This window comes from Nicotiana tomentosiformis, chromosome 5 (assembly GCF_000390325.3).
Source record: "Nicotiana tomentosiformis chromosome 5, ASM39032v3, whole genome shotgun sequence".
NCBI classification, from domain to species: Eukaryota; Viridiplantae; Streptophyta; class Magnoliopsida; order Solanales; family Solanaceae; genus Nicotiana; species Nicotiana tomentosiformis.
This window is the reverse complement of record NC_090816.1, coordinates 128851720-128912667: the sequence shown is the minus strand read 5'-3', so window position 1 is coordinate 128912667 and position 60948 is coordinate 128851720. Positions and strand designations below refer to the sequence as shown.

General features: G+C 37.1%; 4 protein-coding genes and 1 pseudogene across 4 annotated transcripts in view; 2 read left to right on the top strand and 3 right to left on the bottom strand.

Moving 5' to 3' along the window:
• The first annotated feature begins 9397 nt into the window (after nucleotides 1–9397).
• LOC104116255 (transcription factor bHLH96-like) lies at nucleotides 9398–12061 on the top strand. The gene is made up of 3 exons (XM_009627073.4): nucleotides 9398–10009; nucleotides 10798–11205; nucleotides 11651–12061. Exons 1-3 carry the CDS (start codon nucleotides 9641–9643, stop codon nucleotides 11747–11749), a joined length of 876 nt encoding a protein of 291 aa, XP_009625368.1. The 5' UTR covers nucleotides 9398–9640; the 3' UTR covers nucleotides 11750–12061.
• Nucleotides 12062–26056: 13995 nt separating this feature from the next.
• On the bottom strand, nucleotides 26057–27664 carry LOC138893152 (uncharacterized). Its single transcript, XM_070176924.1, has 2 exons — nucleotides 27607–27664; nucleotides 26057–26493 (listed from the first exon to the last, which is right to left on the bottom strand). Exons 1-2 carry the CDS (start codon nucleotides 27662–27664, stop codon nucleotides 26057–26059), a joined length of 495 nt encoding a protein of 164 aa, XP_070033025.1.
• A 16638-nt stretch (nucleotides 27665–44302) lies between these two features.
• Nucleotides 44303–45775, top strand: LOC108947193 (uncharacterized; annotated as a pseudogene).
• Nucleotides 45776–49663: 3888 nt separating this feature from the next.
• Nucleotides 49664–53897, bottom strand: LOC138893151 (uncharacterized). The gene is made up of 6 exons (XM_070176923.1): nucleotides 53805–53897; nucleotides 53592–53711; nucleotides 53205–53472; nucleotides 52390–52560; nucleotides 52031–52284; nucleotides 49664–49711 (listed from the first exon to the last, which is right to left on the bottom strand). The coding sequence occupies exons 1-6, from the start codon at nucleotides 53895–53897 to the stop codon at nucleotides 49664–49666; spliced, it is 954 nt and encodes a 317-aa protein (XP_070033024.1).
• Nucleotides 53898–60610: 6713 nt separating this feature from the next.
• Nucleotides 60611–60948, bottom strand: part of LOC104108148 (RING-H2 finger protein ATL52-like) — a 1970-nt gene continuing 1632 nt past the window's right edge. Inside the window, exon 1 of the mRNA XM_070175353.1 lies at nucleotides 60611–60948. This exon is cut by the window's right edge and continues 1632 nt beyond it. The gene's annotated coding sequence lies outside the window, so the exon portion shown is untranslated.

The following is a 60948-nucleotide window of genomic DNA, read 5'->3' as shown; positions in this document are numbered from 1 at the left end:
GTAATGCTTTCGGAATATAACTTAGTTGGAAATCTGAAGGAGTGGTAGATTGACTCTGGAGCTACTCGACATGCTTGTGGTGTCAAAGAAGCATTTGCGACTTACTCTACTGCTTGTCCCGAAGAAGAGATTTCCATGGGAAATACTGCAACAACTAAGGTTGAGGGTTATGGGAAGATATTCCTGAAGATGATTTCCGGCAAGGTATTAACGCTAAACAACGTTCTTCATGTTCCTACAATTAGGAAAAAATTAGTTTTAACTTATTTACTTGTTAAGAATGGATTCAAATGTGTATTTGTATCTGACAAAGTTGTTGTAAGCAAAAATGATATGTATGTTGGAAAGGATTACCTCACAAAGGGCCTTTTCAAACTTAATGTAATGGTTGTTGACAGTATTAATAAAATTTCAGCTTCTTCTTATTTATTAGAGTCAAATGATTTATGGCATATTCGTTTAGGACATGTCAATTACAAAACCTTGCGGAAGTTAATTAATTTAAAAGTATTGCCTAAATTTGAGTGTAATAAATCAAAATGTCAAATATGTGTTGAATCTAAGTTTGTAAAACATCCTTATAAGTCTGTTGAAAGGAATTCAAATCCTTTAGACTTAATTCATACTGACATTTATGATATGAAGTCAACACCATTCGTAGTGCGAAAAAGTATTTTATAACTTTTATTGATGATTGTAATCTATATTGTTATGTTTATTTGCTTAATAGTAAGTATGAAGCAATTGAAGCATTTAAGCAATACAAGAATGAAGTGGAAAATCAATTGAATAAAAAGATTAAAATGATTAGAAGTGATAGGGGTGGAGAATACGAATCTCCGTTTTGTAGAAATATGTTCGGATTGTGATTCTGGGAATTTGAATAGCTTCGTTATGTCATTTGATACTTGTGTGCAAAATTTGGGTTCATTCCGGATTGATTTGATATGTTTCGGCATGAGATTTGGAAGTTGAAAATTTAAAGTTCCTTAAGTTTGAATTGAGGTGTCATACATCATTTTGATGTTGTTATGCGTGATTTGAGGCCTCGAGTAGGTCCGTGTTATATTATGATACTTGTTGGTATATTTGGACAAGGTCCCGAGAGGCTCGGATATGTTTCGGATAAGGTTCAGATAATTTCGGATTATATTGGCTAAGGCTGGTTTGGCAGTTCTGGTGCAACCGCACCTACGATGGGTTTGGTCGCAGGTGCGCGACTGCGGAAGCGAATTTGGCTGTTGTTGGGTCGCATGTGCAAAGAATAGACCGCATCTCTGAGGTCGCAAATGCGGTACATTTTGCGCAGAAGCACGATCGTAGAAGCAGGAAAAGGATCACATGAGCGATAACTGCTGGGTTCAAAGGTTTTCGTAAAAGCGGAATATATACCATAGAAACGAAGGTCGCAGATGCGACGAATTGATCGCATATGCGATCAATCCTGGGCAGAAGCTATATTTCGAGATTTTGGTCGTTTTATTCACATTTTTGAATTTTAGAGCTCGTCTTGGGTGACTTGGGAGAGAAATTTTACCACGTGAATTGGAGTAAGCATTCTTGGCTCACTTGTGATTATATTTCATGGATTAATCTTTATTTTCGGCGTATGATTATTGATTTTAAAAAAAAAATTGGGGTTTTTTTGTCTAAAGTTTCATAAAAAGGATTTTCGAGTTTTGAAGATCGATTCAGAGTCGGAATTGAGTAAAATTAGTATGGTTGGACTCGTAATTAAATGAGTTATCAGATTTTGTTAGTTTCATGGGGTTCTGAGGTGCGCGACCAGGTTTGACTTTTTTGTTGACTTCTGGATTTTTTTATTAGAAACTCAACCTTTATTATTTGGAATTATTCTCTTAGGCATTATTTGATATATTTGGGTTAATTTTCGCTAGTTTTGAGTCATTCAGAGGTTGACATGCGTGGAATGGAATTTCTAGGGTATTGGTTGGCTTGCTCGGTATTGAATTCAGCTTGTTTGCGGTAAGAATCCTATCTAAAGATAGTTGAGCCACTAGTTGCTTGGATTATTTGTGATAGCTACGCGTTATGGCTATGCATATGTGTGGGGATTGAGCCCATGTGCGAGCACCGGGGTATTTATCCATACTCAGGGTAGTGCTTAGGCTATGATACGCCTAGAGTTGACTATTAAGCTTTAAGCTACAATGTATTTCATATTTGTATCATTGTTGTGAACTATTTGAGCATGTTTGAGATTAGGAAGAGACAAAATCCCTGAATAAAACTTGGTAATTGCTATTTTTATGATAAATTGCCGATTTGAACTATGAAAGTATACATTGCACATGCCTACACTTTAGCATGTAATTATACCAGTCCAGTAGCATGAAATGTGATATTTTATCCATCATATACATGTGTTCTTGTGTGTTTGCTTCTGTGTGATATGATTGGACTAAAAGCCTGTGACGACGTCGGGCGGATTGTGTTGAAATGCCTGCGACTACGTCGGTCGAATTTGTGTTGAAATGCCTGTGACCATACCTGACAGATTATGTTGTTATGCCTATGACCACGTCGGACGGGTTGTGATATTAGCACGCAAGTTGTCCATGCGGATCCAGATATTGATATAGCACGTGAGTTATCCGTGCAGCATGTGAGTTTTCTGTGTGGATCCAGATATTGATACTATAGCATGTGAGTTGTCCGTGCGAATCCAGATATTGATACTATAGCACATGAGTTTTCTGTGTAGCACGTGAGATGTCCGTGCGGATCCCTATACTGATACTATAGTACGTGAATTGTCCGTGCGGATTCAGATATTGATACTATAGCATGTGAGTTATATGTGCAACACGTGAGTTATCCGTGTGGATCTTGATATTGATACTATAGCACGTGAGTTATCCGTGCGGTTGATATCGATGTGAGCTCTGGGAGAGCTGGTTACCGTTATTGGATCGGGTTACGCGCCAAAACGTGTTGATATTTGGTTATTGTATTTCATCTTTACATGCAAATTTCTTGATTGATTACCTGATTTAATTGCATATCTTCCTTATATGCTGGATTGTTGACTGAGAAGAACACTTTAAAACCAATCATTGTAAGCATCAAAAAATGGTTTTACTTGATATTGTTCCTGATTTGATCTTATACATGTCCTATACTAGTTGGAAATATTGAACTGCACATGTGTTAGTGAGTATCATCTATAGTTCTTGCTTCTTTTATCTCGCCAAGGTTAGTTAAGATACTTATTGAGTACATGGGGCCGGTTGTACTTATACTATAATTTTTCACCTTGTGTGCAGATCTTTGTGTTGATGTTGTTGTGTACGGCGAGGGCTGACATTGAAGATGTACCTGCGTTCTAGTTGTGGCTATAACTTGTCCTTGGTAGAATTAGATTCGGATTCTGTTCATTTATATTTCAAACAGATGTTGTAACTATTTCAATTCAGTTTTGTAAAAATCTAAGTCTTAGTGGCTCATGACTTGTACTACCAGTCCTTGGGAATTATTTGTATAAAAGTTCAGTTATATTATCATCGAGTTGGGTTATGTGCCATCACGACTAGTTAGATTTTGGGCCGTGACACTATTGCCCTCTACACACCTTAATCCAATAAAAATGCGGAAAGAAAAAATTGGACATTAAAGGAAATGATGAATTATTTATTAATAAGTTCAAGCTTACCATAGAGTTTGTGGGGGGAAGCAATCCTTACAGCTAACTAAATACTCAACAGAGTACCCCACAGTAAAATGCAATCTATTCCATATGAAAAATGGAAAGGAAGAAAATCAGCTTGAAATATTTCAAAGTGTGGGGGTGTTTAGAAATGGTACAAGTACCTTTACCCAAAAGGATAAAAATCGGACCAAAAATTATGGATTGTGTTTTCATTGGATATTCTACAAATAGTAAAGCATGTCAATTTTTGGTTCATAAATTTGATAATCCCGAAATTCGTGTTAATGCAATAATTGAATCAGATAATGCTGAATTCTTTGAAAATATCTATCCGTATAAAACTAAATGCAAGTCGTCAAGTGAAAGGAATAAATGAACACAGGAAGAACCAATGGAAAATACTCCAAGTGAAGCGGATCCAAGGTGTAGCAAACGTCAAAGAACATCTACTTCCTTTGGACTAGATTTTGTGACATTCTTGCTTGAAAATGAGCCTCAAACTTTCAAAGTAGCTATGTCATATTCTGATTCAGTATTTTGGAAAGAGGTAGTCAATAGTGAGATTCAATCAATTTTGGATAATCATACATGAGAATTGGTTGATCTTCCTCCAGAAAATAAGCCTTTAGGTTCGAAATGAATCTTTAAGTGGAAAATGAAAGTTGATGGCACTATTGACCAAATAATGTTGGCAAATGGTTTTAAAATCAATGACTGTGATAAATGTGTTTACATTAAAAACACTCCAAGTCATGAAGTTATTGTTTATTTATATGTTGATGACATGTTGATAATGAGCAAAGATATGGCAGATATAAATGCTACTAAGCGCATGGTAGCTAACAAATTCGACATGAAAGACTTAGGAGTTCCTGATGTAATCTTAGGAACCAAAATTTGGAAGACTCCACAAGGTCTAGCGTTATCACAGTCTCACTATATTGAAAAAGTGATTGACAAGTTCAAGTATTTGGATTTCAAGATTGCCAAGACTTCAATTGATGTGAGTTATGCACTTCAAAAGAATGAAGGTGAAAGTGACTCACAACTGGACTATGTAAGAGTATTGGAAAGTTTGATGTATATCATGAATTGTACGTGGCCAGATATATCATGTGCTATTAGCAAACTGAGTCGGTTTACAAGTAATCCCAATCAAATACATTGGATGGCAATGAAACGAGTTTGGGGTATCTGAAACATACCCAAGACTATGCTCTACATTATAACAAATATCCCTCTGTGATTGAGGGATATAGTGATGCAAATTGGATCACCAGATCATCTGAAGTTAAATCCGTGAGTGGATATGTTTTCACAATTGGGGGTGGAACAATGTCTTGGAAATCATCCAAACAAATGTGCATCGCCCGTTCTACAATAGAATCTGAATTTATAGCTTTAGACAAGGTCGGTGAAGAAGTTGAATGGCTCTGGAATTTCGTGGAAGATATTCCATTTTGGCCCAAACCTTTGGCACCTATATATATATATACATTGTGATAGTCAAGCGGCAATAGGTATGTTAGGGAACGTTATGTATAACAGAAAATCTTGTCACATATGACGAAGACACAATATCATTAGACAATTACTCTCTAGTGGTCTTTTCATAATTGACTACGTGAAGTCAATAGATAACGTATCGGATCCACTTACAAAAGGCCAATCTAGAGAGGCAGTTGAAAGATCATCGAAAGAAATGGGGTTAAGGCCTAGGACAAGTCATCATGGCGGTAACTCTACCTAGCAGACTGGAGATTCTAAGAGCTAGGTTCAACCCATTCTCGTAATGAAGACAATATTTAAAAATCAGGGTAAAGCATTAAGGCTTTTTGATGAGTCAATAAAGCTTAAAGCTTCTTAATGATTTGCTAAGTCTGGCAGAAAATGACCAGATAGTGTATCTATAGGATTACACGTTTAGAAATCACTTATGTGAGTGTGAAGTGTAAGTTGCTTCAAGGGGAATGAAAGTAAATGCCCATTCTCTAAGCACTCATGAAACTAGGCATTGTTCATGGCTGAAACGAATACAACCGTGAGAACCATTGATAGTTAAGGGTTGATTGTATGACTTATGTTGTCTAGGTATATAACAAAGCTCGACAGTTCAAAGATATCAAATATACCGATTGACCGAGTATATCCGATATAAGTTCACTACGAAAAGTTCAAAGGAAAACTTACTTATCCAGATACAATTAATCCTTGCATGTAAATCACACACTCGTCTATGCGTTCCTATGTCTTATAGTCATTCCCCATTCATGTGGGATATTGTTGGGATTAAAGGTTGGTAAATAGGAAATGAAGGGAAGAAATGTGAAGGGAAAGTGAGCTCCCTAATGCTTTGGAAAGAGCAATTGTCCCTCATTAGTGGTGGAAAGAAAATAGAATATGCTTATATTGGGAAAGCACTTCTCTTGGTGTTAAATGGGTTGCAAAGAAGGTAAGTCTCGCGTTGTCGTCTTCGCTGCTCGCTCGGCTCGACTTCGGTTTTAGATTCGGATTTGGATTTGATCAAAGATCAATTGATTGATAAATCTTTTTGGACAAAATTTTTTTTAATTATTTAATAAATTAATTTAATTAATTAACGAAAAGTCAACCCGGAATAACCTAGGATCCGCGACGCGACCCGGTTCGTTTCTTTCCCGGATTATTTGAAATTATTTTCCCAAAATATTTTGAACGCTCCTGCCTTTTCCAATAGCCATGGCTGTTTCTGAAAGGCTGTAAACTTTTCAAAAGCAGTGCCAGAAAATGGCTATAAATATGCCTTGATCCCAGAATCTTTCCTTAAGAAATTTTCTGAACTTCTTCTCCTTCTTCTGCACAAGTACATTCCAGTGTGATTTACAATCATTAAGTGATTCGCCGTTCACCAGCGTTTTTGGTACCGATACTCTGGTGAGTTAAATCGTTCTATCCTGGGAGGATAATATTACAACACCTCGGGTGCTTGAGGGGAATAATTTTCTTATGGACATATTGTGCATTCAGTGGGCTCAATTTTATTCCGAAATTTATTTTCAGATTATATTTTATTATTTCGAGATTCAGCTTTACTTCTGATTTTCTATTTTTGTTTTATATTACAAAAATATTACTGTTTCATTATATTATAGTATTACAGTTTGACTAACAGTGGGGTTTGAGGGGGATAGTGTGTATGCAGACCTTACCCCTACCTTGTGAAGGTAGAGACATTATTTTCGATAGACCATCGGCTCAAGAAAAAACGCCATAAAAAAAAAAGTAACAACAACAAGATAATAAAAAAATCGAAGTAGAAGAAACATCAGGTATTAATAGAAGGGTAGTAATAGAAATCTAAGAATATGGAAATACAAGAATAAGACTAATATACTATTGCTAAGGAAAGGAAATACGCTCAAGTACCTACTAACTTTCTACCCTAATTCTCCACCTCCACACCCCCTATTAATTCAAGAAAACATAATATAATTAGAGTACTAATATGGACTATTTAGTTATATAGTTTTGAACAATTCTCATGAAGTTAACTAATTTGAATTGAATTAAGTTTTAGATTCACTTTTTTTAAATATGATATCGGAGCCACAATCTTTAACGTTGGGTTTTTTAATATGGTATCGGAGCAAGCCACATATTGCAATAACTGGTTTATCTCATGATATGATGATTTGTTTTCAAACAAATGAGTTAGCCTTTTCCCTCACTTCACTATTTTTTCTACTCGCTCCGTTTTAATTTATGTGAACTAATTTTTTTTTTACTCCGCGTAAAAAAAATTATTTTTACCTTTATGTAATTATTTATAACCACATAAAATATTTATGCCTTATTTTACATTATAAGTTCAAAAGTCTTTTTTTTTTCTTTTTAAACTTTATACACAGTCAAATAATTAGGTTCACATAAATAAGGGGTGGAGTGTTTACTTAGCAGTTAGCACCAAATATGTTTTGCGGGGAAAAAGCAAATACAAATAGATACATAAATAATTAAAGAATACAACTTGGTACGATCCGTTGGTGCTCAGCTCCTAGCCTCCTACCTAGCTAAAGTCTCGAATATATTATAAGTAGCAGAAAAGTTTCATCGAAATTGGAGTTTAACATAAAAAGATTGATAGTTCAAAAGCTACAACTAAGAAAGCAGATGTTGGCGTTTCAAGCACAAAAGAAGTGGTATTTGGAAATAGAGAACATGTTCATCTTTTTGTTATTTCTTCATTTTTAAACTTTAAAATTTATATTAAATATATTAAATACAGTATAATGAATATTTATACTATATATGTAATATATATATTTTGTAATATATTATGTACCTTATTTTTAGGTTATTGATCTCATTCATTATTGATTGCTACGTGTAATTATTATCTTTTAAATATCGTGATAATGTAAAAATTTTGTTGTTGATTGTAAACTTTATATATTATGAATTTCTTGACGATTAATTTCTGCAGAGAGTTCCACTTTTGTTTTTAGTACGGTCAGTCACATGAATTCAATTGAATTAACTCCTTTTATTGTAAAGCATTCACTGACTCATTCTGTTCAGAGTAGTCTCTCTCTGGTCAAAGATAAAAAGATTCACCATGTCAAACTCGCAAGTATTGTTATCACCAAATGAAGACAAACAAATGCTATATCAAAATACGTAAACATATTCTGCAGCATCTTTTCTCTTGCAATGGAAGAAAGAGGTGGGCCAGGTCGAGACGGAGCTAGGATTTGATGTGTGTGGTTCTAAATTTTACAAATAAAACACTGCTTTCAGAGGGAATCAAACCCCTATCTTTCCCAAATGAACCCACAGCCCTTACCATTGAACCAAGACCCCTTTTGTTACTGGGTTCGGCAGTATATATTTATATAGATTTGATAAATATTTTAATACAAAATACAGGGTTCCGGAAAAAGTCACTAAGTTTGCCCGCATTCGCACCCACTACTGTAACTCCGCTCCTGGGCCAGGGGAAGAAACTTTTGAATTATTTTGCGTTTAAGTTGTATACATCGTCAATATAAGAGTTTTATATATTATGTTGTGTTTACCTTTTATAGCATATAACCATTTTATTTTTTAGTTTACTAATTTTGTATTTTTGGGAGACTTACTTGTAAATACACTTTGAGTAAATAGTATAAAAAAATCTTTACACAGTACATAAGACTTAAAACTCATTTAATAATGATCAGTGCAAATAGCTATAAGAAAATTATTTGTACAATTAAAATATGGATAAGAGTGATTAATGACAAATTAAGCTATTAAAGAAACAATCATTGGATAAATAGTTCGTGCATAACTCCACACTAATAACTTCGGCATTATAATCTCTTAAATTGTACGTAAATCAAACTTGTTATTACTCACTGGCTATTATCAAAGCTTATACTGTATCATTTTGCTCTCACCGTTTAAAATATTGAGTTGAATTAATTTAATTTAACTTTAAAAATTAATTAAATTGACTCTCAATAATTGAAATATGTCATATAAATTGAATCAGAAAAATTATTTGTATCCTAACAAAAAATATAAATTTTACTGACCAAAATTTACTCATTAATACTACCATTTCACTCAGCCGTGGTTGCATAAAATTATGTGCGCTACTTTTTTCTTGTTTAGACAAGCATAGACCCCACCCCACCCCTCTTCTTTCCCCACAACCCTCCTCGATGATGAACAAGAGGATATTTAATTAAGGAACTAACAATAGAATGTTTCTCTGTGTTTCTCTCTCTCACACACAAACCAAAGAACATAGCCTCTCACGTGTAGTAGTTTCTGTAGCTTAAGAAATTTATACAATTTGATTCGTACGGCCACTTGGCTTTTGTTACTTCATTTCCTTCTGGTTTTCAAGCCTTTATAAACCCCATTGAACCCTTTACCAATTTAGCCAATTTTTGAGAGAGAAAATCAATAGTAGGGTATTTCAGAAAACAAAAAAAGAGAGGAAAAATGGCTCTTGAAACTGTTGTTTTCCAACAAGATCCTTTCACTTATAGCCACAAAGATATTTACAATCTTGGTGGCTTTTTTCATGAATATAATTGGGATTCTTCTCATTCTTCAATAGCACAAAGCTATAATAACAACTCTTCATCTCCTGAAGTTTGCACCGGATTCTTGCCGGCTGAATATCCTCCGGTGGAGACTCCGGTTGTTTCCTGCCGGAGAAAAAGACGGCGCACTAAATGTTCTAAGAACAAGGAGGAAATAGAAAACCAAAGGATGACTCACATTGCTGTCGAAAGAAATCGCCGCCGGCAAATGAACGATTACCTCGCCGTTCTCCGATCATTGATGCCTCCTTCTTATGCTCAAAGGGTACTTTCTCTGTCTCTCTCTCTCTCTCTTTCTCACACACACACACACGCACGTAACGACATGCATTAATAGGCATGTTGGCATTTAACAAAAAATATTTAGCGTCACAATGATATTATTAGTATTATGAGTTTAATTTATATATACAGACAAAAATCAGGAAAAAAAAGGTTGATTATTTGCTATACTAGTTTAATTAAATTATATTGATACCATAAAATTTTTTACACTGTCGTATCTATTAAGTTACATCCTTATTTTACACATTTAGGTTATATGCATAAAAAATATAAAGAAATTTACAATTCTGATTATAGTACTTTTAATATATTTTTAGGTCACCATATTAGTCTTGCAGCTTGCTATAAGGAATTTTATATGTCAATTTTCCCAGTAAAAATTTATAGACTGACAGCATGCCCAGAAAGTTAGGGTTAAATTAACCCCTTTATTGTTATCGTTAATATCTTTACGATGAATATTGTTATTGTTGTTTTTACTATTTTTTAACATTTCCGAGCATATAGTGTCTTCATAGATCTGTAAGTAAATCTTTCTACTATACTATTCATGCATGTTTTATGTATAAATTTTAGCTTATAAGTTGTATTGTTTGGGTTGGTAACGGGTAGGATCGTCTTTAATTTAATTAAAAAGCAACGTCTAAATTGCCCTAAAGACTAGGAAACATCATCCAGCTTGGTAGTTAAAGTCAATTAAGTAGTAAAACATTATTATAAATCATTAGTACAATAATTTAACCTTTTTTTATTTATTAATGTGAACAGGGAGACCAAGCATCAATTGTTGGAGGCGCAATTAATTTTGTAAAAGAACTTGAACAACTCCTTCAATTCTTGGAAGCTCATAAACAAGAAGTTAAAAAGCAATCATCACCAAATAATGCTTCTCAACATCCCTTCTCTAAGTTCTTCACTTTTCCTCAATACGCAACCGCAAACAACCACCCGATGGCCACCGCCTACGACGGGGCAACGACGGAGGAGAGGCGGTCGGCGGTGGCGGACATCGAGGTGACAATGGTGGAAAGCCATGCTAATGTTAAGGTTTTGTCAAGGAGAAGACCAAAACAATTATTGAAGATTGTTAATTGGTTACAAGCTATGTGCTTTACAATTCTTCACCTCACTGTTTCAACAGCTGATCATACGGTTCTTTACTCATTCAGTGTCAAGGTTAGTATATACGCAATTTTATAAGATTATGGCGATGTGTTATGACTGATCACAAAATTTAAGATAAAAAGGGTTTTGACACATGGAACTTATGGTCTGAAATATGTCATGTCATTTATAAAATTATAAAACCATATTATGAAGGTAAAATGATAAGCAGAAATTCAAAGAGTTTCAAAATATAAAAATATGTTATTTTTTTCCTGATACGTATACAAGAGAGATTTTCATCAAACGGCACCCTTATAGAAGTTTGATACTGCATGAAAATAATAGTATACATCCTCAGTTCAACCATTATATGAAACTCAAAGTACTGTTTTTTTTTTTCCTTTTCTTGCTTCTTATTTTAGGCAATATATATTCTCATTATATTGGCCAAAAAGATTTGAGTGATAAGAAGCAAAATGAAGGGGATCTAACTATTTGTATTTACATGAGACAGGTGGAAGATAATTGTCAGCTAAATACAGTGAGTGAGATAGCAAGTGCTATACATGAAATGGTGGCCATGATAATTAAGGAGGAGGCTATGTCTTGTTGAGATGACCTGTCTCTTCTTCTTGTTCCCCACCCCCCCATGAAAAAACAAATATTAAAAAGAAAGAAGAGAAAATTAAAGCTATTTCTTCTCAAGATTGTATGTATAATTTCTTGTCATTATCAAATCATTGCTTTCTTTAGATTATTGAAGACATTATTTATTGTAGTACTTATGTACAAACTCCAACAAAATCCTCCTCTCCTAACGCCCACCAAACACTTGCCACATGGCCTGGTAACTTAGTTTTGAGAATGTTTGTTTGTTTTTTCCTACAATTATTTTCTATATAGGGACGTTCTGGGTGATTTTATATATGTGGGAACTTTCCTTACAATCTTTTACTCTTTGTTTGAAACGAAAAACTTATATATAATTATGCATTACATTATGAGGCGACTAGTCGTGATGATACCTAACTCTAACTCGTTATGTAAGTCAATTATTAACTAACCAATTTCAATAATATATAACTGATTCTAATATACTCTCCAAGAACTGATAGTACAAATCATGAACTTTTAAGATTAGAATTTACAAGGTTGGTATGAAATAAAATACATCATCTATTTGAAATATACATGAACAAATTTAAAATTCTAAAGTTACCATGAATAAGAAGCAGCAATGACTGGAACACAGGTACATCTTCAAATCCAGCTCCCATCGAACACAACAACATCAACAGCCAACATCTGCACGCAAGGTGCATAAGTGTAGTATGAGTACAATCGACCCCATGTACTCAATAAGTAACAAACCTAACCTTAGGTTGAAAGTAGTGACGAGCTTGTACCAAGGTCAAAGTCCAACTCCAATAACCAACAACAGTTCATAATAATATAAAGCAAGTAATAAAAGAAGTAACTCGAAGATAAAATGCTCAGCTTAAATCATGATTTCTGAAAATAGTTCTACCTTTCAAGTGTATCAGTGAAAACTCAAATCGTTTACCGAAGTTACCAAAAATATGAGTAAGTTTGAAAATAATAATTTTCCCAAAAATTTTTTAAATAATAAATAAAATGTTTCATTTCCTTTCCAGATAGCCAGTGGAAAATGTATCACTATGCCCATATGCCAATATGTGTGAGAAGTCATGAATGACGTGATACCGTACAACATGAGAAAAATACATGTCTGTGTCTGTATGTCATGTGTGCATATCAATGCAATGTATCTCAGTGATAAAATCATATGCATACTCTCAGAGTATCAATTCACTCAGTCCTCACAGTCACTCAATCCTCACAGTCACTCAATCCTCACAATCGCTCGACACTCGCACTCAGTAGGTACCTGCGCTCACTGGGGGTGTGTACAGACTCCGGAGGGGATCCTTCAGCCCAAACACTATAACAAGCTAATCATGGCATAAATCAGTCAACTATGTTGCGGCGTGCAACCCGATCCCATAAATAATAATATATATAAATCTAATATGGCCTGCTGCGGCATGCAGCCCGATCCTATCATCATCCTCACAACCAAGCCATCGGTCTCACTCAGTCATCAATCTCTCCAGTCTCTCGGGCTCACAATGCCATGAAAATTACCCCAAAATGATGATATGATGAATCATTAAATAGCAACATAGACTGAGAGATGATATGAAATGAATGAACATGACTGGGTATGAAGTTATAATTTAAACAAATAATTTGACAAAAGAAATGACCTCAGTGGGTCCCAATAAGGCAATAATACCAATATTTGCCTAAGCATGATTTCTAACACGAGTCACAACTCAGTTTCTCTTAACACATAAAAATACATGGAGAAATAATAGTTAATTGACTATAAAGCTCTACGCAATCAATCGAGTCTCAATTTCTACGGTGCACGCTCATACGCCCGTCACCTAGCATGTGCGTCACCTCCAAACAATTTACATAATACGTATAATTAGGGTTCATACCCTCAGCTCCAAGATTAGAGATGTTACTTACCTCGAACAAAACGAATCCAATGTCGGGCAAGTTAAACAATGCTCCAAAAATTTCATTATGCGTGTATCAACTTCTGAACAGCTCGAATTTAGTCACAATAAATTTAATTTAGTCCACACAAATTATAGAAATTAATTTTATATTAAAATACTAATTTTTCCATAAAATCCGAAATTACACCACAAAATCGCATGTGGGGCCCACGTCTCGGAATCCGACGAAAATTATAAAATCCGATAACGCATCCAATTATAAGTTCAACCATACTAATTTTACTCAAATCTAACATCAACTCGACCCTCAAATCTTCAAATTAAATCAAGAGGGTTTTCATAATTTTCCAAGTTAATTCATCAATTAAATGTTAAAAACAACCATGGATTCAGGTAATTTAACCAATATTGAGTTAAGAACACTAACCCTCTTGATTTCTCTAAAAATCTCCCAAATATCACCTCTATCCGAGCTCTAAATCGGTAAAAATAAAAATGGGACGAAGTCCCATTTTCAGAACTTAAACATTCTGTCTAGTGATTTGCTCTACGCGATCGCGGACCTGTCCACGCGATCGCGAAGCACAATTCTTCCATTGTCCAAATTAACTCTACGCGATCGCGAAGCTCAAACTCATAGGCCTACGCGATCGCGGACTCGTCCACGCGATCGTGAAGCATAAAACGCTTGACCTCCACTTCTGCTCCACTTACTCTACGCGAACACGACCTTCTTCACGCATTCGCGAATATCAGACTCCCATAGCTACGCGATCGCGGTCCTCTTTATGCGATCGCGAAGAACAAAATCGCCACTGCCTCAACAAGCCTACGCGATCGCGGTTGCCTTCACGCGATCGCATAGAACAATTTCACCTCTGCCCAAACAAGCCTATGCGATCGCGGACCTTCTCACGTGATCGCATAGAAGGAAACCAGTGACAGAAAATCAACATTCTTCAGCTGAAATGCAAAGTCCAAAATTGATCCGTTAGCCGTCCGAAACTCACCCGAGGCCCCAGAGACCTCAACCAAATATATCAACAAGTCCTAAAATATCATACGAACTTAGTCGAAACCTCAAATCACATCAAATGACGTCAAAAATACAAATTGCACCCGAATTCAAGCCTAATGAACTTTAAAATTTCCAAATTTTACAAACAACATGGAAACTTATCAAATCACGTCCGATTGACAGACCTATTCAAATTTCCAGAATCGGATTCCGACCTCGATATCAAAAGTCAACCCCCCGGTCAAACTTCCCAAAAATTGAACTTTCGCCATTTCAAGCCTAATTCCACTACGCACCTCCAAATAATTTTTCGGGCACGCTCCTAAGTCCAAAATTATCATACAGAGCTAGAGGAATCATAAAAATTCAAATCCGAGGTCGTTTACACATAAGTTCACATCCGATCAATTTTTCTAACTTATATTTTAAATTATGAGACTAAATATCTCATTTCACTCCGAATTCCTTTCGGACCCGAACCAACTAACCCGATAAGTCATAAAATAGTTGTAAAGCATAAATTGAGCAATAAATGAGAAACATGGCTGAAATACTCAAAACGATCGGCCGAGTCATTACAATATATTTTTTGCATTCAACCAAAATCTTCTTTGCATGTAGGATGTCACTACTAATATATTACTATTTTTTAAGACTTATACATGTATATATTGAGTTTTTACTGAGCTGTTCGAGTGCTGCTGACCTCTCTTATTACACCATAGGCTTGCCTCTAATTACATACTATGTAAGTATATATGTAATATTACTTTTTAAATGGTAAGTATTATTAGGATCAGTTATGCTTATGCATTACCTCAACTACTACGTTAAGTACATGCCATCTTCTACAAATATAAGTATTGGATAATTATGCGGCCGCTAAAGCCTATACAGATAAAGAAGAAATCATTTAACGTGTTACGGCTTAATCTAATATAAAGAGATCACCTTGATTTTTTGCTCTATTGAGATTTAAATTCTGGTCTTAAATAATCTTCACCACTTCCAAACACGATTAAATTTGTAAATTGATTGACCAAAAATGACAATAACAACAACCCAGTAAAATCTTACTAATGGGGTCTGGGGAGGGTAGTGTGTACGCAGACCTTACCCCTACCCCAAAGGAGTAGATAGACTGTTTCTGAAAGACCCTCGGCTCAAGAAAACAAAAAGACAAAAGGACAAAAGGAGACAATATTAGTATCACCACAACAATCATAGGAAAAATAGGTACACCATGAAATGTAGAAGAAAGATGCAAAGCAAAAGCGATAGCTAGTAAATAGGACATGTACTAAAAAGCGAAGTAGTAAAACACAACATTGTCACTAGCTATCTTAGACAAAAATCCTACCTAGCTAGTCCCACAATGGTACGAAGTAAGTCAAGACTCAACTACATCCTAAGCTACAACTCTAATACTCGACCTCCACATCTTCCTATCAAGTGTCATATCCTCGGAAATATGGAGCCTCGCCATATCCTGTCTAATCACCTTTCCCCAATACTTCTTAGGCCGTCATCTACCTCTTCTCGTGCCCTCCACAACTAGCTGCTTACACCTCCGTACCGGAGCATCTGGGCTTCTCCTTTGTACATGTCCGAACCATCTAAGTCTCGCTTCTCGCATCTTGTCATTAATGGGAGCCACGTGCACCTTCTCCCGAATAATATTATTCCTAATCTTATCTATCCTAGTGTGCCCGCACATCCACCTCAACATCCTCATTTCTGCTACTTTCATCTTCTGGATATGTGAGTTCTTAATGGGCCAACACTCAGCCCCATACAATATGGCCGGTCTAACCGCTGCTTTGTAGAACTTACCTTTGAGTATTAGTGGCACTCTCTTGTCACACCGGACTTCAGATTTCATCCATCCTACCCCAATACGGTGCTTGATATCCTCGTCGATCTCCCATCCCCCCTGGATAACCGAACCAAGGTACTTGAAGCTGCCTCTACTCGGGATGACCTGTGATTCAAGCCTCACATTCACGCCCATTTCCCCTGGCTCAACGCTGAATTTACACTCCAGGTATTCCGTATTCATCCTACTCAGCTTGAAACCCTTAGACTCAGGAGCCTGTCTCCAAACCTCTAGCCTCTCGTTAACACCGGCTTACGACTCATCAATCAGAACTATGTCATCAGCGAATAGCATGCACCATGGAACCTCCCCTTGTATATGATGTGTTAACGCGTCGATCACCAGGGCGAATAAGAACAGACTAAGCGTAGAACTTTGGTGTAACCCTATTACAACCGAAAAATGCTCAGAGTCCCCTCCTACTGTCCTAACCCGAGTCTTAGCCCCATTATACAAGTCCATAATCGCCATAATGTTGGGAACCGACACACCTTTTGCCTCCAGGTATCTCCAGAGAACTTCTCTAGGAACCTTGTAATGCGCTTTCTCTAGGTCAATAAAGACCATGTGCAGATCCTTCTTCCTCTCTCTGTACAGTTCCACCAACCTCCTAACATGGTGTATAGCTTCTGTAGTCGAACGATCCGGCATGAACCCGAACGCTTGTCGGATACAGACACTGTCATCCTCACCCTCACTTCAACCACCCTATCTCACACTTTTATGGTATGACTAAGTAATTTGATACCCCTATAATTGTTATAACTCTTGATATAATTTTTGTTATTATACAATAGGACCACCGTACTCTACCTCCACTCATCAGGCATTCCCTTTGCCTTAAAAATAATATTAAACAACCTAGTCAACCACTCCAAACCTGCTCTCCCCACACACTTTCAAAATTCCACCGGAATCTCGTCTGGCCCGGTCGCTCTGCCCCCACTCATCTTACGCATAGCTCCCACGACATCATCAACCTCGATACGCCTGCAGTACCCAAAGTCACGATGGCTCTCGGAATGCTCCAATTCGCCTAGCACAATATTCTGATCCCCTTCTTCATTCAGAAGTTTATGAAAGTAAGTCTGCTATCTCCTCTTAATCTGGGCATCTTCCATTAATACTATACCATCTTCGTCCTTGATGCATCTCACTTGGTCCAAATCCCAAGCCTTCCTCTCTCTCAACTTGGCCAGCCGGAATAACTTCTTCTCCCCGCCTTTTTCCCCAGTTCCTCGTACATACGACCATAAGCCGCAGTCTTAGCCTTTGTGACCGCCAGCTTAGCCTCCTTCCTAGCTGTCTTATACCTCTCCATACATGCTCGCCTCTCCTCATCATCTATGCTCTCCACTAACTTCAGGTACGTCGCCTTCTTAGCTTCCACTTTACCTTGAACCACTTCATTCCACCACCAGTCTCCTTTGTGCCCACCAGAGACGCCCGTCGAGACTCCTAACACCTCTCTCGCAGCCTCCCTAATATAGTCTGCTGTCGCTGACCACATAGTGCTCGCGTCACCACTGCTCCTCCAAGCTCCCATACCCGACAACTGCCCCTCCAACTCTTGGGCTTTATCCTTAGTTAAGGTTCCCCACCTGATTTTCGGACTTCCTCGAGTAGACCTTTTCCTCCTCTTTAACATAATACCAACGTCCATCACCAAGAGCCTTTGTTGCGTCGCGAGTATCTCATCCGGAATCACCTTGCAATCCTTGCACAGTTCTCTGTCACCTCTCTTGAGGAGGAGATAGTCAATTTGAGTCTTCGCCACCGTATTTTGAAAAGTAACCAAATGCCTCTCCCTCTTTGGAAAGATAGAGTTCGCAATCACCAACCCAAAAGTCTTAGCGAAGTCCAACAGCGATGTACCTGCTCCGTTCCTCTCCCCAAAACCGAAGCCTCCATGCACCTCGCCATAACCACATGCAGTCGACCCAATATTCCCATTGAAATCCCCTCCTATAAATAGTTTCTCGGTAGGCAGAACCTGACGCACAATCTCATCTAACCCCTCCCAGAAGCGTCGTTTAACCTCCTCATCTAGGCCCACATTCATATCAAATTGATTGACAAATAATAGCACACCAAATTCATATTAAACTTAGACAAAACCCGTCGTCAATATTCCCAGTAAAAATAAAAAGATACTATTTAAACAGAATCATTAACTACAAATTTAATGTTTGCCATAAAGAATAATTACCTTATAAGTTACTGCACGAGACTTGCTCTTTTCTAAAGTAAGGTAGAAATGGGTATCCAAAGACACAGACCAAAAACAAACACAAGTTTTAATTAGCCGATAAAGAAAATTAGAACTGTATAAATTTCTTGTTTTATTATCTACTAATGACTCAGTTTCACATAAATAAAGTTGGGTTCCTTACTTTTTCTTGTATCGAAATGTTCCAAAAGCTTTATGATAAACAGTTTCTGGATAGTTCTTTAGATAGATATGTTAGTCAAAAGTTAATTTACTTTTGGCATAAATCATCTCTTCCTTTTTACCCTATCACCATCTGCTAAAAGCTGGACAATGAAACAACACATACATTTCTTTCTTAGCTCCAATAATAGCAATTTGGAATGTTTTCTTAGCGCATGCCGAGCATAGTTCTACTGTTGATCTCATGTTAATTTCACATGTTATCATTAAACTTTATTTATTATAATAGTAAAATCACAATATTATTTTTCTCACATTGAAATAATTGAACTTTAGCTATTGTAGTAAAATAACTTTATTTTACCCAACTACAATGACACAGAGGGTGCTTGGCTAAGCTTATAAGTTAGTCAAACCGACTTATAAATAATTTTTTGGCTTATCTACGCGTTTGGTAAACACCCAAAGCGCTTATAAGCCAAGAGCTTATAAGTTAAAATCAGTCATTAAGTCATAAGTTGGATAAACACTTTTAGTTTGACCAATACTTTTACTAGTTTATCCTTAATAATATTTTCTAAAATGACTCCCAACTTACTAGTTTTCTACTTTTCCTAAAATAGATTTCCTGGCCTTCTCTTCATTTCATATTCATTGTTAATTCTTTTTTTTACAAAGAAATCTTTTAATTTATAATCTTTTTAAAAAAAGTTTGAAGAGTATTTTAGTCATTTTAACAAAAGAATAGATTATCAGCACTTTTTATCAAATACATCAACTGCTTATTATCAGTTTCAGCACTTTTATCCAAATACGTAAATGCTTATTTTAAAAATCAACTTCAACACTTAAAAAAGCTTTTCAACACTTTAAGTTTATCAGCTATTTACAATCAGCTAATCCAAACGGGCTCATAATCTGTCATCAAGGTAGCTTTACTGCTAGGGGTCGTTTGGTAGGATGTATTAGAAAAAAATAATATATGTATTAGCTTTGGTATTAATCTCTTGTTTAATAGTATTTTCCAACCTATGTATGACTAATAATGTATTAGTTATACCCACATTTGGTATTATCTTATGTATAAGTATAACTAATACATAGCAAACCATGACATTAGTAATACCATGATTTTAATACATGGATAAGCATGTACACCCCCTTACGCAAATGCATGTTATTTTTATACACCAAACCAAACAATGGATAAGAAATAATCTCAGCATAACTAATCCGGTATTATTAATCCCTGCATTATTACTAATACCATATTCAATATTATACTTATACACCATACCAAACGACCCCTGTAGTATATAACGTTTTGTAACCGTATTGTTATAATAAATAAAGTTTATTAGTTACTTTAGTATGACCAACTAATTGCACTACTATCCAATATCTAGGTACCCAACTCGATAGCGTTTCTCTACTTAGTTGAGCAATTTGTAGCTAGCTAGTCTTTCTTAATCGACATTTCCATAACTTGGGCAAAATCCAAATCATTATACTTATTGACTCAACTTCATTTTTATTGGCCCCTAAAAAAATTTCCCCTTTCCCTTATCTATATCAGGAGGATACAATAGTGAGCATTATTTATTGTGAACCTTCTCATCATATAATTTGTCGTTCGTGTCAATTTTATTCCGAAAAGAACATCTTAGCCAATTTCGAGGAAAGTTCAAAGATATGACAAATTTGTTTTTTTAATCACTGGATGTTCTATATCTGTTTTGGAGCCCCAATAAATCTAGATTTGTGCCGCGTAAATGAAAAAATATTCCCTACTATAATTTTTTCCTTTTCCAAAATTCAAACCTGCAACGACATCTGATTAAAAATAAAAGATGTTATCTATCGTACTGCAACCGTTGGTTGTAATAAGGTTGTTACTGTATAAATATTAGGAATAAGAATGAGAAAAGAAATATGGAGCAAATGATGGAATTTAAGAACAAAATAAAAACAAAAGGAACGGACAAAATGTTCGACAGTGTAATATGTTATTCTAGGCCAACATTCAATTTATTTACGTCGCTTAATTCTGCTGTCCAACTTCTAGTGATTTATTTTATTTGATTAGTTTAACAAAAGGTAAAAGTTATATACACAAATAGTATATATGCAATGACGAAGTCAAAAGTTTCATTTAGGATGTTTAAACTTGAAATAAGTAAAAATAATTCTCAATAAAGGGTGTTCAATATATGTTATATATCATTAAAAATCTAATATTTTACCTATATATACAACGTAATTTTTCGACGAAGGATGATCAGTTGACCACCCTTAGGGCTATGTACCTTCGCCCTGTATATATGTATATAATTGTATTATCGGTGTAGTATAAGTTTAAGCATTTAACATGTGACAATAGACTAGTATTGTTTTTATCAAATTATCAGTTACTATTAATCATAGAGGTAAGAGGTGTATATATAACTGTTAAGCTTTTTCCTCAACAGTATAATTTGTAGATGAGATATTCATTCAAAAATTTCCTTCCAACATTTTTTAGTTAGGCAAGGTATAAATTTGAAAATTAAAGAATATTCCACCAGTACATATTCTGGAGACCAAGTACCTGATTGCCTTTAAAGTTGAAAAAATCCATCAAACAAGCAACTCCTTTCTTTCTAGCATATGCTTATTACAAAACTGACTTTCTTTTTCTTCTAAAATTGTTGGGCCTATCAAAATTATTTCGCAGATCTCTGCCACCAAAATTTTCCTGAATAATTTTATTTTAAATATATAGGGGGCATCATTTCCTTTATCTTTTCCAAGTTATATTATTACACACTACACCAAATCAAAAGACAGCAGCAGTTTGAAATTAACTGGAAATATATCCAGTAAAATTGGTAAAGGTGGCCATTGAAATTAACGTACCATATTGTACTTGGAAGAAAAAGAAAGAAAAGAAGAAGGAAAGATTTGCTATGGTCCAGCAATATAATTGGAAAGAAACTAGATATGTGTAACTGAATAAATAAACAAAAGTAGTTCAATGTAAATCAGATGTACTTTTTTTCTTTGCTTTTTCTCTAGTTGAATCTTTTGAGCAACGACATTTGCTAAAAGACATGTTATAAAAGAGCCTTGAGGTGAAATCTCTCTGGACATTGCAATTATTGGTTTATGAGAAAGTTCACTAAAAAAAATTGAATATTCAAACTATGATTTTGTCAGCCTTTTTACACATCAAAAGATAGGGTAATTTGGCTATCAAAAGCGAATGACGACACCAATTAACGTAATTGAAAAAGGAGCATATGTAAAAAATCTCAGCTATATTCCTAGGCGGATTTAAGATTTTTATAACATGGGTACACCACTAAAGAAAAAAAAAGTATTAAGTAGGAATTATGTTAGAATATACTATAAACCATGCGTATTGTTATAGTATTCTTTATGGAACAATTGTTTGTTTATTTATTCAATTTAATAAAATTTTATTTTAATAGATCATGTATTTGTCTATGTGTCCTTTGCTTATATAATAGCTGATTTAGTGTATATAGTTTAGCTTATACATAGAAGATTAAATCATCGGTTCTTATAAGTCATAAGTTTATGTTCACGACCTAATGAGGGAATTGGACAAACCATCAGAATGGTTGTAGTACAAGATTAAATATAATTTCTCTTGATTATGGGAATGGTTTAATTTCGACTTCTTGTGCTAGTATATTTTGTATGTGTTGAACGGATCAAGTAGAGATAAGTTGTCACGCCCCGAGCCTGGGGGGAGGGGGAGACTGGCACCCGGTGCCTCATCTATCATTGCGTACCAACTTGCGACTAAGGGGCTCTAAACATATAATGTCATACTTTGGCCATGGGCCACATTGCAAGATAATTTGCGAAGCAAAATATAAAACTGAATGAAAATCAACGGTGACTAAACATCAATATAAAGTTGGGCCGTCAAGGCCGTCATAACTACTGCAGCAGACAAACCAACAAAATATACATACAAGGCCTACAAGCCCAACATACTACACTAACTGACAGGTTATGTCTACAAGCCTCTATTGTTGGATGTACCGTGATCGGAACATGGCCCCGACCTACCCATAACCTATGTACATATATACACAAGATGTACACAAAACTTCTAGACTCGGCAACTCCGAAGTACGTGGAGCTTATCGATAAAGCTGAACTCGGGCAACACTTACTGAGGAGGTCTTCCCGTCTGTCTGTCTGAACCTGCATGCATTAAATACAACGTCTCTAGAGAAAGGGACGTCAGTACGAAATAATGAACCGAGTATGCAAGACAATAAAATAACTGAAAGCTGAAATTGAACTAATAATATAATAACTGAAAGTAACTGGGAGTCAAAGATGATCTGGAGATATACTTACCTGCTGATACTGACTCAACTCTCTCAATATAGTAAGTAAAATAAGTGTCCGGTCCTATAAGGCTCGGAACGTGTAACTGCTCCGCCGTAGTAGGCTCGCTCATAGGCGATCGGCTATACTAGGCTCTGTATCTCGGCCATTCTAGGCTCGCTTATAGGCGCCCGACCACAGTAGGCTCGGTATATAACTTACCATCTGATCAGAGGTTGCCCAATAGGGGCTTTCCCATCGATTATAGCTCGATGGTAATGAAAGTACTGTAATACCGTATATATAGGCTCTCTGCTATCTTGACTGGAAGAAGACAATACTCAATTAAATATAAAGTCCCGATAAGGAGAATACTGTAATTTATAAGACTAGGATAATGCATATAAATTCGGGAGTATGAACTTCTCTTTATGCCTCGTTATCAAACACATGTAATTATGAGATCATGCCAACATGAAGGAAGGGCTTAGCCTTAACATACATGGAGTAGGAAAAAAATTCGTATGATATTCTTGCTCGAATTCTTGTTTAAGCAGAAATGTCACGTTACTAAGTTGCCTACCATTTTTTCAGGAATTTGTGATGTATAGAAGGCTAAACCAGCATCTTCTGATTCTCTTTTCATGCGTTATAGAATTCAAAGAGCATTTGGATTTGACGTGAAATACGTTAGAATTTTCATATTGGAATTACGGAAAGGTTAGTCTAAAGTGATGACCTAGGCACCAACCCCTCTTAGACGTGCCATCTTGCAAATTTTAATTCAAGAGTCACTAATAGACCATATGTTGCTGCCATGTGGGGAAATTTAGACTTATCCAAAATTAGCCACTTAATTTCTTAATTAATTTGTCAATCCCCCGTTAACCAATAATTATCCAATTATCCACATAATTAGGAATTATCTCAGATTACTTAAAATACTACTCACTTTTAACACACTTTGCACACCTTACTATTATGGTCATGTGGTACCTTATATGATACTAGTCCATAAATACGGGGTATTGTAGCTTGGACCGTATTTTATCTCAAAATGTCAAACTTTGACGAAAATTTATTTTCTTTGATTTGCTTACACTCTCACCTTCACGAATTTACTCATCACTTGTTTGAAGTAGCATAATGCTTATAATCTCCAAATAATCTCATTCCCGAACTTACGTCGATTAACTTACGACGAAACTTTGACGTACGAAAATGCGGGATGTGACATCTCATTTCCGAACTTATATCAATTTACTTATGGCGTACTTTCACGTATGAAAATATGGGGTATAACATCATCCCCCTCTTTAGAACATTCGTCCTCGAATGTTTACTCTTAGAGACTTTGGAAAAATTTTACCAGAGTCTCCTCCGTACACTAGACTAAAACCAACCTGTATGCAGCCAGAAAACATACTATACATGCCACATATGGCCAATGTCTATAAATAGCAACACTTGGCCTCACACAGCTATCCATTATAAATTCTGAAAGTAAAAAATAAGAGCTTACCTGATGACCTACTGGCCTTAATAGAGTTGTGCTGAGGTATCCCACCTCGAGCCATATCTTCAGTTTGAAATAGGTGGGGGTATTTAGACTTTATTTCTTCCTCTGCTTCCCACGCCATCTCTTCCACATTCTTGCTTCTCCATAAAACCTTCACGGAGGCTACCTCCTTATTTCGTAGCTTATTGATTTGTCGGTCTAGGATGTCAACTGTAATTTTCTCGTATAAAAAGTCCTCTATAATCTGTACATCATCCGTGGGCACCACTCGGGTAGGATCGCTAATGCACTTCCGTAATATAGATACGTGAAAAAACAGATGGACAAACTCCAATTCTGATGCCAATTCTAACTCATAAGCTACTTGGACCACTCTCCGATTGATCCTATAAGGCCCAATATACCGTGGGCTAAGCTTGCCTTTCTTTCCAAATCTCATCATGCCCTTCATAGGTGACACCTTTAAGAATACCCAGTCATTAACCCCGTCGCTGCACGTCAGAATATGACTTCTGACAACTCTGGGCTGTCAAGAGTCGCTCCAGGATAAGCTTTACTTTCTCTATGGCTTGTTGAACTAGGTCTGGCCCATGTAACCCAGATTCTCCAACATCAAACCACCCTATAAGAGATCTGCACTTACATCCATACAACGCCTTGTACGGATCCATCTGGATACTGGAATGGTAACTATTATTATATGCAAACTTGATAAGAGGTAAATGTTCATCCCAACTTCTTTTAAAATCTAACACACATGCTCGTAACATATCCTCGAGCGTCTGAATTGTGCGCTCAGCTTGTCCATCAGTCTGTGGATGAAAAGCTGTGTTGAGATTCACCTGACTCCAGAGACCTTTCTGAAATGACCTCCAAAAATGTGCTGTAAACTGGGCCCCACGGTCAGATATAATAGATACCGGTACTCTGTGTAGCCGCACTATCTCCTTAATATATAACTTTGCATAGTCTTCTATTGTATTTGTAGATCTGACCAGTAGGAAATGAGCTGATTTCGTGAGCCTATCAACTATCACCCATATGGAATCGAACTTACGATGAGAACGAGGTAAACCCATGATAAAGTCTATGTTTATCGCCTCCCATTTCCACGTCGGGATCTCTATAGTCTGCATTAGCCCTCCGGGCTTCTCGTGCTCTACCTTCACCTGCTGGCAATTAGGACACTGAGCAACATACTCAGCAATGTTCTTCTTCATATCATTCCACCAGTACACATCCTTAATGTCATGATACATCTTCGTCGACCCAGGATGAATGGAGTACCACGAATAATGTGCCTCTGACATAATCCTATCCCTAGCACTGCTACATCTGGAACACACAGACGACCCCTATATCTGAGAACCCCATCTCCCTTGAGCTCTAATAACATCTTCTTCTGTTGCAGAACTCGCTCTCTCAACTTGACCAACTCTGGGTCCTTGTACTGCCTCTCCTTTACTTCAGCTATGAGAGAAGTTTTTGCAGTATTTTGGAGTACAACTCCACCATTACCAGAATCAACTAACTGAACCCCCAAATAAGCCAATTGATGAATCTCTCTAGTTAATTTTCTTTTCTCGGCCTCTACATGTTCTAAGCTACCCATAGATCGGCGACTTAAGGCATCTGCTACAACATTAGCTTTCCCTGGGTGGTAGAGAATGTGAACATCGTAATCTTTCAATAACTCAAGCCATCGCCTCTGTCTCAAATTCAACTCTTTTTGATTGAAGATATATTGCAGGCTTTTATGATCTGTGAATACATCAACATGAACACCATATAAATAATGTCGCCATATCTTAAGTGCATGGACAACCGCAGCTAACTCGAGGTCGTGGGTTGGATAATTCCTCTCGTGCTTCCTTAACTGCCTTAAAGCATACGCAATTACCTTCCCATGTTGCATCAGGACACACCCTAAACCAATACCTGAGGCATCACAATACATAGCATAACCATCTGGACTCTCAAAGTGCTAGAACTGGCGCTGAGGTCAAATTGTTCTTAAGCTCTTGGAAACTCTGCTCGCAAGCCTCTGTCCACTGAAACTTAGTTGCTTTCTGCGTCAACTTTGTCAATGGTGCCGAAAGGGAAGAAAAACCCTCTACGAACCTCTGGTAGTATCCTGCTAAGCCTAGAAAGCTACGAACCTCTGTCGGAGTGGTAGGTTTAGGCCAGGATTTCACAGCCCCAATCTTCTGAGTGTCTACCTTTATACCTTCATCGGATACAATGTGCCCCAAGAATGCTACAGACTTCAACCAGAACTCACATTTAGAAAACTTAGCATACAATTTACTATCACGGAGGGTTTGGAGTACCGCTCACAGGTGGTCCGCATGCTCATCCTCTGAACGTGAATAAACCAAAATATCATTAATAAATACTATCACGAACATATCTAAAAATGGCCGGAATAGGCTATTCATCAAGTCTATAAATACGACAGGTGCATTCGTCAACCGAAGGACATGACAAGGAACTCAGAGTGGACATATCGGGTCCTGAAGGCTGTCTTGGGAATATCTTTCTCTCGAACTATGACATGGTGGTACCCCGACCTCAAATCTATCTTTGAAAAGCATCTAGCTCCCTACAACTGATCAAACAAGTCATCTATCCTTGAAAGTGGATATTTATTCTTAATAGTTACCTTGTTCAATTGCCTATAATTGATACACATCCTCAACGAGCCATCTTTTTTCCATACAAATAGTACCGGTGCACCCCAAGGTGAGGTACTGAGACTGATAAAACCTTTCTCCAGCAAATCTTTTAACTGCTCCTTCAACTCCTTCAATTCGGCAGGTGCCATTCTATGCGGAGGATGGATATTAGTTGAGTTCCCGGAAGCAAATCGATGCCAAAATCAATCTCTCGCTCTGGAGGTACACTTGGAAGTTCATCTGGAAATACATCCGCGTACTCTTTGACTACTGGAATAGACTGAAGTGTAGGTATCTCAGCATCTGCATCTCTAACTTGCACAATATGATAAATGCACCCTTTTGCGATTATTTTCCTCGCCTTCATATAGGAAATAAACCTACCTCTAGGTGTCGCTGTATTACCTACCCATTCAAGGACTGGATCACCCATAAAATGAAATCTAGTTTTCTTTATTCGACAATCAACTATGGCATAGCAAGATGCCAACCAGTCTATGCCCATGATAGCATCAAAATCCAATATCTCTAGCTCAACTAGATCGGCTGAGGTCTGACGACTACAAACTGTCACCGTACAACCTCAGTAAACCCGTCTAGCAATAATCGATTCTCTGACCGGTGTAGATACCGCAAAAGGATCAATTAGTATTTCAGGCACTATACCAAACTTCCCCGCGACAAATGGGGTAATACACGATAAAGTAGATCTTGGGTCTATCAAGGCATAAGCATCGTGAGAGTAAATGGTCAACATACCTGTCACAACGTCTGGTGAAGACTCCTGGTCCCGTCGACCCGCTAAAGCATAGCTACGATTCTAGTTACCACCTGAACTGGAACCTCTACCTCTGCCTCGACCTCTACCAGCCGAAGACTGAGACTTGCACCTTGAAGGATGCACAGACATAGATAATCCTGTTGCTGAACTCGCTAGTTATGCCATACCCCTAGAATCTCTATTTGGGCAATCTCGCATCATATGCCCCAGACGTCCACATGTATAACAAGCATCAAAACCGGCTCGGCATTGGCCCAAGTGTCCTCTACCACAGATGTCACACCGCGGCAAAAATGACCCTGTCTGCCCTAAACCTCGTTGTTGCTGCAAACCCGATGCCCGTGAGCTCTCACCTGGTCCTGATTGAGTATAACGGTCATACTTGTAACCCCGTAACTGAGGTGGCAGAGGCCTAGGTGGTCGTTCGAAGTACTGGGACCTATAATTACTCTGAGACTGCTCCTGAGACCTGGAAAATCTCATCCTCTTACGCTGTCTTGACTCAGTCCTCTCTGTACCCTGCTGCTGACGCCTACCCCTTTCTATATTTTGGGCGAATGCCTGAATCCGGGAGATATTCATACTATCCTGCAATGCAGCGGTGGCACATGCCTCGGTCAACTCTGGGGTCAACCCTGCTATAAACCTGTGAATCCTGTCCCGCATAGTAGCAACTATGGATGGTGCATATCTGGTCAATGAGTCAAAACGGAGACTATATTCTCGAACACTCATATTGCCCTTCTTGAGGGCTAAAAACTGATTGACTCGAGCTTGTCGGATCTCCCGCGGTAAGTACTGGTCAAGAAAGGCATTCGAAAAATTCTCCCAATTAGCTGGAGGTGCATCACATCCCCTGGACCTTTCCCATCACTCGTACCAAAGGATGGCTATATCTCAGAGTCGAAAAGCTACTAGCTCAACTACCTCTTTCTCCGTGGCATGCATAACCCGAAAGATCTTGTGAAGCTGATCTCTGAAATCCTGTGGGTCCTCTCTCTGATCTATCCCTGTGAACTCTGGGGGACTCAAAGCAATAAACTCTCGGACCCTTGAACTCCCAGACCCCTCAGAAGATCCTGCACTAGCGGATGCCCTAGCATGTTTTTGGGTAGCTACCAATTGTATCAATAAATGCACAGTACTCCTCAAGTCCTGATCCGATGGAAACGGAAGGGGAAGTGGATGTGCGGCCTCCCTAGGAATCTCCTCGGGTGGTGGAGGAGCCGGTAATGGCTGGGTAGGGGTCTCTCCCTGGGCCTCAGATTAGGCCCCATCTACTGGGGGTACCCTGTTGGCCCCCTCACCTACCGCTGTATCTCCCCTATGACTAGTCATAGTCTTCCTAGTCACCGTTATCTGTGCATGCAAATGCCAACACATAAGTTTAACTCAAATTTCCTATAACTCAGTTCTATAGCACGATTTAGATTTGAAAGAAGGGTAACCAACTCCTAAATGCCCTGTAGTTCCCTACTTATATAATGTGGTACACAACATATCTATAAACAAGACCATATTAGACACGGCTTGTAGACTCCCTAGGACAGAACTGCTCTGATACCACTTTTGTCACACCCCGAGCCTGGGGGGGAGGGGGGCGAGACCGGCACCCGGTGCCTCATCTATCCTTGTGTACCAACTTGCGACTAAGGGGCTCTGAACATAGAATGTCATACATTGGCCATGGGCTACATTGCAAGACAATTTGCCAAGCAAAATATAAAACTGAATGGAAACCAATGCTGACTAAACATCAATATAAAGCTGGACCGGCAAGGCTGTCATAACTACTACAGCCAACAAACCAACAAAATATACATACAAGGCCTACAAGGCCTACAAGCCCAACATACTACATTAACTGACATGTTATGTCTACAAACCTCTACTGATGGATGTACCGAGATCGGAACAGGGCCCCGACCTACCCATAACCTATGTACATAAATACACAAGATGTACACAAAATGTTTAGACCCAACAACTTCGAAGGACGTGGAGCTTACCGATAAAGCTGAACTCGGGCAACACCTACTGAAGAGGTCTACTCGTCTGTCTGTCTGAACCTGTACGCATGAAATGCAGCATCCCCAGAGAAAGGGACGCCAGTACGAAATAATGTACCGAGTATACAAGGCAATAAAATAACTTAAAGTTAAAACTGAACTAATAATATAATAACTGAAAGTAACTGGGAGTCAAAGATGATCTCGAGATATACTTACCTGCTGATACTGACTCAACTCTCTCAATATAGTAAGTAAAATAAGTTTTTGTCCCTATAAGGCTCGGAACGTGTAACTTCTTCGCCGTAGTAGGCTCGCTCATAGGCGCTCGGTCATACTAGGCTCTGTATCTCGGTCATTCTGGGCTCGCTCATAGGCGCTCTACCACAGTAGGCTCGGTATATAACTTACCATCTGATCATAGGTTGCTCAATAGGGGCCTGCCCATCGATTATAGCTCGATGGTAATGAAAATACTGTAATACTATATATATAGGCTCTCTGCTCTCTTGACTGTAAGAAGACAATACTCAATTAAATATAAAGTCCCGATAAGGAGAATACTGTAATTTATGAGACTTGGATAATGTATATAAATTTGGGAGTATGAACTTCTCTTTATACCTCGTTATCAAACACATGTAATTATCATGCCAACATGAAGGAAGGGCTTAGCCTTAACATACCTGGGGTAGGAAAAAATCCGTATGATATTCTTGCTCGAATTCTTGTTGAAGCACAAATGTCACGTTACTAAGTTGCCTACCATTTTTTCAGGAATTGGCGATGTATAGAAGGCAAAACCCGCATCTTCTGATTCTCTTTTCATGCGTTATAGAATTCAAAGAGCATTTGGATTTGACGTGAAATACATTAGAATTTTCATATTGGAATTACGAAAAGGGTAGTCTAAAGTGATGACCTAGGCACCAAAACGTGCCATCTTGCAAATTTTAATTCAAGAGTCACTAATGGACCATATGTTGCTGCCACGTGGGGAAATTTAGACTTATCCAAAATTAGCCACTTAATTCCTTAATTAATTTGTCAATCCCCCATTAACCAATAATTACCCAATTATCTATATAATTAGAAATTATCTCAAATTACTTAAAATACTACTCACTTTTAACACACTTTGCATACCTTACTATTATGATCATTTGGTACCTTGTATGATACTAGTCCATAAATACGGGGTATTGTAGCTTGGACCAGATTTTATCTCAAAATGTCAAACTTTGACGAAAATTCATTTTCTTCGATTTGCTTACCCTCTCACCTTCACGGATTTACTTATCACTTGTTTGAAGTAGCATAATGCTTATAATCTCCAAATAATCTCATTCCCGAACTTACGCCGATTAACTTACGACGAAACTTTGACGTACGAAAATGCGGGATGTGACATCTCATTTCCGAGCTTATATCAATTTACTTATGGCGTACTTTCACGTATGAAAACATGAGGTGTAACATAAGTATTTTATACTGACTTATAAAATAATTTTTCTAGTCCATTCAATATACTTATACTCTTAATCTTGATATAATTATTATTAGTTGTGTGTGGCATTTATTATTTTAATTTATTAAAAGGCAAAATTCTTTCGTGGGTCAATAAGCATGGTAAATTGGACAATACTGATATACATTGGCGAAATAATAATTAGTTGATAAAATTCATGTCTCGATTTTGAGATTGATGATACTACTTTACGAAAGCTTATAAGTTTTCGTGTGTAAACCTGACCGGTGGATTTTGTATCTGACACATGGAATAACTTAAGTGAAAGTTGTGAGCACCTAATTTTTGACCGTGCTTGAATTTTTTCCCATTTATCTCACTTATTACTCCATCTTTCCCACTCCACTTTTTTTTGTCCCCCATGCTTGTCCCCCCACTCACAACCCATCTTCTACTCACTCACGTTTCTTTACCATGGAAACCAGCTGGAATCTCCAGCTAAAAAGGCAACAAAACAACCTCAATATTCACACACAAAACTCCCTCAAAATTAGCTCAAAAACGAGCTGAAAAGGGAGCCAAAAAACGTCCAAACTCCAGCCCCAAAACTGAGGTGAAACCAGCTGCAAATTCAGCCACCAAAAAGTCCCTAATCAGCTCCAACACGCAGCTAAAACCTCTGTCCGAAATATCTCCAAAACACAGCCGTAAAGCCATCCCGAAATCACCAAACAATCAGCAGTGAACCTCTGCTCTCTTCCGCCCAGTTCCACCACCATGGACACCGTTTGAGGTTCCATAAATCACTCCAAAATAGTCCGCTTCTGTCTCTGTTAAACCGTTGAAGTTCAAAGTTTAAGAGATCCGTTCGAGGTCGACGTAGGAGTTCTCCGGCCAAAGGTTCCTGTTGGTGGAGCTCGTTTGTTGCTCGGTCTATTGGGTTACAAGTTCTCATCTCTAGATTCATCAATAAAGGTCCATTCATTATGTTTATTTTGTCTCCATTTCATTTTACTTATGATTTTGATAAGTTATTATTCTTTTGTATTAGTTTGCCTTAGAGGTCTAACTATTTCTTTGATATTACATGATTTCCTGCCATGATTTTCTTTATGAGCTACGTTTACCATGCTTTGGTTATTTGCCGTGGTAATTGGATTGCCACAAATTGCTGGCCGAATTAATTAGTACATGTATGATGTGTTTTATATTGTTTCTTTTCTTTTGTCATTAAAGTTCCATTTAGTTTATAGGATTTGCATTACTTCTTTTGCATAGTTGGGCCGTAGATAAAGTCAGCATGCCTTGGGGTAGTGATTTTGAAATTGCAAAGTGTTGGGACTTTTAAACTTAAGTTTTGATTTAAATTAATTTGGGCCAAATAACCGATTGGGCCAGTAGCTACTTACTCTAATCTTGGTTTGGTAGAATATTTTAAGTTGATGGTTATTTTAACTTGGGGCTTAATAAGGGGGGCATGAATACAACACTTACCCAATGTCCCTATTTATACCATAATTATAATAATCAAATCTTATACCCTTCCACAAGTAATTTCATAATTCTTGACCTTACAATAATCTCAAAATTTAGGAAGAATAATGAACACCGTTAAAGTGCTTTAGGCGCATATTAATAAATAAATTATCGTAATTATGTACATGTTCGCGTGACATAGTTATGATCCCATAAATAAATCAAGGTATGCATCCACACGACTTTGACCAAACAACCTTAATAATAATAATAAATTTGTTATTGATTGTGTACACGTATACATGACATGATTCTTGACACGCCAATTAAAATGAGTACACGTGCGCGTGACTTCTTATAAGATATTTTTTTTATAAATCTAATCAAGAAATAAAAGCGGATAGATAAAATATGGAAACCAATAAATCATAATTTATCCAAAATTAATTCAAGTCGAATGTAGTCAATAAAGCGACCGTGCTAGAACCACGGGACTCGGGGAATGCCTTACACCTTCTTTTCGGTCAACAGAATTCCTTACCCGAACTTTATTTTCATAGACCCACACAATCCATAAAACACATACATCTTTTTTTGGGGTAAAAAAGGGGTGTGACAGCTCTGGCGACTCTGGTGGGGACTATTCAAGAATTCGAACTTGTACATTGACTTTATTTGGCTTTATTAATTTTTGTATATAACTGTGATCTATTTGGGCCTAATGTGCTACTTGCGTGCTCTTTATCGCTTTGATATTATTGAACTGTATTATAAATTATCTTCTTGCGCACCCCCCTCTGAGTCTTCTGAATACAACCTCGGGAATCGTGGATACGCGCCCCATTCTTTTTGAGATAAAACCGGTGGACCTGGGCTCCCGGTGAAGGATTATTAGTCACCCATATTTAAGAACGGGGAGGGTCCAGTAGTTAAGCCGAAGAAGTATTGTTCCAGGTACTCTACCCCTTCCCAACTCGAGTTGTCCGCTCGTTTTATGGCCAGTCTAGATACACCTCATCTCCTAAGAGTTTTAAAACCTAGTAGAACAAGCCACATGCCTGGTTATCGCTAGTAGGATCGTTTTGTTACATCATGTGCATTTGACTTAGCGAAGCCCAGCACAGGGCCGAGTCCGTATAAGACAAGTATCCTTTTTGAGACCATCATGTTCAATTTTGTGCTACTTGCTACATCATTTAGAAGGCTTGCTTGCATTGTTTACCAGCTTTAAAAATTATTTGAGTGAAATTATTATAAAAAAAAAATCATTCTCCTAGTTTGGTACAAATAATATTTTTTACTAAGATTTTGCAGTAGTCTAGCGTGTGGTGTAAAGATTAGTTTTCATAAAAATTAAAAAGATAAATAGTTGGTTTGACCGAACTACACGGGTCTGATTCTCACCGGATGTGAGATACGTAGGCAAACCTCATCGGTTCCGGCCCCCAGTTTTCAAAAAAAAAAAACAAATCCAAAAATATTTTCTCTTTCCTTCATTCCTTAGAAAATTTTAAAAAAAAAATCAAATCAAAAATATTTTCTTTCTTCTTTAGAAGTCTTTCTTTCGAAAATTCCAAAAAAGAAGAAGCATAAAACAATATATAAAAAATCAAATTCCAAAAATATTTTCTTTATTCTCAAAGAATTTTCCTTTCAAAAATTCCCAAAAAAAAAAGAGTCAAAATTCAAAAATATTTTTCTTGTTAAGAGCTTTTGTGGTCTGTTTTGTATATGAAAAAAATAAAAAATAATAAAGGATAAAAGAGTTAGTTTATTTATTTTATTCATAATTTTCTCTTGAACTACGCAAGATCTGATTCATGCGGCGTCATGATACGTAGGCAATCCCCATCGGATTCGATCATATCTATTAAATAAGCTGAGTGGAAAAACAAAATGAGTGAAAAAGAAAGAAAGAAGTGACTAAAATAATAAAGAAAAACAAAGAGCGGAAAAAAAAACAATCCAAAAAAAGAAGTGTTTGTCCAATTTGAAAAAAAGAAAATCGCGGAAAGTTTCTGTGAATATGTTGTCAAATGGCGCAAGCAAGCCACCAGGGTAAAGCCTCCAATGAACGGAGCAGAAATGGTTACAGTCTTCCTACATGCCCTAAGAAGCGGACTACTTCCAGAAAATGATGTCCGCTATGGTAGACCATTCGCTGAGGCTATCAAAATTAGGGAGATGATCGAAAATGGTTTAAAAATGGGCCGAATCTTGAGTCATGCTGCCTTCAAGGCCACATCACAGACCGTTCAGAATGGTTCGGGGGGTTTGATGAACAGAAGAAGGAGGGAAGAGGGAGCCATGATGGCTTCGAGCTCGAAGGGGGCCCACAGGTCATTCAACCAATCATATATGCTTTCTAAGGTCCCACAACACTATTATCCCCATCAAGATGATGCTTATGTCGTGGCACCGCCTCCCTATGCGGTGATGAATGCACAACCTTACACGCGACTAGAGCATCATACACAAAAACCGAGCTCCACATCCCAAAAATGCCCGTCCCTACCAAGCTCCATATAATCCCCAACCAAATATTCCCCAATACAATTCTCGCCCAAGAGAGAGCCCCTCAGAAGGAATCAGTTCACCCCTTTGGTGAATCATATTCAAGTTTGTTTCAAAAGGTAATCGGGCTAGGTCCGCTGCAGCCAGTGGCGCCGAACCGGCCAAACCCCGAGTCCCCCTCGCACCAAGCTGATGCTAGATGTGAATACCACTATGAAGCAGTGGGACATGATACTAAGGACTGTTTGGACCCTCAAGAGGGCAGTTGAAGACTTGATTAAAGTCGAAAGAATCATTCTTCGGGACGAAGAGGATCTTGATGTAACGAACAATTCGTTGCCTGTTCACAACACTGGGCCCGTCGTTGTAATGATCTGTGATGATGAGTAATTTGATGTGACACTAAAGGCCATGGTAACTATTACCGAGACAGAAGAAAAGCAAAAAAAAAAAAGTTCGCCAAACCTGAAAAATTCTCTGTCAGACGGGAGTCTCGATAGCCGGTCTTACTGTCTTTTCTGCTTTCGGATTATTTCAGGGTGTAATCCGGATGTTTTAATTTATGGTCTTATTTTCTCATGTAAACCCTTCTATCTTTAAAAAATTAAAAAAAAATCAAATGAAATTAATATTTCATTGAATGTCTCTTCTCTTAATCTTGTCACCTTTCTTATTCTCTTTTCAGTTCTGTTAATGCAGATTTTAATGACATGACATGCTTGCGGACTTCATGGCTAGATCCTAAAATGCTGTCAAACCTCGAAATAATGAATCAAGAAGCAGAATGTGTTGAAGATAAGGCTTGTGAGAAAATAAACAAAGAATTGGAACAGTAGGCCTAGGCCAAGTCCTAATGAAATCAGAAGAAGTTGAAATTCCCTCTCTTCGGATCATTGTTGAAGCCGAGATTGAGGACAAAGATTGGGTCAAGAATCGATTGGAACAATTGACACTGATTGATGAAAAGCGATTGGCCGTAGTTTGTCACGGGCAGTTATACCAACAAAGAATGGCTAGTGCCCACAACAAGAAAGTGCGGCCTGGGAAATTTGAAGTGGGGCAACTCGTTCTGAGATGTATCCTCCCGCATCATGAAGAAGCTAAAGGAAATTGGCTCCAAATTGATATAGTCAAAAAAGGTACTATGTTTTACCCTTCACGCACCTTTAATGCTCTTTGATTGGGATGACAAAGGCTTTTATTCTCGCTACCCAAACACCATTAACCCTTTTTGCCAACCCTTTGAGCCGGTTACCTTTCTTTGATTACCTCTTTGGAACCTGAAGGAGTTATTAAAAAAAAACAAGAAAGAAAAAAAAAGGAAAAGGAAAGAGAAATAAAACAAAACAAAGAGAAAGACAAAATAAAAAAAAAATAGTTCATGTTACTTGAACTAAGTTTGATTTGATTCCGAAAGGATACGCAGGCAGCCTCTCTCTGGGGTTCAGTTACACCAAAACAAAAATCCATATTCCCCCAAAAATTGAAATTGGGGCAGATGTCACATTAGTTTGGCGACGGTTTCGCCTGAAAGGTTCCAAAGTTGTAATTCAATCCAAATCCATTTTACCCAAATCCTTTTCAAGTCCTTTCGATCAATCAACGAGAATGTTCAAGAATTGGAGGATACAATCACTTGGATCAGATGCCACCAAAATGAGAGAAATAAAATGAGAGTCTTATTGGTGAAAACCTTCATGAGCACCGTAAGGCAATGGTGAGTAAAGAAACTAAAATGAGTCTTTTTAGTGACACCCCGCAAAGGGCACTATAAGATGACGGTGAGAAGAGAAATGAGAGAGGTTAACTGGTGAAAACCCGCAAAGGGTGCCACTGATCGAAAAAGAGGATCCTCAGTCACTGACATTGACACAGTCCTGGGCAAGGTTTCTCGGTTTCAAGGCAAAGGTTGTGATGAATTTCTGAGAGTCAGACGGTTTACACAGATCAGACATCCAGTCCAAAAGGCATGTCATATTCATTGAGTTCCGCATGTACTTCAGATAAGTCTTTTCCTTTCCCTGAAAGGGATACCTCCTGTCTATATTCATTATCCATTCCATTGTTTGCTGTTCTTTGACTCCTTTTCGGTCTAACTCTGTTCCAAAAACTAAGGCAAAGAAGGAATGGCAAGACTGATTTACAGGGCTCTCGTTTGATACAAGCTATTATGCAAAACAGGCACCCAGACTCGGCAGGGGCATCAAATCAACCCCGACTAGACTTTGTGGCTGATGCTTTGAAATTAAAAACTCTCAAAAGGAGGAAATTAAATTGAAAGTGCCTACAAGGGCAAAATAAAGTTGATAAGGTCCCAAGTGGATCACCGTTTTGGCAAAGTTTGAAAAGTAAAAGGTTCCCCAATGCTCTGAAATTGAAAGTGTTGGAGGAAAGAAGTTGAAAGTGAAATGCCACAAAAGCAAAACAAAGTTGAAAAGGTTAAGTCCCACGCGACCAACCGTCATGTAAAAGTTTGAAAAGTCAAAGGCTCTTTGGTGCCAGACATGCTAGTGGTATTCAGGAAACATCTAGTGGCAGGTTGAAATCATCATCAAAAGAAGATGGGCACAAATCCAAGCTTCCAAAGACATCAAGGCCACAAACTGACCATTATTTTTAAAACTCACAATTTTTCTTTGTTTGCAGCATGAACAAAGCAGTGCAGAATGGCGATTTCTAAAGGACGAATGTCACCAAAAGTAAATTTCCTCAAAATCTCCACTTTTCTTTATTTTTAGCATGCATCACTACTGTTCATACCTCTCATTTTCGTAGCTTAACCCAGGTAGAACCTTTTCGCCTAGGGGGATTCAGCTCATAGTTCCGGGTAGAAGCACTCTTCGCCCAGGCTTGTTTTTCGTAGCTTAACCCAGCTAGAACCTTTTCGCCTAGGGGGATCCAGCTCATAGTTCCGTGTAGAAGTACTCTTCGCCCATACTTGTTTTTCGTAGCTTAAACCAGGTAGAACCTTTTCTCCTAGAGGGATTTAGCTCATATTTCCGGGTAGAGGTACTCTTCGCCCAGGTTTACTTTTTGTAGCTTAATCCGGGTAGAAGTACTTTTTGTCCAGGTTTTCTTTTTATAGCTTAACCCTGGTAGAACCATTTCGCCTAGAGGGATCTAGCTCATAGTTTCTGGGTAGAAGTACTCTTCGCTCACGATGTTTTACGTAGCTTAATCCGGGTAGAACCTTTTCGCCTAGGGGGATCCAGCTCATAGTTCCTAGTAGAAGTACTCTTCGCTCAGGATGTTTTACATAGCTTAACCCAGGTAGAACCATTTCGCATAGGGGGATCTAGCTCATAGTTTTTGGGTAGAAGTACTCTTCGCTCACGATATTTTACGTAGCACCCAGGTAGAACCTTTTCGCCTAGAGGGATCCAGCCCATATTTCCGGGTAGAAGTACTCTTCGCCTAGATTGTTTTTACGTAGCTTAACCCAGGTAGAATTTTTCACCTAGGGGGATCCAGCTCATTGTTCCGGGTAGAAGTACTCTTCGCCCAGCTATTTTTCTTAGCTTAACCCAGGTAGAACCTTTTCGCCTAGGGAGATCCAGCTCATATTTCCGGGCAGAAGTAATCTTCGCCCAGGTTGTTTCTCGTAGCTTAACCTAGGTAGAACCTTTTCGCCTAAGGGGATCCAGCTCATAGTTTCGGGTAGAAGTACTCTTCACGTAAGTTGTTTTTACGTGGCTTAACCCAGGTAGAACCTTTTCACCTAGGGGGATCCAGCTCATATTTTCGAGTAGAAGTACTCTTCGCCCAGGTTTGCTTTTCGTAGTTTAACCCAGGTAGAACCTTTTCACCCAGGGAATTCAGTATTTTTTCAGTAATATAGAGCGCCAACCCCTGGTTACATTTCCTTTTCAGTAATACAGGGCGCCAAGCCCTAGTTACATTTCCTTTTTCAGTAATACATGGCGTCAACCCCTGGTTATATATCCTTTTCAGTAATACAGGGTACCAACCCCTGGTTACATTTCCTTTTTCAGTAATACACATCGCTAACCCCTGGTTACACTTCTTTTCAGTAATACAAGGCGCCAACCAATGGTTACATTTCCTTTTAGTAATACAGGGTACCAACCCCTGGTTACTTTCATTTTCTGTAATACAGGGTACCAAACCCTGGTTACCTTTCCTTACCAGTATCAGGGTATACCATTCCCTAGTTGATTTTTATTTTAGATATAGAGTCTACACTCCCTAGTCTTCTTTTCTAAAATAGGGTCTCCACTTCCTAGTTGATTTTATTTTAAACATAGGGTCTCCACTCCCCAGTCTCCTTCCCAACATAAGGTACACCAATCCTTAGTTGAGATATCTTTTTGACAATAAAGGAACACCATTCAAAAAAAGAGAGTCATCATGATCTTTTCAGGGTATACTATTCCCGACCTTTTATTGCTTTCAATAAAGAAATTTTTCTAGTGTAAACTGGGGCAGAAAAATTTCGTTCGTTTGTTTGTTTTGGAGTCTGAGCAGGTTTTACCTCGAAGCACATGGTTTGAGATGACTAAAAGAAGATTTCTCAATCCAGAATAAAGAAAAGAAAAGGAAAATAAGTGAATCCAAATGCAGAAGCAAATGGAAAAGATACAGATTGCTCAAGACATGACTGAAGTTACGAGCTTTACATTTCCCATTTTGCTCAGAAGAAGCCGTAAAAGAATGAACTAGCACCTACAACTAGCAAGCATCAAGGTTCAGATCAGAGTCTGCATAAACAATCAGTCAAGACTCATGATCAAGCTGCAAAAGACTTATAGATAGGAATCTTGTAACTTAGAGTTGATAGGATTTTTTAGTTTCTTTCGATTTTGATGTAATAGCAGGACCACGGAGCCTCGACGGAATCTCACTCGACTCTCCAACTCATCATTCCATCACTTTTCTTGAACTACATGCGACCCAATTTCCCTATAACCCGGGATATGTAGGCTGTCTAAAATAGGACTCGGTTGCACCATTTTTCTTTTATTTTTCTTCCACTTTTGAATAACGGTATGACCAAAAATTAGTCATATTGCTCATCGTTTCTTTACCTGAAAACACTTCATGTTTCCAAGCAAAGAGGGGCATGCTGTGAGCACCTAATTTTTGACCGTGCTTGAATTTTTTCCCATTTATCTCACTTATTACTCCATCTTTCCCACTGCACTTTCCATTGTCCCCCATGCTTTTCCCTCATGCTTGTACCCCCACTCACAACCCATCTTCTACTCACTCACGTTTCTTTACCATGGAAACCAGCTAGAAACTCCAGCTAAAAAGGCAACAAAACAACCTCAACATTCACACACAAAACTCCCTCAAAAATAGCTCAAAAATGAGCTGAAAAGGGAGCTAAAAAACGTCCAAACTCCATCCCCAAAACTGAGGTGAAACCAGCTGCAAATTCAGCCACCAAACAGTCCCTAATCAGCTCCAAAAGGCAGCTGAAACATCTGTCCGAAATAGATCCAAAACACAGCTGTAAAACCATCCCGAAACCACCAAACAATCAGCAGCGAACCTCTGCTCTCTTCCGCCCAGTTCCACCATCATGGACGCCGTTTGAGGTTCCATAAATCACTCCAAAATAGTCCGCTTCTGTCTCTGTTAAACCCAGTTGAAGTTCAAAGTTTAAGAGATCCGTTCGAGGTCGACGTGGGAGTTCTACGGCCAAAGGTTCCTGTTGGTGGCGCTCGTTTGTTGCTCGGTCTGTGGGTTTACAAGTTCTCATTTCTAGATTCATCAATAAAGGTCCATTCATTATGTTTATTTTGTCTCCATTTCATTTTACTTATGATTTTGATAAGTTATTATTTTTTTGTATTAGTTTGCCTTAGAGGTCTATCTGTTTCTTTGATATTACATGATTCCCTGCCATGATTTTCTTTATGAGCTATGTTTACCATGCTTTGGTTATTTGCCGTGGTAATTGGATTGCCACAAGCTGCTGGTCGAATTAATTAGTACATGTATGATGTGTTTTATATTGTTTTTTTTTTTTTTGTCATTAAAGTTCCATTTAGTTTATAGGATTTGCATCACTTCTTTTGCATAGTTGGGCCGTAGATAAAGTCAGCAAACCTTGGGTAGTGATTTTGAAATTGCAAAGTGTTGGGACTTTTAAACTTAAGTTTTGATTTAAATTAGTTTTGGCCAAATAACCGATTGGGCAGTAGCTACTTACTCTAATCTTGGTTTGGTAGAATATTTTAAGTTGATGGTTATTTTAACTTGGGGCTTAATAAGGGGGGCATGAATACAACACTTACCCAATGTCCCTATTTATATCATAATTATAATAATCAAATCTTACACCCTTCCACAAGTAATTCCATAATTCATGACCTTACAATAATCTCAAAGTTTAGGAAGAATAATGAACACCGTTAAAGTATTTTATGCGCGTATTAATAAATAAATTATCGTAATTATGTACACGTTCCCATGACATAGTTATGATCCCATAAATAAATCAAGGTATGCGTCCACGCGACTTTGACCAAACAACCTTAATAATAATAAATTTGTTATTGATTGTGTACACGTACACCTGGCATGATTCTGGACACGCCAAATAAAATGAGTACACGTGCGCATGACTTATTTTAAGATATTATTTTTATAAATCTAATCAAGAAATAAAAGCGGATAGATAAAACATGAAAACCAATAAATCATAATTTATCCAAAATTAATTCAAGCCGAATGTAGTCAATAAAGCGATCGTGCTAGAACCACGGGACTCGAAAAAAGCCTTACACCTTCTTTCTGGTCAACAGAATTCCTTACCCAGACTTTGTTTTCACAGACCAATAATAATAGAGTCAAGCCTTCCTTTGACTAGGGATTCAAATAAAATGTGACTTGGAACACCCAAAAATTAATTCCAAGTGGCGACTCTGTAAATAAAATAATCCCTACTCAAATTTGTCACTTTAATTGGAAAAACTGTTTAACCCAGACAATCCATAAAACATATACATCTTTTTTTGGGGGTAAAAAAGGGGTGTGACAAAAGTCTAAAGGAAGTAATCAATGAATTAAATTGTCAGTAATTTCATTTGATTGATTAGTATTAGAATCTTAATATGGGGAGATAAATAAGGTCTTATGGAAGAATTTTGAAATTGAACTAAGGAGTGCAATTATGATTTTTAGTGAAATAATTAGTAATTTATTATGGTAAAAATTAATTTCGAAATTCAAAATTAATTCCATAATAGGGAGTCTTGTTAATTAAATTTTGTGGTCCCTACTGTGCCTAAATAGTAGGAAATAAAGGAAACCTTTCCTTTGTGAAGAAAGAAAACCCAATAAGTTTTGAAAAAGATTTTACCCTAAAAACGTGGCTATATATACATGGTATAGGGATGGCCGTTTTGACACATGTTTTTCCTTGAAATTTCGCCCACTTGAAATTCTCTCTTTCTGGATATTATTTGAGTAACACAGTAGAAGACTGTGGATCATTTTCTGGAGGTCGTAGTCTTGCTACTCTGGAACTGGAAACCGAGATTGGTCTACTTTGTTCACGCTTCAAGAGGTAACTCGTATAGTCTCCATATATGCTAATTGTTTAATTTACACGTGAATATGATATTGAAATTGCTTCTGTTGTGATATATAATCCATCAATTGGTATCATGTCCTACTCATGTCTAATTAGATAATTAGGATGATCATGAAAAAGGAACATCATGTTAATATGTAAGTTTTGAATTACATGCAACGATTGTTTTTCTAAAAGATTGCACTGCTCTATGCATGAATATTTGTTCTGAGAATATTTTATGATTCTGTAAATCATGTAATATCTGTTTAATATTGATGATATATGATAAGAATAATCTAAAAAATTCATAAATCCGAGAAAAAAGCAAAAACTCATTTTTGGCCGAATTGGTAAGAAAATCGGAGGTCAATATGTTGACGGACTCCGTTGACCTTAAATTTGGTAGGTGCATGGGAAACGACCCTATGGTCAATACTAATCAGCTTTGCTAATGATGTAAGTCATTGTTTGGGCATTCGGGGTTGTTTAGATGGTGTTTTGGGCGTTTTTCTAATTTTTTGGAATTTTTTCAAAAAAAAACATTTAAGTTATTTTTAATCCAGTGGTAATAGGGATAATTTTCTATGGACTCCGGGGTTAAATTCTGGTGATATAATGAATTTACACGTTAGCGTAGGTCTTCTTCCATATCGGATAAACTCATTATAGGTAATCACTAGCTAATACTAGTTGTTGATTACTTGTATTTACTCTTCAGCTGAGTATGCATGTTGGTTCAATGGGACTAGTATCTTGAATGTTGATATTCACTTGACTTAAATTAACACTTTACTCTCCATCCGAGTAAGGCATGTTTAAATTCATAGAGTGAATAATCTTTCATTACATATGTATATTGTAAGAATAGCTCTTTTCCCATCGAAAGTTGTTCAAGATGCATGGATTATATGTATGTAGTGTATTTTGAATTTTAATATTCAATGAAACATGACTGATTTTGATCTATTTGTTTAGTTTTCTCTCATATTAACCATGATTGCTTTCAATCCCCTTACTGCTATTCTTACTCAAAAATAACTTGAGGGTCCGAATTATGTTGATTGGAAATAAAACTTGGATATTGTCCTAATTGCTGAAGAGTACAAATTTGTGCTTGATGAGGTGTGTCCAGAAAAACCTGGAGAAGATGCTACGGATGATGAACATAAAGCTTACCAAAAATGGGTTAAAGCTGATGAGATGGCGCGGTGTTACATTCTGGCATCTATGTCGAATGTTCTGCAACATCAACATCAGTCTATGGAGTCTGCTTATGACATTCTAGAAAATCTCAAAGAGATGTTTGGAGATCAGAATCGTGCGGCTAAGCAGACTGCCATGAAAGCTCTTCTGAATACCAAAATGGTTAAAGGTTCATCTGTTAGGGATCATGTTCTAAAGATGATGAGTCTTCTGAATGGACTGGAGGTCCTTGGAGCTAACATTAATAAAGATACGAAGGTTGAGATGATACTGCAGACTCTGCCTGACAGTTTTCAGTAGTTTTGCCTGAATTATAATATGAATAAAATGGATTTATCACTTGCGAAATTGCTTACTGAACTGGAGTCGGCAGAGACTATTATCAAGCAACAAGCTCCTCCCGTGGCACTGAATTTTGAGATAGGTTCTTCTTCTAAGTCGAGAGGGGGGCGGAAGAAGAAAAAGGCTCAAAACCCTTTGTTGGAGGCACAACTGCAGGTGTGAAAAAGCCTAAGGGCAAGTGTTATCACTGCAAGAAGCCTAGGCATAAGAAACAATGTCCGGCTTATCTGGCCAAGCTGAATAATAAAACAGGTGATTTACATCTACTTGTCGTTGAAACCTATTTAGCGGATGTGTTCTACCATGTCATGGTGTATAGATTCAGGAGCCACTAATCATGTCTGCACTTTTTTGCAGGGTTTTCAGGTAACGCGACGGCTAAGTAGAGGAGAAATCAATGTTTATCAAACAGAAGGTTCGGCAGCTCCAGCTTTAGCATTAGGAAATATTAGTATTTCATTTGGTAGTAATAGAATATTAACTTTAAAGGACACATTATATGTATCTTCCGTTAGAAGAAATTTAATTTCGGTTTCTAGCTATGAGAGATGGTTATGACATTAATTTTTATGATATTGATAAATGTGTTATTAGTCATAATAAGTGTTATCTCTCTTCAGTTACATTGATTAATGGTCTTTTTATTGTTGATTAATGGGAGAATCATATGATAGGATCCCTGAGGAGCCAACTACCGAACCTCTCAATTACCAAGCACTACATGATAAAGATGCTGATAAGTGGGTTGCTATTATGAAATCAGAGATGGGGTCTATGTACTCTAATCATGTCTGGAATTTTGTAGAATCGCCTGATGGGGTTAAACACATTGGATGCAAGTGGATCTATAAGAAAAAGAGAGGTGTAGATAGAAAAGTGCAAACTTTTAAAGTAAGGCTAGTAGAGAAAGGGTTTACTTAGAAAGAAGGGATCTATTATGAGAAAAATTTTCACCGGTAGCCATGCTTAAGTCTAATAGTATTCTCTTATCCATTGTTGATTATTATGATTATGAGATTTGAAAAATGGATGTCAAGACAACTTTCCTTAATGGAAGTCTTGATGAGTGCATCTATATGATGCAACCAGTCAGTTTCGTGGAAAGTGGCAAGGAACATATGTTGTATAAGCTTAAAATGTCCATTTATGGATTGAAACAGACATCTAGGGCATGGAACACTTGTTTTGACAAGGCGATTAAAACTTTTGGTTTTGATCAATATCTTAACGAATCTTGTGTATACAAGAAGTGAAATGGGGATAAAGTGGCATTTTTAATCTTATATGTAGATAACATATTGCTCATAGGAAATAATATGGGCATGTTGGGTTCAGTTAAGCAATGGTTTTCCACGCACTTCTATATGAAAGATTTGGGAGAATCGGCTCATATATTTGGGATCAAGCTCTTACGATCTCGCAAGAAAAGGATATTAGGCTTATCTCATGCTCTTTATATTGATACAATACTTTCCAAGTTTAGCATGCATGATTCCAAGAAAGGATTTCTTCCTTTCAGGCATGGAATTGCTCTATCTAAAGACTGGTCTCCTAACACTGATGAAGAGATAGAAAAGATGAAGACGATCCCTTATGCATATGTCGTGGGGAGTCTGATATATATCATGTTATGTACTAGACCTAATATATGCTTTGCCGTGGGCATTGTTAGCAGATTTCAGTCTAATCCTGGGCGAGATCATTGGATGCGGTTAAGCATATAATCAAGTACCTGAAAAGGACTAGGGATTATATGCTAGTCTACTATTCGGATGACCTCGTACCTATTTGGTACACTGATTCGGATTTTCAATCAGATAGAGATTCTAGAAAGTCTACCTCAGAAAATGTATTTACTCTAGGAGGTGGATCCACAAGTTGGAGGAGCATCAAGCAAACTTGTGTTGCTGATTCCACCATGGAAGCCAAATATGTGGCAGCCTTTGAGGCAGCCAAAGAGGCGGTTTGTCTCGGGAACTTCCTACGAGAGTTGGGTGCGGTTCCCTCAATTCAAGCACCAATTACACTTTATTTTGATAATAGTGGTGCAGTTACAAATTCGAAGAAGGCACGAAGCCATAAAAGAGCAAAGCACATTGAGCGCAAATATCATTTAATTTGTGACATAGTGCAAAGAGGGGATGTAGTAGTCACCAAGATTGCATCAGAGAATAACTTGGCGGACCCGTTTACTAAGAGCTTGCCATAGAAGACTTTTGATAGGCATGTAGACAGAATGAGTGTTAGAATTGTAGACGCATGGTTATGAGTCTAAGTGGGAGACTGTTAGGATATACTATAAATTAGGTATTGTTATAGTATTATTTATAGAATAATTATTTATTTATTTATTCAATTCAATAAAGTTTTATTTTAAATAGATCATGTATTTATCTGTGCCCTTTGCTTATATAGTAGATGATTTGGTGTATAGAGTTTAGCTTATACATCGGTTCTTATAAGTCATAAAGTTTATGTTCACGATCTAATGATGGAATTGGAGAAAACCATCGAAATGGTTGTAGCACAAGATTAAATATAATTTATCTTGATTTTTGGAGAAGTTTAATTCCGACTTCTTGTGCTAGTACATTTTGTATGTATTAAACGGATCATGTAGAGATAAGTATTTTATACTGACTTAATAAAATAATTTCTTTAGTCCATTCAGTGTACTTATACTCTTAATCTTAATATAAATATTATTAGTTGTGTGTGCCATTTATTGTTTTGATTTATTAAAATGCGAGATTCTTTCGTGGGTCAATAAGCTTGATAAACTGGACAATAATGATATACACTGGTAAAATAATAATTAGTTGATAGAATCTATATCTCGATTTTGAGATTGATGATACTCCTTTATGAAAACTTATAAGTTTTCATGTGTAAACCCGGCCGGTAGATTTTTTATCCGACACATGAAATAAGTTACGCAAAAGTCTAAAGGAAGTAATCAATGAATTAAATTGTCAACAATTTAATTTGATTGATTAGTATCTGAATCTTAACATGGGGAGTTAAATAAGGTTTTATGGAAGAATTTTGAAATTGAACTAAGGAGTGCAATTACGAATTTTTTAGTGGAATAAGACGTAATTTATTATTGTAGAAATTAATTTCGAAATTCAAAATTAATTCTATAATAGGGAGCCTTGTTAATTAAATTTTGTGATCCCTATTGTGCCTAAATAATTGAAAATAAAGAAAATATTTCCTTTGTGGAAAAAGAAAATCCAACAAGTTTTAGAAAAAGGTTTTACCCTAAAAACGTGGCTATATATACATGGTATAGGGCTGGCCGTTTTGACACACATTTTTTCTTGAAATTTAGCCCACCCAAAATTCTCTCTTTCTGGATATTATTTGAGTAATATAGTAGAAGACTGTGGATCATTTTTTGGAGGTCGTAGTCTTGCTACTCTAGAACAGAAGACCGAGATTGATCTACTTTGTTCACGCTTCAAGAGGGAACTCGTATAATCTCCATATGTGCTAACTGTTTAATTTACACATGAATATGATACTGGAATTGCTTCCGCTGTGATATATAATCCATCAAATTGATACCTACTCCCCTAGATAAATAACTTAGCATTCAAATAAATGCCAACATTTGGCCCCTTTGAAGCATGAATGCCAACAAATAATATTAAATTAATTTATGCACATAAAATATCTAGTTTGGCGAAAAGACCATGGGTTCACGTGCCTTATATGTTGAACTATAAATCTGCCCCTGTATATACTCTGACAGAGTAAAGTTTAGAAATGTTGTTGTAAGCAGTGACGACCGATTTTATATCGGCCGTCAATTAAAGACTTACATATTGTTGTAAGCAGTTTAATCTAATGGCAGCGCATAAAATATAAACACTTTTTTGAAAAATATTCTTATATCGTCTCTCTTATTCAATGTCATGTGTCCTAAAGTTTAGAAAGGAGGACAAAAAAAGAGAATTAATAACTAAATTTATTTTTTGGTTTTCCACCCGATGTTCGGTACCCGCATTGGAGTCCGACTATATCCAGAATCGCACCGCATAAGATCCCATTCGAGGGGAAGCACTCCCTACCAAAGATTTTTCCATACCCACAACTCGAACCCGAGACCTATGGTTAAAAAAAGAGCAATATTGCACCACATCCTTTTGGCGGTAGAACTTAACATTTAAGATTTGTTCTCGCAAGAAGTTGAGGACTATAGAGAAATCCATATAGGTTAAAGAAAAAAGGTACTGCAAATTAAATCTGCCTATATGAGCCTATGATGTGAAAATCATGCTTTCTTTGATAAAGAACTTACCTTCTAGTTTCTAAGTGTAAAGGCAAATTGTATGAAAGGCTTCTTTCGTCATTTTCAGGTTATTGTCCAACTATGCTGAGCTAAATCGAGCTTACTCTAATATCTTTCGCAAAATTTTTAGAACCCGTTTGAATTGGCTTAATTTAAGTAATTTTTAAGCCAAAATAGCTTTGAAGCCATAAGTTAGGAATTCCATCTTTTGGTTTTTGGCTTATTTTTATCATTTTAGCTTAAAAATAAATGCTTAAAAATACTTTTTTATTTTATCCAATGTCACAACCCAATTTAGGATCATGACCGGCACTAAGGAGCAAATGCCCCCAAGTAAGCCTTATCGGTATTTTACAGAAAATCGGACAGAATTTTTCCAGTTTTTAGACTATCTCAAAAATTTTCCTGTCTCAAATCAACAACCAAACATCCTAAAATCAATCCAAACAACAATAACTTTATCAATTAACCTAAATAAATATCTACCATTAACCCACTAACAGCTAGAAATACTAATTTATCTCCAACTTTGATAATAAAGAGCGATACTCAACATAAGTCTATAATAACAAAAGAATACTCATGACACTAAAAGAATGACTATGGAGCGACTCTAAGAGTTCAAAGAAAAGACCATAACAATAAATAGAATCTCCGCCCACGCGAACAAGTGCTAGGCTCACCAAGAACTATCAACATGTGCGCTCTAATTAACGAAATTCTCGCCCGCGTCAATTGCTATCTATGTAAAAAAAATAGCGGGGAGTGAGTTGACAACTAACATAAAAGAACTCTGCAACTCAACAGAATAAAACTCCCAACATCCGGTGATACCAAGTCCCAAGCTCTACAACAGTATACTAAATATCCTCATACAACATTATCTATAAAAAGGGAAAATGAAATAGAACTAGGTAGAGGGTGACTCCGAGGCCCGCAGACGCCGGTAGGTATACCTTGAAGTCTCCATATCTAAGCTCTACTCACCGGTGCCTAGGCTGGTAAGGCTACCTGGATCTGCATAAAAGGATGTGCAAAAGTGTAGAATGAGTAGACTACAACGGTACCCAATAAGTGCTAACCTCGGTAGAGTAGTGATGAGGTCAGGTCAACACCCTACTAGAATAAATAAGAAAATTGAACAGGTATATGATAGTGTGATAATGATAAACAAGATAAATGAAACAATGAAGAAAATATACCAAGAATAGATACACTGAATTAAGACAATTAAGGCATCACGAAAGTAAACAATGAATAATATGACAAGGAAACAAAGCAACAAACACACAAGTAATAATACTTAACCACAACCCTTTTTATTGGGGACAAGTCAGAAACCATGCTAGTATATATATTAAACAGAAAATATCATAAGAATTAAGAATGCCCTTTCAGAAACAATAAACAATAATCAGTCTCATCATGTTTTTCATGTAATATAAATCAATTGATAATTCAGTAATAAGCTCGGTAAAATACTGTGTAATATCAATATTCATGTTTGAGAAATTTCAATGAATAGATCATATAATTGGTATAACTGTGTACTTCTTCGCACGAAATCAAATATAACGGTAGTCCCTACTCGAGGGAAATCAGTAACGGTATGCTAGTTCTACCTTTCCACTAGCGAGGGTTGTAACAGTAATCGGTAATTACAAGGTGCATCAGGTCTAATGAACCCGCCGTTAGCTACGGGATCCTTCAATATCTACTCCCATTTATACTTATCTCTGTAATCCATATATACTCGTAGAAAATATTTTAAAAACAATATAGGGCATTTCGGTTCTTATAAAATCATATAATTTTATTTCGATAAAAAGTAAATTCAAGTAACGGTAAAACAGATCTAGTGACAACGTAAATATTTAAAACAACGGTAATCATCTCAAATAACTATTTCGGTATCATATCGAGTAAAAAATTTGTCCCACATGCAACTCAAAATAATCGGTAACATATTCATATTAAAAATCATGTGTAATTCATGCAAGTTATGAAAACACAAATTGCAGTAAGATTACTACTCACATTACTTTGTGCGAAACACCATGAACGATCCGTATTACTTTCTTCAATCAATTTATAATCACATCAATATCGATCTCGTGTTAATTTTCTTATTTTAGCTAATTTAGAATTCCCAACCCTTGGGTTCATGTTTGACTCTTAATTCGTCAATTTATACTTACTCGCGCTACTGGTAGTTTAGAATACTTCAAAATCTATTAAATACAATTTATTCATATGATATACCCAATTAATTCATGGAAAAGTCTTATGAATTTCTTCCAATTTCTTTGACTTTATCTTTTAAATTCTTAATCCAATTTCAAAATTATATCTACTCAGCCCTATAAGAATCATGTATATAAAATTTCATTGTGTGTACTAGATTAATAGTAACTTGAATTTTGTTGATAGCTAATAGTGTGCTAAGTATTAAGTAAAGGAATAAGATTACCATGGAAAAGTTTTAGAATTCAATTACCTAGATTGTTCCCCTTCTCTGTAAATCCCTTTGCTAGAACAAAATAAACCCACTTTATGGTTTCTTTTAATCGCCTCTGTTCGTTTTGCTTCTGCCGAGCTTGGCCCCTTATTCTTTTGTTTTTGAATGCTTCAATGCTTCTGTTTCTTTTTAGCGCAACTTTGCTGCTTTCCCCTTTTCCCCTTTCTTCGTTTTTTTGATTTTTGTCCAGAATGGGCATCGGCCCTTTTATTGAATTCCTTCTTTTTTTGTGTGTGTTTTATTAGTTAGTTTCTTCTTATTATTATTTTTGCTAATGATCAATACACCCTTATAAAAAAAAGGGTATTACATTCTCCCCACCTTATGAAATTCGATCCCTGAATTTACAACAAGTGCATACCTGTAGACTGAAATAAATGGGGATACTTCGCTTGCATATATTTTCTACTTCCCAAGTAGCTTCTTCATCGGTATGATTTCTCCATAAGACTTTAATGAACACAATTTTTTTTGACTGTTGCTTCCTTACTTGCCTATCAACAATGGCCATCGGCTCCTTCTCGTAAGACAACTTCTCATCGAGCGGTATAGTCTGTGCTTCAACCACCTGAGATGAGTCTGATATACATTTTCTTAGCATTGAGACATGAAACACTAGATGAATAAAGGACAACTCAGGAGGAAGTGACAAACGATAAGCCACAGCTCCCACTTGGTCTAGTATCTCATACGGTCCTATAAACCTGGGGCTCAACTTACCTCTTTTCCCAAACCGTATTACACCTTTCATAGGGGAGACTCGTAGGAACACTTTGTCTCCAATTGCGAACACTATGTCTCTTCTTCTCTTATCCGCATAAGATTTTTGTATGCTTTGAGCTGTAAGCAATCTCTGTCTGATCAACTGGACCTTGTCCATAGCTTCTTGTACTAAGTCAGGTCCCAATAATTAGTCTCACCAGCTTCAAACCATCCGATTGGAGAACGACATCTTCTACCATATAATGCTTCGTACGGTGTCATCTGAATACTGGACTGAAAGCTATTATTGTAAGCAAATTCAGCTAAAGGTAGACAAGCGTCCCAACTACCTCCAAACTCGAGAATGCAAGCTCTAAACATATCCTCCAAGATCTGTATAGTACGTTCAGACTACCCGTCTGTCTGTGGGTGAAATGCAGTACTAAGATCTACTCGTGTACCCATTATTTCTTGAAAAGAATTCCAAATGCGTGAGGTAAATTGTGATCCTCTATCAGAGATGATGGATACTGGAACTCCGTGAAGTCGAACAATTTTGTTCATAAATATTTGAGCATACCTCACTCCACCATATGTAGTTTTCACTGGCAAAAAATGTGCCGATTTCGTCAATCAATCTACAATCACCCATACAGAGTCATAACCTCTAAGGGTTCGTGGTAGCCCGGTGACAAAATTCATAGTAATCCTTTCCTATTTTCACTACGGAATCTTAATTTGTTGTAGTAGTCCCGTTGGTCGCTGATGCTCAGCCTTGACCTGCTAACAAGTCAAACAACTAGAAGCAAAGTTAGAAATATCTTTCTTCATACCTTCCCACCAATAAAATTGCTTTAGGTCATAATACATTTTAGTAGATCCAGGATGTATAGTGTATCTAGAAATGTGGGCTTCTTCAAGAATAGCATATCTCAACCCATCTACATCTGCTACACATAGCCTGTCACCCAATCGAAGAACATCATCACTTTCAACAATCAGATCCTTGCTTTTACCAGCTAAGGTTTCATCTCTGTATTTGCATAATCGCTCATCCTCATATTGGGTGGCCTTAATGCGCTCAACTAATGAAGACTTAGCCTGAGCACAAACCAACAATGCCTCTGAATTCTGACACCAAATCCGATACCTGTATCTTCTAGTCTCTAAATATCTTTGGCCAAAAGTCTTTTTCCAGGAGCTATATGTGCCAAACTCACCATAGATTTCCTGCTCAATGCATCAACCACCACATTGGCTTTTTCAGGATGATACAAAATAGAACAGTCATAGTATTTGAGTAGTTCCATCCACCAACGATGCCGAAGATTCAGATCTCTCTGTTAGAAGATATACTTCAGACTTTTACGGTCAGTATAAATCTTATAGGTTTTGCCGTATAGATAATGCCTCCAAATTTTTAGAGCAAATACCACTGCAACTATCTCTAAATCATGTGTAGGATAGTTTTGCTCGTGATTTTTCAATTGTCTCGAAGCATAAGCAATAACGCGACCATTTTGCATTAGAACACATCCTAATCCCACCCTCGATGCGTCACAGAACACCATAAATTCTCTGGAACCTGATGGTAAGGCTAATATTGGTGCAGTTGTCAAACATGTTTTGAGTTTTTGAAAGCTCTACTCCCATTCCTCCGTCCACTGAAACTTTGCATTTTTCTGTGTTAGCTTGGTCAGCGGCGCTACTATTCTGGAGAAATCCTGCACAAAATGCCTGCAATAGCCTGCCAAACCTAAAAAGCTATGAATCTCTGTAGGAGAAGTAGGTCTGGGCCATTTCTGCACAGCTTCGGTCTTCTTAGGATCTACCATAATTCCATCTTTGGATACAATATGCCCCAAAAATGATACTGAGTCTACCCAAAATTCACGCTTTGAGAACTTAGCATAAAGCCGATGTTTTTGCAATGTCTGCAACACAGTCCTGAGATGATTCTCGTGTTCTCCTTGGCTACGAGAATATTCTAGGATATCATCATTAAATACTATTACAAATCTATCCAGAAATGGCTTGAAAACCCTATTCATTAAATCCATGAATGTAGTTGCAGCATTAGTCGGTCCGAAAGGCATCACAAGAAACTCATAGTGCCTGTATCGAGTTCTGAAAGCAGTCTTAGAAGTATCTTCATCTTTGATTCTAAGTTGATGATAACCAGAACGGAGGTCAATCTTTGAAAAGTGGGCAGCTCCTTGTAACTGATCAAACATGTCATCTATACAAGCAAAGGATATTTATTGCGTATTGTTATCTTGTTCAACTGCCTATAGTCAATGCACATTCTCAGGGATTCGTCCTTCTTCTTTACGAATAGTACTGGTGCACCCCATGGAGATATACTCGGTCTGATAAAACCCGTATCTAACAAATCTTGCAGTTGTTGTTTTAGCTCCTTCAACTCTGCTAGTGCCATCCTATATGGCGGTATTGATATGGGCTGTGTGTCAGGTGTAAAATCAATACCAAAATCTATTTCTCGTACTGGAGGCAATCCTGGTAAATCCTCAGGAAATACATCAGAAAATTCTCTCACTACTGGTACATTTTCTATACTAATTGTTTCCTTTCTTGTGTCATTTACAATAGCTAAGAGACCCAAGCAACCTTTCTTCAGAAGTCGTTGAGCCTTCATAAAAGATACAACTTTGCAAGTCTCTGGAACCTGACCCCCTTTTAGAACAAAACTAGGTTCGTTTGGTATCTCAAACTTGACTATCTTTGCATGACAATCGACAAAAGCATAGCAAGAAGATAACCAATCCATTCCCATCACCATGTCAAAGTCAATCATATCAAGTACAATAAGGTCAGCTAGAGTATCTCTACCCTCAACCCGAATCTGGCAAGCACGATACACGTATTCAGCTAATAGAGACTCTCCAACATGAGTAGCAACAAAAAAGGATCATTCAATAGCTCAGGTTGTCTACTAAACCTCAAAGCAAAGTACGAGGACACATAGGAGTGAGTAGATCCCAGATCAGTCAACGCAAGTGCATCAAATGAACAGATAGAAAGAAGACCTGTAACCATAACATTCGAGGCCTAAGCATCATGTCTAGTAAATGCAAAAACTCTCGCCTGACCTCTACCAGCATTCCCTTGTCCTTGATTCACAGTAGCACGATCTCCAGCACCTCAACCTCTATTTCCTGTACATGTAGCAGCTGAAGTATTACGAGTGGTCTGAGCAGGTGCAACAGACTGAATAGAAGTCTGATTGAAATTTCTCGGAGGATGAGGGCAATCCCTCAAGTGATGTCCCAACTGGCCATACCGAAAGCACTCTCCAGTTAGAACACGACATTAGCCAAAATGTGATCTACCAAAGGTCTGGCAGACTGGAGTAGTGGCATATATCTGCCCAAAATTACGATGTCCAGATGATGATGGTCCCCTAGTACCCTGTCTGTATTGTGGTCTGTATGTGGACTGTGAAGACAGGTGTGTCCATGTCTGAGAACCCTGTTGCTGCTGTCTCTAACTTCCTGCTCTGCGATTTTCATCAAAACCGCCACTGAAAGAGCCCCATGTCTTGGCCTTCTTACGTAAATCACTAGTTACACGCTCGTCACATCCCTTATTTTCAATCTTTCTAGCGAGATCGACTACATCAGAGTATGACAAAGTCTTCATCTGGGGGACTACAACAGTGTATAGACGACCAATCAACCCATCAACAAACCTCTGAACTCGAGCTTCTTCGGTAGGACTAAGTAAGGAGCATATCTAGCCAGCTTACAAAACTTGGTGTTATATGTTGACACATCCATATCTGGAGTCTGAACCAATCTCTCAAAGTCTCTAGCATATTTTTGCATCAGTCTGTCTGGAAGAAAATGATTCATGAACAACTTAGTGAATTCGTTTCATGTCAGTGGTGTTGCTCTTGCTGGCCTTCCTAGTAACACAGTTCATACCATGTATTGGCCATATCCTCTAGTTTGTATTGTGCGAGCTCCACGACTCTCTCACTAGAACATCCAAGAGCACGTAATGCCTTGAGTGTCCCATCCAAGAAACTTTGAGGATCTGCTGAATTATTAGAACCTGTAAATTTTGGTGATTTCAATTTTAGGAACTTTTGTAGGGATACTTCCTTATTCCTGAACGTCTTAGTCTGTGCAGGTGCTTGTGTCTGTAAAGTAGCCTGAGGAGATGAGCTTCAACCCTAAGTAAGCACCAATGCCTCTAACACATTCAATAACCTTACCACTGTATCTACAGGTAAGGCAACAGTAGGTACAACAGTTGGAACTGGTGGTGGAGCGTCCTGCACCCCATGTTCTTGTACTTGATCTGGCATAGTAGCTTGGGGTTGACCCATGTTCCCAACTTCAGGTTGATGAGCAGCATGTCTTCTAGTTTGATGAACCCCAACTTGACCGCCACCTCGGGTAGTACCACGTCCAGCACCACGTCCAGCAGATGAAGGTGTGCGTGTCCTAGCCATCTGCGAAAGAAATACTCCAAAGTCAATCTCAAGTTATCTCAACGCACGATCAAAGAATGAAAGAAGGGAAAATATTCCTAAATGTTCAGTAGCCTCAAGATCATAAGTATGGGTGCCTACATACCCATGAACAAGACTCTACTAAAAATTGCTCCATGACTCGGGACGTAAAACCTGGCTCTGATACCAACTTTGTCACGACCCAATTTAGGATCATGACCGGTACTTAGGAGCAAGTGCCCCCAAGTAAGCCTCATCGGTATTTTATAGAAAATCGGACATAGTTTCCCCTATTTTTGGACTATCCCAAAAATTTTCCTGTCTCAAATCAACAACCAAACATCCTAATATCAATCCAAACAACAATAACTTTATCAATTAACCTAAATAAATATCTACCATTAACCCACTAACAGCTAGAAATACTAATTTATCTCCAACTTTGATAATAAAGAGTGATACTCAACATAAGTCTATAATAACAAAAGAATACTCATGAAACTAAAAGAATGACTATGGAGCGACTCTAAGAGTTCAAAGAAAAGACTATAATAATAAATAAAATATCCGCCCACGCGAACAAGTGCGAGGCTCACCAAGAACTATCAACCTGTGCGCTCTAATTAGCGAAATTCTCGCCCGCGTCAACTGTTGTCTCTGTAAAAAAAATAGCGGGGAGTGAATCGCTAGATCAGTGAGTAATAACACTTAACCACAACCGTTTTTATTGGGGACAAGTCAGAAAACATGCTAGTATATATATTAAACAGAAAATATCATAAAATTCCCTTTCAGAAATAATAAACAATAATCAGTCTCATGTTTGGGAGGTTTCAATGAATGGATCATGTAATCGGTATAACTGTGTACTTCTTCGCACGAAGTCAAATATAACGGTAGTCCCTACTCGAGAAAAATCAGCAACGGTATGCTAGTTCTACCTTCCCACTAGTGAGGGTTATAATGGTTATCGGTAATTACAAGGTGCACCAGGTCTAACGAACCCGCCGTTAGCTATGTGATCCTTCAATGTCTACTTCCATTTATGCTTATCTCTGTAATTCGTATATACTCGTAGAAAATATTTTAAAACAATATAGGGCATTTCGGTTCTTATCAAATCATATAATTTCATTTCGATAACAGTAAATTCAAGTAGCGGCAAAACAGATCTAGTGACAACGGAAATATTTAAAATAATGGTAATCATCTTAAATAACTATTTCGCTATCATATCGAGTAAAAGACTTGTCCCGCATGCAACATAAAATAATCGGTAACATATTCATATTTAAAATCATGTGTAAATCATGCAAGTTATGAAAACACAAATTGCAGTAAGTTTACTACTCACAGTGCTTCGTGCAAAATACCAAACTCGTCACCTCGAACGATCCATACGACTTTCTTCAATCAATCTATAATCACATCAATATCGATCTCGTGTTAATTTTCTTGTTTTAGCTAATTCATAGCTAATTTAGAATGTCCAACCCTTGGGTTCATGTTTGACTCTTAATTCATCAATTTATACTTACTCACGCTACTGGTAGTTTAGAATACTTCAAAATCTATTAAATACAACTTATTCATATGATATACCCAATTAATTCACAGAAAAGTCTTATGAATTTCTCCCATTTTCCTTGACTTTATCTTTTAAATTCTTAATCCAATTCTAAAATTATATTTACTCAGCCCTATAAGAATCATGTATATAAAATTTCACTGTCTGTACTAGATTAATAGTAACTTGAATTTGTTGATAGCTAATAGTGTGTTGAGTATTAAGTAAAGGAATCAGATTACCATGGAAAAGTTTTAGAATTCAATTACCTAACTTGTTCCCCTTCTCTTTAAATCCCTTTGTTAGAACAAAGTAAATCTACTTTATGGTTGCTTTTGATCGCCTCTGTCCGTTTTGGTTCTGTAGAGCTTGGGCCCTTATTCTTTTGTTTTTGAATGCTTCATTGCTTCTGTTTCTTTTTAGCGCAGCTTTGCTGCTTTCCTCTTTTCCCTTTTCCCTTTTCCCCTTTTCCCCTTTCTTCGTTTTTTTAATTTTTGGCCAGAATGGGCTTCGACCCTTTTATTGAATTCCTTTTCTCTTTGTTTTTGTGTTTTTTATTAGTTAGTTTCTTTTTTTTTTTTGCTAATGACCAATACACCCTTATAAAAAATATAGGGTATTATATCCAAACACTATAAAATAGCTTAAAAGCTATTTTGACTTTAAACCACTTAAAATAAGTCACTCCAAACGGACTCCTAGACTCTTTTAGCCGTTGAAACTAAAAATAGCTGGCGGAATCAGAAGCCTTTGATCTTTGATTAATAATATGATTGGGGATATGAAATGAAACAAAAGTGATTGAAGAAGCACAATTTTTTTTATTGTTGAATGTCGCTTTTTTAAAATATCTTTAGCTTGATCTATTGATTCACTCACAAAAAAAAAAGACAGAAGGAAAAGCACCTGATTTACATTGGAGATTCTATATGTTGGAGTGTGTGACCATCTCTCTAAGAATACACTTTTATTCACATAACTATGTCTTCAATATATCCACCCATGTGTTAGCACGTGGAATTCTTTTTTTTTTTATAACGGGTATCAATAAGACTCGACCTCAGGACCTTTGCCTGCTTTTATACTATTTTTAAATGTTATTTACCTAATTATGATTTTAACATTATAAGCAGAGTATGGTCTATATGAAAAAGAGGAGGTACAGTGTTTTTGAGGCAAGTAGCAACTCAAATTTATACTTCAACGAAACAAGTGCAAAATCATACAATGATCTTTTAGGGAAAATGATTCTATATAACCGCTCTCAAAATAATAGCTGAAAAATATATATTTTTTGTAGATATATACATTTTGTATGTTATGTATAAAAATTATACAAATTTTATATACTTTTTTGGCTACCAAATATAAATAATTTTTGGCGCGGGCTAAAGATGATAATACCCGGATCTTTTATTGTGTACTTGTATTACAGGATTCGAGCCCATTACTTACCGTTTAGAAATCTTTTGAAAAGCCCATTACTCAGATGGTTTAGCTGATTGGGCCATGGACTATGGTATCATTTGGGTTCACAACTTCGGCTACTTTCAATAATCCTAAAAGATCAAGCAATGTTCACCAATGCTAACTTTGTAAAAACCTTTCAATCTAGTGCACAAATCATCCACATTCAGCCTTCGGGCAGGTTCAGGGAAGGGCCGTACCAAAAGGATGTGATGTATACAGCCTACTCTAATGCAAGCATTAATAACTACTTTCATGGGCTCGAACCAGTGACCTATATGTAACACAAAAGCAACTTTATTGTTACTCAAAAACTCCCTTTTTTGTAAAAAGATACATTTCTTGATTTATGATACTTCTCTGTCCAACTTATGTATATTCTTTAGATTTTGAGATATTTCAGAATGTTTAACACTCTTCTGTTTCTATCAGACTTTTATAATTTTCAAGAATTTAAATTCATCTAAATATTCATATTTAAAACGTTATGTAATGTTTTCTCTATAAATGTATTACTTTCTTGCATCGTTAAAAGTTTTCTTTATCAAGATATAACATTGATCAAACTAACAGTGTAAAAGTTGAACAATGTTAGTTTTCAGACTCTGTTTCATTCTTTTGAAACCACTGTTGTAATTGAGATTTGAGAATCCATTTTTTTAGCATGCTTTTTGCTCAACAATTGCTCCAAATGTGATATAAAAAAAATAATACAATTGCTCCAAATATATAGTAGCAGCTAGTGCAATCACTGAATAATAGCAAGCCAAAATATTTCCAAGAACTTCATTTGAAGAGTCTCACTTTGCTGGATTCAGCTGTTCCAAATTCCTTGTTATTTGGAACATTATGTTTACACTTAAATATTTTCATATGGTTCAAATATATATAACCACAACAACAACATGCCCAGTATAATTCCACATAGTGGAGTCTGGAGAGGGTAGTGTGTACGCAGACCTTACCCCTACTTTGTGAAGATAGAGATGTTGTTTCCAATAAACCCTCGCCTCAGAAAATGGCTCAACCATATATATATATATATATATATATATATATATATATA

Bases quoted from the DNA above. Each gene is read 5' to 3' on its own strand.
- LOC104116255 (XM_009627073.4), top strand. From the start codon at position 9,641: ATGGCTCTTGAAACTGTTGTTTTCCAACAAGATCCTTTCACTTATAGC. The intron at 10,010-10,797 runs GTACTTTCTCTG...TAATGTGAACAG, and splicing joins CTCCTTCTTATGCTCAAAGG to GGAGACCAAGCATCAATTGT. The intron at 11,206-11,650 runs GTTAGTATATAC...TACATGAGACAG, and splicing joins TTTACTCATTCAGTGTCAAG to GTGGAAGATAATTGTCAGCT.
- LOC138893152 (XM_070176924.1), bottom strand. From the start codon at position 27,664: ATGGCACCTGCCGAATTGAAGGAGTTGAAGGAGCAGTTAAAAGATTTG. The intron at 26,494-27,606 runs GTTTTATCAGTC...TCTACCACCCAG, and splicing joins AAAAGATTTGCTGGAGAAAG to GGAAAGCTAATGTTGTAGCA.
- LOC138893151 (XM_070176923.1), bottom strand. From the start codon at position 53,897: ATGCAAAATGGTCGCGTTATTGCTTATGCTTCGAGACAATTGAAAAAT. The intron at 53,712-53,804 runs GTATTTGCTCTA...ATCTTCTAACAG, and splicing joins ATTTAGAGATAGTTGCAGTG to AGAGATCTGAATCTTCGGCA. The intron at 49,712-52,030 runs GTATGCACTTGT...TTGTTATTATAG, and splicing joins CCATTTATTTCAGTCTACAG to ACTTATGTTGAGTATCGCTC.